The 72,089-nt window shown below is 43.9% G+C and overlaps 2 protein-coding genes and 1 pseudogene across 3 annotated transcripts; all 3 read left to right on the forward strand.

Moving 5' to 3' along the window:
• Positions 1-13,607: 13,607 nt before the first annotated feature.
• Positions 13,608-14,786, forward strand: LOC120812838 (small ribosomal subunit protein uS15-like; annotated as a pseudogene). The gene is made up of 3 exons (XR_013455260.1): positions 13,608-13,626; positions 14,166-14,335; positions 14,687-14,786. The product of XR_013455260.1 is annotated as a small ribosomal subunit protein uS15-like (transcript).
• Positions 14,787-15,125: 339 nt separating this feature from the next.
• Positions 15,126-18,323, forward strand: LOC120812770 (uncharacterized). The gene is made up of 3 exons (XM_040168971.2): positions 15,126-15,614; positions 16,125-17,284; positions 17,655-18,323. The coding sequence occupies exons 1-3, from the start codon at positions 15,464-15,466 to the stop codon at positions 17,862-17,864; spliced, it is 1,521 nt and encodes a 506-aa protein (XP_040024905.2). The 5' UTR covers positions 15,126-15,463; the 3' UTR covers positions 17,865-18,323.
• A 13,937-nt stretch (positions 18,324-32,260) lies between these two features.
• Positions 32,261-50,886, forward strand: LOC120812184 (uncharacterized). Its single transcript, XM_078097391.1, has 7 exons — positions 32,261-32,843; positions 47,757-47,875; positions 47,973-48,336; positions 48,449-48,665; positions 49,201-49,557; positions 49,670-49,779; positions 50,035-50,886. Exons 3-7 carry the CDS (start codon positions 48,304-48,306, stop codon positions 50,155-50,157), a joined length of 840 nt encoding a protein of 279 aa, XP_077953517.1. The 5' UTR covers positions 32,261-32,843; positions 47,757-47,875; positions 47,973-48,303; the 3' UTR covers positions 50,158-50,886.
• Positions 50,887-72,089: the final 21,203 nt, after the last annotated feature.

Consider the following 72,089-nt stretch of genomic DNA (forward strand, 5'->3'; position numbering starts at 1 on the left):
GCTGAAAGGTTATGGACTTTTCCTCCGTGAGTGTTCTAATGCTATGGATGATCTTCAGTACTTGGAGGAACTTAACATGCCAGCAAACATAAAGATTCTGAGTCAGAAGCTTCAGATCCAGTCTTTGGTGACATACAGGACACTTCACCTATTATCAAAGGAGCTACCAAAGCAAGCAAGTCACCGGTGAAACAACAGCTGAGAAGAAACAGCTTTGCAACACAGTTGGTCATTGAGGATGGATGCAAAGCAGATGCTCACAAGATTGAGGATGGATGCAGCAAACCAGATGGTAACAAGCAGGAAAAAGCTCAGAACAAAGTGACATCCTTTGCCAAGACTGATTCTATTTCCTGCCTGTATTGTGCTGCTGGTAAACATGTTTTGGAACAACGTTTTAAACTGGGAAGAAAGACACACAGGGAGAAACTGGACTATCTAAAACTATCTTTCATGAGGAGTAAAACAACTTTCTTGTTGATGTCATTAGCAATGGCTGTGCCGAAGAAGTACCGCAGCATCAGTTGGAAACGCCAACAGGAAAGTTGTGGTATATCCCGCACCTCGGCGTGTACCATCCACGGAAGGGAAAGCTACGGGTGGTGTTTGACTGTGGAGCAGAGTACAAAGGGATCTCGCTCAACAGTCAGCTTTTGCAAGGACCGAACCTCGCCAGCTCGTTAGTTGGAGTTCTTGTGAGGTTCAGGGAGGAACAAGTGGCCATAATGGCGGACATAAAGGCTATGTTCCACCAGCTTAAAGTGGCAGAGGAACACCGGGACTACATAAGATTCTTATGGTGGTCTCAAGGTACCCTGGAACAAGATCTTGTAGAGCATCGCATGACTGTCCATTCATTTGGAGCGGTTTAATCACCCAGTATTGCCTGCCTTGCTCTTAGAAAGACCGCTGAAGACAATCAGGCCAACTTTTCAACAGAAGTGATTGAAACGGTCAACCGAAACTTCTATATGGATGACTTATTGATGTCAACAAATGTTGACACCAACGCCACATCACAACTGATTACCCATTTCTCTGATTGGCAAAGATTGAAGGTTGCAGTTGCGTGGCTCATTAAGCTGAAAGGAACTCTGCTCAAACTGAGGATGAAAAGAAAAGAGTTAGAGTGTGCAAACACCAGTGCTACTGGAGCAGCCAGGTTTGATGTGTAAAAGGAGATGCAAGCTTTCTCAACATCACTTGGGAATCAGAAGGTGACACTGGAAGATCTCTTGGAGGCCGAGACCTCCATAATCGCTTTTTGCCAGCAAGAGAGATTCCCCACTGAATTTGCTGCACTAACCTCTGGCAAGCCACAAGTACCAAGAAGTAGCAGCATCCTCAAATTGGATCCATTTCTATAAGGAGGACGAGTTGGGGGACGGTTGAATAAGGCAGCAATCCCTGAGGACGTTAAACACCCCCTCATCTTGTCAAAAGACGAACACATCGTCGACCTTATCCTCCATCATGTCCATTTACAGCTTGGACATGGAGGTAGAAATCATGTTCTCTGCAATAAGGAGAAAATACTGGATCACAAGTGGACCTACTGCAGTGAGGAAGATCATATCAAGATGCCTCATCTGTAAGCTCCATGGTAGGAAAACCGCTGAGCAAAAAATGGCAGACCTGCCAGAAGAGCGAGTGGTTCCTGATCTTCCGCCATTCACTAACGTTGGCGTAGATTACTTTGGGCCAGTTGATGTGAAAAGAGGGCGTAGCATCGTGAAAAGGTAAGGAGTAGTATTTACTTGCATGACAAGCAGGGCCGTGCACCTGTAAGTGGCCTATTCTCTGTAACTATTTTTTTGTGTTTTGTTCATGGCTCTTTTTGATTTCGAGTAATTGCTCTGGCAGACGCAATTAGGGGCTGGAGTGTAGGAGCCATATTTAATTTGGTATTATTTCATTTAATTTTGCTCTGTGCCACTAGAGGGCTGTATGTGCTTTGTGGCTCAGCCGACCTTGGATCAGCCCAGGTAGGCCATTTAACCCGCAGGAATCCCAGACACAGGTGTTGCTAATTTGGAAAGCAAACAGTTTTCGACTGTGCCAGTGTGCGTGTGTGCCTTTGTGGTGAGCAATGCGGTTTGTTATTTTGGGTACATGTATGATGAGTTAAAGTTTTGCCGCTGTATGATATATGGATGTAAAATAAACATGCAAGATAATTGTAACGATCACAGAACTCTCCATTTTGCTGTGTTCGAGCGCACCGGGCGCACGTCTAAACCTATCTACCGTATTAGCAACCAGTACTAGACTTCGTTTAAGACTTCGTCAGTACACCCATCAAACAGTAAAGGCCGGCGCATGCTTCTGCGCCTCGTTTCAATTCATGGTTCTGCGTGTGTTGCAGAGCAATTCACCACCAGAACAACAGGCGGAGTAACGTGTTTTTGTTGTAGACGACCTAGAGAGTCACAGCTATTTATTTATTTGTTTATTCATTTATCATAGGCTTTATTGCCCCGTTCATCGCCACTGCTGCTTTTCATCGCGGACACATTTGTCCCGTATTTTCCTCCACAACTTTGTTCCTCTCGACCGGCAAACCGGTAGTTAATGATTTGTTAAAAGGGTTTGTCACTGACAAGTGAAATAAAAAGATTTTTCACATGAAATGTTGTGGATTTAAATTCGGAAAATGGTGTTCAATAGAGTCTTCATGAAATGTAAAAGATTATTTTGTAAAATGATTAGTGTCACATAGATGAGTATCATTAATCATTAATAATATATAACTAAAGGCAAACAGAGCAACTTTGTTATTTCAGAAGAGTGTATCAAAATTGGTGCCCTTCGTATGACTCAGTACCCATGAAGTAGCCCTCAGGTTCAAAAAGGTTGGTGACCCCTGACCTAGTGAGTCAGTTCTATTTATTTATTTGCTTATTTATTTATCATAGACTTTATTGCCCCGTGCATTGCCACTGCTGCTTTTCATCGCGGACACATTTGTCCCGTATTTTCCTGCACAACTTTGTGCACCTCTCGACCGGCAAACTGCCGTTTGCGGCGATCTCCCTCCGTGAATCCAACCCGCTTCTAAAACCCATCAATGACTGCTTGTATAAGCGGTCATATTTACTCATTTCTTCCGACAAAAGTTCTTAAATCTGATCCGTTCTCTCGTAAACATTCTTCGTTTTAATAATGGCGGTATCGGGCTCCGTAAAGGATGTAGTTAGCGGACCAATCACAGCCTGGTGCGTTGCGGGAGGCGTCGCTTTTGACGCAAGCCTAGAAAAATGGCTCGACACACGCAAGGACGCAAGGAGGTGTGAAAAGCGATGCAAGGGACACGCAAGGGGGGCTTGCGTCTGCGTTGCTCTGAAAACGCAGAAGCATAAATCAGGCTTTAGAGACTGGTTTTCTGGGCAGACTAATTTAGCGTGTTTATATAAACTTGATGTTTATTTGATTTGTTCAGTCATAACGTGGTACGATATAGTCCGGATCAACGAATCCACTACCTTTGATTTATGTTTGAATGTGTACCTGCAAATGTCATAATATTCCCTGTTGACCTGAGACTGTGATACGCTTTGCTGCAAGGGATTTAAAGCACCAACTGTATTACGCTGTTGAATGATATTTCATTGCCAGAATAGTTCTCTTATTTTCTTTTCGATCTTAGATCGCTTTTCCCAGGTCTCCGCCGCGAGATCCGTTTGCCTGTGGTTTCATTTCGCATCGCGAGCCACATCGTTTGTTTCAGTAACTGCACACACATAAGTCCGACCATACTGATTCATATTGCTGATCTACGTTCCGCTGGTCGCGGGTCAGAATCTCCTCGCATTGCGTCTAAGTATCCCCCCGCCCCCTTTCTTCCAAGCCGTGGTCCCTAGCAACAGATAGCGTTGCGATAGCGGTGCAATTATCGTCTTCCTCTTTGTTTTACTACGTGGAACACGTAGCAAGGTATACGATTTCAATCTGTCATAATGGACCACTTGCTGTGGACTGCTAATACGATAGATGAGTCCCTGTTCTTCCCGAGAGTCCAATACAGCCCTGTAGGGTCCCTTCCAGTGGGGAGCAAGTTTCAGACGGTCCTCCGTAGGGTTATGCAGCCATACAAGCTCCCCTTTCCGATACGGATGGTACCGTGCCCTATCATAGTACAACTTTTGGTTTTCGTGGGAATCCGCACCATACTGTCTGGCACCACAAAAGGCCATCTCCGGCCTTTCTGAAGTCACAAAGTCAGCGTGAGACAGAGGCCATGCGAACCATCTGCGATGGCACCAACACCTCCACCTCCACACGAGCTTCCCGTCCATGGGTTAAAAAATAAGGGGTGTAGTTTGTGGAAGCATGAACCGATGTGTTATAGGCAAAAGCCACCTGTTTCAGATAGTCATCCCATTCACCTCCGCAGGAAAGCAATGCCTTGGCCAGTTGGTCAATGAGAGTCCGATTAAATCTTTCGACCATGCCATTAGATTTGGGATTATACGGCGTGGTGCGTGTTTTCTTAATCCCTAAAAGTTGACACAGTCTTTGAATAACCCCAGCTTCAAACTGCCGGCCCTGGTCACTGTGGACCACCTCGGAAATGCCATGCATCAGCACGTAATCCTCAAACAGACACTGTGCTACTGACAGGGCTGTTTGACTATGAAGAGCATACAGGTTCACAAACTTGGTGAAGTAGTCTTCTACTACCAACACATACCTGTTGCCTTTAGCCGTCCCTGGTAATTCCAGAATGGCCATTGCCACTCTTTGGAACGGCCGAGTCGCTTGAGACCAGCCCATTGGTGCCCGGTGCCTAGGCACAGGAGCTCTGCTGGTCTGACATGGTTGACACTGTTCCCACCACTGTTGAATGTCCTTGAACATAGAGGGCCAGTAACACGTTAGCCTCGCTCGTTCCCATACTCGTTCCGCTGAGAAATGTGCCGACACCGGACCACCATGAAGCTGCTGCAGCGCATCTGGTACAAGTGATGACGGAACGACGACCTGATACTGAGCTCCCCTGTTAGGGGGGAATTCACTCTCCGGCAGAGGAGGCCATTCACGACAGAGAGCCGAGAATATTCTGTCCACAACTTCCGCAGCCACCTCGAGCTTCCTCTCATCTGACCCCGAGGCGGTCGAGAATCTCCCCAACTCAACACCGTAGCAATATCCAGATCACGTGAGAGATCATCAGCGTTGGTATGCTTTTTACCATCCTTGTGTTGAATGACCCAGTTGAAAGGATCCAGCTCCAATATCCACCTTGCTCTTCTCCCAGTGGGATCTTTGTTAATAGACATGCTGCGGAGGCCCAACAGAGGTTTATGATCGGTTATCACGATGAAGGCAGTTGCTCCGACAATACAATACAATAGCCCACAGCTCTCTGTCAAAGGTGGACCAACGCCTTTCAGTGGGGGTGAGTGACTGACTTGCATACACCACCACTCTCTCCAGTCCCTCTCTGTCTTGCGCTAATACGGCCCCCACCGCTTCCATGGACGCATCCGTGTAAACCTTAAAGGGAGTGTTGAAGTCCGGCATTGTGACAATCGGGGCCCCTGAGAGCACCCCTTTAAGATACTCAAAAGCCTCCTCACAGTCCGCGGCCCATTGGAAAGGCAAGGCAAGGCAAGGCAATTTTATTTGTATAGCGCTTTTCATACACAGGGCAGACTCAAAGTGCTTCACATCATAACATTTCATACAATAAAGTGCAATAAAATGCAGGAATTAAAAGACAATTTAAAAACAGCAAATTAAATTATAAATTAAAATCTTGTTTGAATTGTTTAATTAAAGGCAGCGGTTAAAAGTGCAATGTAGGTAAAATTTAGCAGAAGGCGAAGCGGAACATAAACGTTTTCAGTCTTGTTTTAAACGTGGTCAGAGTTGGGGCAAGTCTTAAATCTTCAGGAAGTTTATTCCAGCTATTTGTTGCGTAGTAACTAAATGATGCTGTCTCATGATTTGTATTTACTCTGGGAATCACTAACAGATTGGTGTCAGAAGATCTTAGTGATCTGAAGACTTATGTAGTGGAACCATATCAGTGATATACTTTGGCCCTAAACCATGTAGTGATTTATATGTGAGCAGTAGGATTTTGAAATGAATTCTCTGACACACTGGGAGCCAATGTAAGGATTTAAGAATCGGTGTAATGTGCTCACATTTTTTGGTCTTTGTTAGAACTCTTGTTCAGAGCGTTCTGAACAAGCTGGAGCTGCCTGACAGTTTTTTTTGGAAGACCTGTAAGGAGACCATTACAATAGTCTAGCGTACTAGTTATAAAGGCATGTACAAGTGTTTTTAAGTCTTGAGCTTAGAAACACGTGCCCTTACATGTCAGGTGGTGCAGAGGGGCTGCACGCTTGGCGAAGTCCTCCACAAAACGTCTATAGTACGAACATAACCCCACAAACGCCCTTACTTCCGTTGGATTCCGTGGGGTAGGCCACGTTCTAACCTTATCAGTGTTTCGAGGGTCTGGCTGGAGGCCGTGCGGAGAAACAACATGCCCCAAAAACACCACATGATCTTGGGCTAGGTGGCACTATTTAGGGTTTAGTTTGAGACCTGCTGCCTGGATCCTGGAGAAAACTTCACGCAGGCTGGAGAAATGGCTCTCAAAGGTGGGGCTGTATATCAGCACGTCATCCAGATACACCATACACACCTGCCACGGCAATCCCCGTAGCACCAGCTCCATCATTCGCTGAAACGTTGCAGGTTCGTTGGTGGTGTCCCTACACACATAGTTTGGAATTTCTTCCGGCAAAATGCAATTCTTAGAGCCTAGGTCCTCAAAATCACACTGCGCGAATTTGAAAAGAATCGGGTCTAATCCCTGGGAGGAGTTCGGTCTTTTACAACTCGAGGAAATCACGAAAATAAGCCAAAAATAGGCCAAAAGGGCAGATTTTCAACGATTAATAGCAGCGCCCCCTATTCTTCAAATATTCTCAAGAAATCAGGGTGTGTTCAGGGGTTCAATGTTCACACGTGTTACAAGTTTGGTGAGGGCAGGCCAAATCATTTGGAAGTTATGACTCTTGCAATATTAAACCACACCCCTTGCGAAGTTCATTAGCCCATATCTTCTTAAAAAAAAGAATATATCAACAATATATTGATATGGCAGGGGGACATTGACCCAACAATGATCCACAGAAAATTTCGTCACGATCGGACATAGCGTTTAGGAGAAAAGGCCAAAAACGTGTTCTTCACAAAATTCAAAATGGCGGAAAATCTAGTTAGGCGCATTTGCATACCATGATTGACTTTTTTGTAGAGCATGTCCAAGAGCACATGTGTGCCAAATTTCAAGTTAATCAGGCATTGGGGGAAAAAACTGGCCTAGTGGGGTACCTTTTTACCTTTCTAGGGGGCGCTATGGACACATTTCTTTGTATCCTAATGCGTGACCCCAAGATTATCACATTTTCATTCCAGATATGCATGCCAAATTTAACAACTTTTTGAGTATGATAAAGCCCCCCAAAAGGCCCTTACTTTGTGAGAATAATAGTAATTAAAGCTGCGAGCAGCATTGGACGGGTCCTCGCAACTCCGCACGTCGGGGCACAGGCCGGACGGCTAGATAAGCAGCCAAGAACTCCTGCGCGGCCGCCGGACAAAGCATACAAGTGTCAGTTGTCGTTAACCCAGTGGAGCGACGCGAAATGTCATAGGTCACCAAACCTTCCCTTAAATCTCATTCACCAGACTTATAATCAATTTCAGATGGTATTTAAAAAGGAAACAACCAATAGCTACATGATAATTCCACTTCCTGTTCATACTACACATCCCCAAAATATCATCCAGGAATAAGCAGGACATTCTGATGTACCATTCTCAAAATTAAAGACTCTCCAAATGGCACCTTCGTTTTTTACTGGATACTAGAAAATTTGACTTCCTAAAACCAGTAGGTGGCGCTATGACATGATTCAACTATGCATCACTTTAGGCCCAGAGTGTAATCAAACATGGATAAATTGGAAAGAATCCGATGTTGTCCAGTAGAGTTACAACGGTTTAGTTGTTCTTTGCGAAGCATCAACTTTGCCGATGCACCATCTCGCCACCGATTATCAGATTCTTATAATATTCACAGTGAAGAATTATCGAGGTGTTACCTCTCTGCTAGGAAATTTTGAGAGGGCTCAGATTGACCTTTGAGGAGAAAAACCTGTGAGGAACAGGGTGTAAACTAAAAAAAACATTCAACTTCTTGTTTTCCCCAGGTGGCGCTATGACTAAGGTTAAAAATGATCATATATACAAGGTGAGAAGTTTCTGCTATATGAGAAAAATGGAGCTGATTAGATAAAGTATGGTCGAGTTAAAACAACTTTAATTTTTATGCCGAATGGTGGTTTTTTGAAAATGCTCTCTACACATAGTTTGGAATTTCATCCGGCAGAATACAATTTTTAGAGGTAAGGTCCTCAAGATCACAATGTGTGATTTTGAAAAGAATCGGGTTTAATCCCTGAGAGGAGTTTGTTCTTTTACAACTCTAGGAAACCACGAAAATAGGCCAAAAAGAAGCCAAAAAGGCAGATTTTCAACGATTAATTGCAGCGCCTCCTATTCTTCAAATATTGTCAAACAATCAGGGTGTGTTCAGGGGTTCAATGTTCACATGTGTTACAAGTATGGTTAGGGCAGGCCAAATCATTTGGAAGTTATGACTCTTGCAAGATTAAGCCACACCCCTTGCGAAGTTCATTAGCCCATATCTTCTCAAATCAAGAACATATCAACATGATATTGAGAGGGCAAGGGTATGTTGATCCAATAATGATCCACAGATAATTTAGTGACAATCGGATATAGCGTTTAGGAGAAATTGCCAAAAACGGGTTTTTCAAAAAATTCAAAATGGCGGAAAGTCTAGTTAGGTGCATTTGCATACCATGATTGACTTTGTCAATGTCCAAGAGCACATGTGTGCCAAATTTCAAGTTAATCAGGCATCGGGGGAAAAAAATGGCCTAGTGGGATACTTTTCAAATTTCTAAGGGGCGCTATAGAGACATTTCTTTGTACCCAAATGCGAGACCCCAAAATTATCAAATTTTTCACTAGTTCTGATAAGCGTGCCAAATCTATCAACTTTTTGAATATAATAAAGTCCCCAAAAAGGCAATCGTTGCGTGAGAGAATAATAATAATAATAATTCTTCGCAATACAATAGCTTCCTCTACGACTAGTCGTTGCAAGGACCCTAATTAAAGCTGCGAGCAGCGTTGGACGGGTCCTCGCAACTCTGCATCGTCGGGGCACAGGCCGGACGGCTAGATAAGCAGCCAAGAACTCCTGCGGCCGTCGGACAAAGCATCCAAGAGTCAGTTGTCGTTAACTGCGTGGAGCGACGCGATGTATACATTGGAAAGAATCCGATGTTGTCCAGTAGAGTTACAACGGTTTAGTTGTTCTTGGCAAAGCATCAACTTTGCCGATGCACCATCTCGCCACCGATTATCAAATTCTTATAATATTCACAGTGAAGCATTATCAAGGTGTTACCTCTCTGCTAGGAAATTTTGAGAGGGCTCAAATTGCCTTTTGAGGAAAAAAAACCTGTGAGGAACAGGGTGTAAACTAAAAAAAACATTCAACTTCCTGTTTTCCCCAGGTGGCGCTATGACTAAGGTTTAAAATGATCATATGGAGGCCTACAGGGTGAGAATTTCATGCTAAATGAGAAATATGGAGCAGATTAGATAAAGTATGGTTGAGTTAAGGAAAATGTACATCAGGTGCAACAACAAATACAAACCCTTATTCAGCTCCACGACACGGCCATTGAGCTACATAAGTCATTGATCCCTTTGCTACCCGAAAGCAAACAAATTTTACAAAAGGAATGGTTCGAGAGTTACACCAACAGCAGTGCTTCCTTGATCTAGGAAAGCATAAGTGAGCACTGTCTTTCTTTCCTAGACCTTTCCTAGACTTAACCTGAACTGGGACTATGGGAAGTTTACAATCTTCCTCACCAGCCCCAGTGAGGCCATTGGACATTAAGGCTCTGCCCACTGCCGTGCCTGGCTCTTGTTCAGTTTCAGATTTTGCTTGCTTCTCCTTAAACTGAATATGAAGCATTGTGGGGTGCTTCATACAACACACTTGGCATGTCAACCGTTTTTGACAATCTTGCTGATATATCCTGTACATAAACAGGCAAAGCAAACACCATTTTCTTTTAAGAATGTGATCTTTTCGTTGTGAGTCTTCTCTTCCAGGTGAGGGCATGACTCTAGAGCAGACCTGGGCATTGTACGGCCCGTGGGCCAAATGCGGTGCGCGGCATGATTCTGACCGGCCCGCGAAAAACTACATGATTTAGAAAAAAAACATATTTTCTAACTAAAACCGCATTGCTTTCATTTTGAAGCCCATTTATTCTCACGGTGCACGTCAACTGTGCACGTGAAATGCGTGTGATTGACAACCTGTCTCCCCTCCGGGTCACCCCTGAACTATCTATCTTCTGTTTCAAACAAAAATGGACTAATATTTCTTTCTTTAAGGAAGTCAAAGGTAAACCTGTGTGTTTGGTTTGTGTGGAGCATGTCGCCGTGTTTAAAGAGTACAATTTGAAACGGCTTTACGAGACCAAACATGGCGATAAATACAAAAACTTGACTGATGCCGAACGAGCGCGCATCAACGGATTTACTAGCAAAGCTGGATAAACAACACGGCTGTTTTACAAAGCTGCAGCCAGAGATGCAGCGACCAGAACCAGAACTCTAAGCCATTCTGTAAGGGGCAGTTTGTGAAAGAGTGCGTGGTCGAGTCTGCAGCGCTGCTGCCCAGAGAAAAAAGAAGCGTTTACAACATCCAGCTGCCCCGCCGCACCGTGACGAGGAGGGTGGAGGACATCGCGGAGAATCTGGAGTTTCAGCTACAAGGTGACGCGTGAAGCTTTGGATGAGCGCTGTGACGTCCGTCACACGGCAAAGCTGCTCATATCTCCCCGGTGGACGACGAGCGACTTCAAGCTTACGGAGGAGCTGGCAGCAATGCGGGCAATGAAAGGAACCACGACGGGGAGTGATCTGTTCACCGAGGCAAACGCATGCATGGACAAACCGGGACTACAATGGGACAGACTGGCAGGTTAATTTCATCATTTCAACAGTTAATTTCATCGGAGCGCGAGCATTAAATCACAGGCCGTTTGTTTCACTGATGTAGGAGCAAGAGAGCGAACATGGTGATGTCCGGTACCACACAGCTGTCACATGGCTCAGTCTGGGCAAAGTGCTAAAAAGGTTTTGAGATAAAAGAGTTTAGTGAGATGAAAGACAAAACCATCCCAGAGCTGTCTGATGAGGACTGGATGGCAGATTGAACATTTGCTGTTGATGTGACTGCAGTGATGAATGAACTGAACACACAGCTGCAGGGCAAGGGCCTTTTTGCTCATGAAATGCATATCTTTGTGAAAGCCTTCATGACAAAGTTGCAATTCATTTCAAGGCAACTAGGCAGCAACAATCTCAAACACGTGAAAACCCTGAAAGAAGTCAAACCATCATCTGATCACCGGCACCGACTGATGATGTGATGTCTTTAGAAAGCTAAGAAAATCCTTGTTTCAATAGTATATGAAACTTTGTTATAATGTGACTGAAAATGAGTCAAATGTTTCACATTTTGTTTCACATTTTGAAAATTAGATTAGATTAGATTAGATTTTGCCAGTCGCATTTGCATACCATGATTGTCTTTTTTGAAGAGCATATCCAAGAGCACCTGTGTGCAAAGTTTCAAGTCAATCGGTGAAACTAAAAAAAAGACTCTCCCAGAGGAAACGTACCTAGGGGGCGCTAGATAGCCGTTATATCGAACCCAAATGCGCGACACCGAAATTATCAAATTTTTTCCCACTTCTGATACCCATGCAAAATTTCAAGAGTTTTTGAATATGATAAAGGCCTCAAAAGTGCGATTAAATCGGTAAAATAATAAGAATAATTATTCGAAACACAATCAGGCTTTCGCCCGACTTGCAGTTGGCTCAGGCCATAGTAATTCCTTGAAATACAATAGGTTTCTCTACGACTAGTCATAGCGAGTGCCCTAAATATAACGTTCATAACAATCTCGCGTAATAATAATACCATTTTCTGTCACATGTGCGGCCTCTCTTCCTCCCCGCCATCATGAGTCGCATGCACGCTCCCGGGTAAGCTTGCTTTTCTTGATTTAAAGCGGATTCTGTCTAAAGTTTGACTTCAATGAGTTGTTATGGCTTGGGAACATGTTATGGAGTTCTAAGGAGTAAATTAAGCCTTTAAATCCAGTCTAGGAACATATTAATAACTTGCATATGCCCACCCACTGTTCGACATCCATCTCCGGCTGACATTAGCTAGCATTAGCTAACAGCGAAGGGAGCTCACCGCGATTTTGCTGTTTGACTTTGTCTTATATGTAAGACAGTTATATCTTAGATAGATTAGATTAGATTCAACTTTATTGTCATTGCACAGGGTACAAGTACTGAGGCAACAAAATGCAGTTTAACATTCAACCAGAAGTGCAAAATATCAAAAAGTGCAGAGTATGTGCATATGTAAAGTGTAATAAGTGAATAAATAGATATGTACAGTAAGAAATAGTTGTGCAATATGAACAGTAAGAAATGGATATGCAATAACAGTTCAGTGGCTGGAGGAGGGTGTGGCAGTCAAGCCAGGGTGGAGGGGGGAGTACAGTCACTGAGGGAGATGTGTGGGGGTGTGGGTGGGGGGCGGAGTTCAGTAGAGTGACAGCCGCAGGGATGAAGCTGTTCCTGAACCTGCTGGTCCGGGAACGGAGCACCCTGTAGCGCCTCCCAGAGGGGAGGAGGGCAAACAGTCTGTGGCTGGGGTGAGAGCCGCGTGCCCTCCAGACATCTCTTGCTCTGGACAGCCTCAATGGTGGGGAGTGAGGAACCGGTGATGCGTTGGGCAGTTTTCACCACCCTCTGCAGTGATTTACGGTCCGCAACAGAGCAGCTGCCATACATATGGTACAGCGGTAGAAATTCTCTAGAATCTGATTAGACAGATGGGCCTTCTTCAGTCTCCTCAGGAAGAAGAGATGCTGGTGTGCTTTCTTTACCAGGGATGAGGTATTGAGGGTCCAAGTACACAGTCATAGCGGATATGCATGATTACTTAACTGGCCGGAAAGAAAAAAATCAACTTGTATGACGAAATCAGATAGCGTTAAAGACTCACAACCGGCATCGCTAACATGAGTGAGTAGCTAACGTTAGCTTACATTTGCCGTTAGCCCGGCCATCAACCTTTAAGACAATTAACATCCCGTGGTTGCAGTTAAGCTAACCAACGTTAATAGACACCTTAAATGTGCATATGATATTTGCTTTCACGTGTCTCTGAGTTGAATTCCAGTGTGTCTTATTGTCTCTGTCTGTTCTTCACAGAAAGGGCCTGTCCCAGTCAGCTCTGCCTTACAGGCGCAGTGTTCCCACTGTAAGTAACGTCACACAATACGGTTGATGGGTTATAAATGTTTCCACTGATTTTAAATTACTATTAAACAGTTTCTAAGGTTGTATTAAAGATTAAAATATGTAGCCAAGTCAAGGATGTGGGTGATTGCAAAATGTGTGTTTTTGTCATCTAGCATCTTTAAACGTATATTTATATATAAACTTACTTAAATAAAATATTATATATATATTTTATTTGACTTAAACCTAAATGAAACGGAACTTCACATCCTGTCATTGCTATTGGTTAACGTTATATTAATAGAGTAAATGGACTTCAATTCGGAAGAACAATATGTGTCATAACTGATTTATTAAATTGAGTTTCTCGCCTTCTCGCAAATTTATTAACTCTTATACTATATATGCGGGCCAACTAACAAGACTGCCAACATGAAGTGCAAAATGAATAATTGTGTAATTGAAGGCTATTGATATTTTCGTTTGGAAATCTATAACAGCACATGGAGCATTCTTTTGTCTAACCAAACACATCAGTTGGATATGTTTTGAGAGGGAAGTAAATAAGCAAAAGCTATTGATCCTGCCATTAGTTTGGTCTACTTTTATTTACCCCCGTTTGTCATAAAAGAGCTGATATGATGAATAAACACACACAGTCTGAGTTTCAATTCCGTTTCTCAACTTGTCCAGGTGTGATTCTGAGGGACTCCCATGGTGTGGCCCAAGTACGTTTTGTTACTGGCAACAAGATCCTGAGGATCCTTAAGGCCAAGGGCCTGGCCCCTGATCTGCCTGAGGATCTCTACCACCTCATCAAGAAGGCGGTGGCCACCACTAAGTATCTGGAGAGGAACAGAAAGGTACAGTCCCCAAAATACTGAAACCATCTGTTACCTGAAAGCTCGGAGGCTTTGTGTCTATAAAACACTTTCTCAGATGTTTGGAGGTAAATTTCTACCCATCTTATACTGAGCCAGTGAGTTGCAAAAGATTAAAACGTTTTGCCCAGGTCACTCGCATACTGTCTTGCTAATTAGCATTGAGTAGACAATTACTCTTGTGTTTGAATGGTTTGAATTTGTCAATTTTTAAAAATCGTAATTTAAAAAACTATTCTTAAATTGTACTCTGATAAAAATGCCCAGGGAGTAACGTACAAAGGAAGCCACAGCAATGGCCACTTCATACACGCAACATTTTTATGCAAACAGGATAAGGATGCCAAGTTCCGCCTGATTCTCACTGAAAGCAGGATCCACAGGCTGGCCCGGTACTACAAGACCAAGAGTGCTGGCCCCCAACTGGAAGTAGTACGTATCAGTTTTTGGACTAATAAAAAGATTGAAATTGGAAATAGTTATATTGTCTTTATTTAGATTGTCGAGTGTTTTTCAAATTTTCAAATGTAAATGTTTAGAAATATAATATCTAGGCAGTGTGGTGATGAAGCAAACATTTTCGTTTTATACAAATGTGGACCAAACGATAATGAAACTGGGAATGCACCGTCAAAGTGCATTTTGTTTTTGAGTCTAATTCCACGTTTCATGCGCCCATTATTTCTCATTGACTTTGGGTTTCCTAACGGTTACTGGCAATTTCCATGCGTCACACGTAATGACGTTACGTAAAACGAATACGTAAAGCGAAGCAGTGTACTACGGGAAGGGCGGGATGTTTGGGGATCGACAGAGATGGGCACCAATCACAGCCTTGCTCTACGTCACGGTTTCTCTTAAATAGAACGGTGTCGTAAGCTCGAGACATTAACGCTCCACTACAACAACGACGACACAGCTGATAAACATGGAGAAAACACTCAAGATTATTTGACGAAGGAAATCCAGAAATGGAACTTACTTGCCAGAAAATGAAGCGACATCCCATCGACGAACATCAGTCACCGACAAATACGCGAAATCTGTTTTTTGACGAGGAATACCAGAATACGTGAGGATATTTTTGTTGTCGGCCCAATAAGTGAAGAAATGGCCGCGGTTGTTGGTTCCGAGCGGGCTGCGATGGAGAAGTTCGGTAGCGGGGGTGCGGCGCTGCTGCCGTGGACTAAACAGATGCTCACCGTGCTGTGGGAACAGCTCCGACTGCTCCTTCAGGTCATCTACTACACCTTCGTGTCGGGTAAGAGCCACACAATGATGTCGGGGCGAAACTTGTATTCATTTTGTTCCCCCCCCCAATCGGAACCGTAACGATCCCAGTTAATCTAACGTTGTAACGTTTGATTAATGCACTTATTGTACGTCGCTTTGGATAAAAGTGTCCGCTAAATGACATGTAATGTAATGTAATTAACTGGGATCGTTTGGTGTTACTCCCATTTAACGGTTTTAAATCGTTTATTCAAAATAAAGCCACTCTAATAACCCACCTGGAGGCCTGTTCTTACGAGCCCCAATTGGTCTCTAGCCCAGTTATGTTATTTCTTTTGTCCCAATCCGCCTATTGTTCCATGTTATCGCGGTATTTATCTTTGTATTGTTAATTATGGTATGAGTCACATAGCACTGGTGTCAAAGCAGAACCTTTTTTAAGTGTTTTTCTTTCATCAATAGGTGATCATAAATCACCTGAAAGTTCTTTTGAAATTATTTCATTTTGAATTTTGCACTCTTCTGCCGCTTTTCCCAGTTTTCCAGATGTTCAGGTTCGAGGTTCACGTGAGAATCACAGACGAGACAGGCCAGCGCATCCAGCACATGACCACGGCGGCAAACCAGACCGACTCCTTCCTCTTCTCCTCGCTGTTCGACGGAGACAGCGGTGTGATGGTCGGCGGTGCCAACCCCCTCTCTAACTTCTGCACCGAGGTGGGCGACCCCTTCGCCGGGAAGTCCAGCGCTGAGGCCCTGCTGTCCACCCTGCGCGCCGACGACCTGTGCGGCAGCATGGTGGACGTCTCCGGCAATGAGGACGCAGTCTTCCTGGGACGCCAGTCCGGCTGGAAGATGGGCTTCCCCGGTGACTGGAACATCTCCTTGTCGAGTGGCGACAGCTGCGGGTCCAACGACGGCTGCCACAAAAACGGCGAGAGAGCGTTCAGCCAGGACGCCTCCGAAGAGGAGAGAAGCTGCCATTGGAGCAGCGAAGACGACCAGAACGTGATGGAGTTCGACAGCGCGGCGCGGGGAGACCCCGACCTCGTGTCGTCGGGCGAGGAGACGCTGGGGCCGCGAGGCCTCAGCGTCTGGGTCAGCCGCAGCGACAGCGAGAGCAGCTGGAGCAGCTGGGCCAGCTCCGAGGGTTCCAGCCCCGACATGGACGAGGAGAGCGAGAGGCTCTTGGAGTTCTTCAGCAGCCCCGACGACCCCTACAATCCCATGTGCTTCACCGCGTGCACGTTCAACAGCACCCCGCCACAAACCACCACCACCTCCGTCACCACAGTCCCCAAACCACGGCCCTCGCTGGCCTCCAAGTCGGACACAGAGGAGAAGGAGGGCAGCTTTCCCCCTTCATCCGACGAGGAAGAGGAGGCCCTGTGGGAATGGCTCGGCCAAAAGGACGACCCGCATCACCCCCTCAACTTCCAGGCTCGCCTGCAGAGCTCCTCGGCGTCCGTTGAGCCACTCGGAGACGAGCTAGAATCAGTTGATGTCCACCACGCGCCAGATCCACACAGCGAGGAGTCCCAGGAAGCCAGAGCCACCAAGCCCGCGCTGACGGCGAGGAAGTTGAAGCGCCACGCCCATCCAGAGAAAACCGTGGTGCCCTGGAAGAGGGCAGAACGAACAACGCAGACACCGCCGCCGGAGAAGAGGAGAGGCCAGCGTGGCGGCACCCGAAAAAAGGTCATTATCTCACAACAGCGTTGATCTACCAGGCGGGGCTAAATTGAATCCATTGGGATTAGGAGTTAACTTTAATTCATGAAGACAAAGAATATAGCTCTTGGTGTGTTGATGGTGTCAAAAGGCCTTATTTTTGTCGGGTGTCGGGCTTGTTATTTCTTGTCGGTTAGCAACGCAGCCAGTGTCCATGACTAAGCAGTGTCATGTGACTGTGCAGCGTCAGCAGAGAGTTCGGCTGGATGTGAAGTTGCAGCGTTGTTGCAAACTATTTGTGGAGAAACTTGCGGTGTCATCAGAAGACATAGCGCCTTTCTACCATTTTCACCAAAAGCACTAAATTTCCATTGTCTCATTCTCTTCGGTTGTTCAGGTACATTTTTCTCCTGAAGTCCAAGTCCACGTCATGCGGACCTGGCAGTTTGCTCGCTATGCGTCTCGCAAAGGACACTGGGAGGAAATGGCGCGCGACCGGGACCGCTTCCAGAGACGGGTCTGGGAGGCGGAGCAGACCATCGGCCGCTGCCTGTCCCCCGACCACCGGGACGGGATGCGCGCCTACCTGGACGCTGCCTCAAAATGAACACAAAAAACAACGTTTCAAACAATGTTTCGTTTCCTCTCCCGGATGAGAACTCACGATTGGTTGCCATGCGACGGTGGTTTTGATGTTAGGCCAACTTTGATGTTTGGTGTCAAGTTGTACAACCATGTACCTCAGAAGGTTTTATACATTTTGTGACTGTTGCACTGACTGACACTTTCTTATATTAACATGTGGAATGTTGTTTTGTATGCCTTACACACTGACCTAGTAATGTAACTTATTTATGCCCTATGGAGCTTGTAGTTAATTTTGAGTTTTGTCTTGTTTTCTTATTTGATGGAACATAAAGCCTTGTGGAGATGGAAGTTATTCTGTTGACCGGAGAGATTCAAACACTTTGTGACTCTCAGCTTCTCGTGGTAACATCATACGGGCAGAAAGTCACTTATAGCAAATCTGTCCGTTTGTCTAATCAATAAAATGTGTTCCTCTGTTTGTGTAGTTGTGGCAGTGATTTATTTGAAGTAACATACGTCAGCTCGTTGCCACAGACCTCTGACTTCCTGTCTCTGCGTCACACTTCAGTATGTTCTGGAGCCACTGGTCCACGTGACGCCTGCTGGCCGGAGTCCAATGGGAAAGTGGAGATAGTACACCATGTCCCCCGAACTACGTAAACAGCACATTCCATGCACGTCAAATCTCATGGCTGATAGCAGCGGTGCATGTGGGCTTTTGTCGGGTTTCGCTCTTAGGAAATGTCTCCTAAAAAGGTTTAGACCAATGAAATCACTTCATATCACATTTCGATTTGGCTCCTGTAGCCTAAAGACAAACCAGCCTGACCTCTCACCCAGTTTGGACAAGCCCAGTGTGTAGAGCTACACCCACGTACACCACCTGTGTGACACCAACATACACCACTTGTGTGACACAAAGCTACACCACCGTGTGACACCAACATACACCACCTGTGTGACACCAACGTACACCACCTGTCTGACACCAACGTAAACCACCTGTCTGACACCAACGTACACCACCTGTCTGACACCAACGTAAACCACCTGTGTGACACCAACGTACACCACCTGTCTGACACCAACGTAAACCACCTGTGTGACACCAACGTACACCACCTGTCTGACACCAACGTAAACCACCTGTGTGACACCAACGTACACCACCTGTCTGACACCAACGTAAACCACCTGTGTGACACCAACGTACACCACCTGTCTGACACCAACGTACACCACCTGTCTGACACCAACGTACACCACCTGTCTGACACCAACGTAAACCACCTGTGTGACACCAACGTACACCACCTGTCTGACACCAACGTACACCACCTGTGTGACATCAAGCTACACCACCTGTGTGACACCAACGTACACCACCTGTCTGACACCAACGTAAACCACCTGTCTGACACCAACGTACACCACCTGTGTGACACCAACGTACACCACCTGTCTGACACCAACGTAAACCACCTGTCTGACACCAACGTACACCACCTGTGTGATATAAAGCTACACCACCTGTGTGACACCAACGTACACCACCTGTCTGACACCAACGTACACCACCTGTGTGACACCAAGCTACACCCCCAGTGTGACACCGAGCTACACCCCCTGTGTGACACCAAGCTACACCACCTGTGTGACACCGAGCTACAACATCTGTGTGACACAAAGCTATACCGCCTGTGTGACACCGAGCTACAACATCTGTGTGATCCCAAGCTACACCACCTGTGTGACACCAACGTACACCACCTGTGTGACACCAAGCTACAACAGCTGTGTGACACCAACGTACACCACCTGTGTGACACCAAGCTACACCACCTGTGTGACACCGAGCTACAGCACCTGTGTGACACCAACGTACACCACCTGTGTGACACCAACGTACACCACCTGTGTGATCTGTCAATGCAACGACATCCCGTTGAACCTTTGTGAAGCTTTCTGAAAACCCGGGACCAACGATAGTGACTTTAAGGCTTCTAAGCAATTAAACAGTCAAAATAATCAGTGTAATAATATCAGAAATAGCCTACGTCCAATAAAAGCATTTCCAACAAAATTAAATATGCAGTACTACTTTAAAGCTTGAAGTAGTTTGCTGATCCCAAATATTAGGATCCCAAAAATTTAAATTGTTCTTTTTTGACCATAACAGCGACCAGTCAAATTATTAATTAATTATTATATGATTAAACAGTCAAAATTATCAGTGTAATAATATCAGAAATAGCCTATGTCCAATAAAAGCATTTCCAACAAAATTAAATATGCGGTACTACTTTAAAGCTTGAAGTAGTTTGCTGATCCCAAATATTGGGATCCCAAAAATTTAAATTGTTCTTTTTTGCCAAAGACAGCGTGTGTCTTTGGCAGCTTTTTTCCTTTGGAGTACAGCCATCATAACGTCAGCTCTCCAACCTGGAGCAGGAATAATTCCTGTAAAAAGCACCTCCTCTAGATGCTTTGTCTTTGTTTGTTTTTTATAAAAAGATGAGACCTGAAAAAAAAGTCCTCTATTATTGATGTTTCTTTGGGCATGTGAGGACAAAGTGGTGTCTGGTCTTTATTCTGCCGGTTGTGGATTCAGCTTTCTGCTCAAGGGCGCTACAACAGGATACAAATGTCTCATAATCCCATCATCGCTCACGCTCTCCCTTACTCACCCCAACTTTTGGTCCAAATCCACTCCTCTCTTTATATCTTTGTCTCCATCCTTGTCCTCTGCATCCTCTCCCAGTATCGTTAGGTCTGTGGCCTAGGCGACCCGGTCTCCGGGCAACCGGCAGAAGTGGGGAGGCTTCGAAAGGATTGCAGGTGATTGCAGCAGCGGCAGAATCATTAGCAGCAGCGGGGCAGTAGGTTTCCAAACATACACACATGGTTCCTCCGCTCCCTCTCTCTCGCCTGCCAGATAGGGGGCATCTCCTGGGTCAAAATTAGCCAATGATGCAATCTACCAGCAGCTATTGTGTCTGACACAGACGGCCGCATGTGATTCATTACAGTGCATTCAACGAGCAAAGTCTGTGCTTTCACTTTCACCTGGTCTGTGGTCTGCTTCAGTAATTAACGAACGGACGTAACGGTTCCCTGTGGGGCCTTCAGGGGGCTCTAGAAGCCCTCAGCAAATAAGGAGAATATTCTCTTTAGCAGAGTGAGTGAAAAGAAACGTTTTAATATTACCATCACTTCTGCACCGAGCCCCCCCAGTGACAAACCGATATGTAGTAACCGCATATTTATTACAACATGTGCTTGTGAGGGTAAGCACACTCTAGCACACAGGCTGAACATTTGCACAAGAAAACCTATGTTTGCCACATATCTTGCTTTCTACAAATTCAGGAATCAGGAAACATTTGTTATACATACAAGGAATTTGACTTGGCGGTTGGTGCGTAACAGTGGACAGTATAACAATAGACAACAAGACAGCAGTGCACAAGTAATACAATGAAATGCTATGGGTTAGTAGAAAGGCTATGGGTTATTTTAAAATAAGAGAATAAAGTTAAAGTTAAAAAATATTTTAAAAGTTCAGTGGGGGCTCTGTTGATGAGCCCGACTGCCAAATTCGCCAGGAAAACAAAAGAAGTGACCTTCATAGGGAGCTAGTTGGATATTGATATTGAAAAAGGAATGGTCAAAAAATATTCAAAAGAATGATTGATTAGAAAGATTATGATATGCAATAAGGGTAGAAAGAAAATCTGTGTTTACCACATATCTTGCTTTCAACAAAATTGCCAGGAAAACAAAAGAAGTGACCTTCCTAGGGAACCAGTGAGTTATTGGTTGTTGAAAAAACATATTCAAATACGTATTAAAAAATCTCAAAAACATATTCAAAAAATATATGCAAAAGAATATTCATGTCACTTATAGCAAATCTGTCCGTTTGTCCTTCATCTAATCAATAGAATGTGTTCCTCTGTTTGTGGAGTTGTGGCAGTTATTCATTTGAGGTAACATACGTCAGCTCGGTGTCTCAGACCTCTGACTTCCTGTCTCTGCGTCACCCTTCAGTATGTACAGGAGCCACTAGTCCATGTGACGCCTGCTGGCCGGGGTCCAACGGGGAAGTGGAGATAGTACCAGTAGTAGTAGAATATTCATGAAAATATTCAAGAAATATTAAAAAGAATATTCAAGAAATATTAAAAAGAATGATTGATTACAAAGATTATATGTAATAAGGGGAGAAAGAAAACCTGTGTTTGCCACATATTTGGCTTTTTACAAAATTGCCAGGATAACAAAAGTGATTTGGTGTACTTGTGTCGAGGGGGGATTTAAATATTGCAGGTGGGGTAGATACCTCTCCCCTCTGGTGAAGAGGTGAGGAAAGGCCACAGATTCTATTTTGTCTTATTAATTTAAACATGTAAGTAAAAGTTATTTATTATTATTACACGCGTTATAAAACTAGTTTCATTTTTTATTGAAATGTGATTGAAATGTGATTAAAACACAAACATGTTGATATAAAATAGATATTTTAAGTACCTTTGTTTGGACCGCACTTACTGGTGAAAATAATACACGTGGCTGATGTTGGTCTTAGGAATTAGTGCAGGCAGATGCGTTTTGCTTTGGTTACCATGGCAGCAAAATACGATTGTTTACTGTAACGGTGCATGAACTATTCAGAGATTCTTTCCACACCCGGAAGACCATATTTGGACATTGAGTCTCAGACAATAAATAAATAAATAGAAACCAGTCTAGACGCTGAAGTGTGAAGCTGTGCTAAAACCTCTTTGTCTGCAGCTTTTATTGCAGGAAGCTAATTATTGACTTTTGTCTTCCTGTACCTGTCAGAGCCAGCAGAATAAAAGTAGATAGCTGTTTGGGGAACAGATGGAAACAGGGTTCCACCTCCACAATGAATCAGAAACAGACCTTCTGGGGGCTGAGATGCATTTGGGAGGAATCAGTGGACACTAACATTCAATTAAGCCCTGGTTACAAAATACACAAAATAATATTTACAGGAATCAGCAATTACCTAATTTCAGTGGATGGAAGCAGAACAATAATCACGCTGTAATCCAATCCCCTAAATTGCTTTTTTTGGGGTGGGGGGTCCCTCCCTGTGATCTGGCTGATGGAGCTGCTCGTCTTATTGAGGACCTGAGCTCCTGTTTTCAAAGCATGACCCATCCTATCCATAGCGAGTTTGTAAGCTAAAGTTAGTTTTCGATCATGGTCTTCCACCCACCCACTAAGTGCCAAACTGGGTTGGTGGGGCGCTACTCCCAACTCTACGTCTACTGGGAGTCTCAGATGGTGCTCAAACATAAGGTAAGCGGGGGCAAAACCTGTAGAACTGTGGACAGTATTGTTGTACGCTTGCAACAACTCTAGATTATATTCTGCCCACTTATTCTGCTTTTCACTTTCAAGGTGTGTAATAGATTTAACACAGTCTGGTTTAGACTTTCTACCCCTACCGTTCACAGCCGGGTGGTAGGGGATTGTTCTACTCTTTGCTACTCCATACATGGCACAAAGCTGCTGCTATGGGCCCGGATTCAAAATTTGGACCCATATCTGAATGGAAACCTCCTGGGCAGCCAATTGTCTGAATAACATGAGACCATATTGCCCTTACTGTAGTCCTTGCTGTCTGGTCTTGACTAGGGACAGCCCATGCATAACGGGTAAACATGTCAGTCATTACAAGGATGTTTTGATATGCATCTATAGGCCTACCGAGAGAAAGGAAATCGAGGGCAACCACCTCATGGGGGTATGACACTACAATTGGGTTCAGAGGTGCCATAGCCTCTATGTTGTCCTTCAAGCTACATGCGACGCACCCCTGAATGAAAACCCTTCTTCCATATGAGGCCAGTAGAAACAGCATTGAATATTGGCCAAGGTCTTCTCAACTCCTGGATGTCCAGCCGCCTCATGGTATTTCTGCCTGGCCGGTTGGCACCTAGATGCTGGTCACACGATCGTGGCTCGTGAGTGTTACCTCTCGGTAGAGCACCTGCTATCGGACAAGCGATTTCTTCCATTGTTGGAGGATCCTTCTGGTCTTATCGGTCATATCCCTCTTCTCTGGGCAATGTCAATCTTGTTGCCAGTTGACTAAGATTGGGGCTTGGGTTGGGCCAGCCTTTAGTTGCTCAAACGCAGATTGGCATTCTTTTATCCAAAGTATCTTCTGGGACCCGGACCTTTTATCAGTGGGAATACCTGATAAAAGCGTATTCAAGGGGCCGACGATCTTTGAGAATCCCGATACAAAACGCCTATAATAACCTGCCAATCCTAGAAAGGCTCTGACTTGTTTCATGGTTGTTGGAGGACTCCATTTGGTGACTGCAGACACCTTCTCCGGATCAGGACGGACCCCTTCCCTGTCAAACACATGACCCAGAAACTTCACCTGTTTCTGCAAGTTTACATTTTGTTTACAACAAACGAAATAAACCAAAAAGTCACCATCTTGCTCTCTCAGAGGCTTTTACCATGACCTGCCACGGCCACCCTCAAACAAAACCCTCCGCTTTTCCTGCCATGAGGAGGTTTTTAAAAATGCTAAGCCCCTCCCATCATGCTAATTGGCAATCTCTGGCTCATGATTTCAGGCAATCACTACACCTGCTTCTCGTTTTCTACCTTGCTTAGATACCACTGGGTGAGACGGCTGTTGTGGTCTTTCATGGAGTTTATCCAGGTTAGAGCCTGGTGGTCAGTTTCAAGGTAAAATTCTCGGCCCAATAGGTAGTACCTGTGGTGGAAGATTTTGCACAGACAATCGTTAAGTAAGAATCAAAGGCTCTGAGTCAAGTATGTCTTTTCTCCGTTTATTTCCTTGCAAGGGAAAAGGGGTCACAACAGCTACGTGGTCAGTAGACTGTCAAGAACCTCCTTTTTCTTCCCAACACATCGAGGCAGTTCTTATACCTAAACTTAGATATCGGTGGCGTCAACAGAAACCGTTAACCATCTTGTTGAGTCTCTACAGCCAGGGTACTGGGAACACCTTGCGCATTTGAGACACATCAGTTCTTTGACCGTATCCTTGCTCTCCCAACATGCTTAAACAAAGGTGGTCATAGACATAACAAACACTTTGTTCAATCTCTACAGCTATGACGCTGGAAACATCTAATCCAAGTGGGAGACATCAGTTCTTATGTCAGGGCCTTTGTGACCTAAGCACTTGCAACTAATAAACTGGTTATACAAATGAAGCATTTAAAAGGGTCACATATCATTTTCCCATTACATACCGCAGCCCTTCCAGAGCCCATTTGATGGCCAGGCCTTCTTTTTCTACTACAGAGTACCTGGTCTCCCGGGCGAGCAACCTACGGCTTAGGTACTGGACCGGTTGCTCTTCCACTTGTTCTCTCTGTGTAAGGACCGCACCAAGGCCTACAGCTGATGCATCCACCTGCACCAGGATACGTTTGCTGAAGTTTGGACTTTTAAGCACTGGCGGGGAACATAGCATGGCCTTTAACCTTCTGAAGGCCTCCTCACATTCTTCCGTCCAGACGATAGGATTTTTCTGCTCCTTCTTTGTGAGTGCCGTAAGTGGGGCCGCAATGGTGGCAAATTGTGGCACAATCTGCCGGTACCACCCAGCCAATCCAAGGAACGCTCGTACCTCCTTCTTGGTTCGAGGTTTAGGGCAACTAAGGATTGCATTACATTACATTACAGGTCATTTAGCAGACGCTTTTATCCAAAGCGACTTACATTACACTTTAAACCCATCGCTTTTTCACATTTTTGCCTGGGGAGCAATTAGGGGTTAGGTGTCTTGCTCAGGGACACTTCGACATGGAACATGGGGCAGCCTGGACTCGAACCACCAACCTTGTGCTTCCCAGCACACCTTCTCTAACCCCTGCACCACGACGACCCCCGATTGCCTCTACCTTGTCTACCTGTGGCCTCACCTCTCCTCTTCCGTCTCCACACCGTTCCGGCGGATTGCCAGGGCCAGGGCCAACAGTACATATTGGTCGTGTGTGACTACGCCACCCTCTTCCCTGAGGCTTTCCCACTGCGCACCATCACGGCCCCAGCAGTTTGGTATGCCTTATTACATTTTTTTCCAGAGTGGGGATCCCGAATGAGATCCTCACCGACCATGGAACCAACTTTACCTCCAGGCTGATGCAGCTTTTCCACCAGCAGCTAGGCATCACCACACTCAAGACCACCCCGTATCATCCTCAGACAGATGGGCCCGTTGAGAGGTTCTACCAGACGCAGAAGAGAATGCTACAGAAGTTTGTGGATGACACCGGCAAAGACTGGCACCGTTGGCTACCCTTCCTGCTTTTTGCCTACAGAGAGGTTCCGCAGGCCTCTACGGGGTTCTTCCCTTTTGAGTTGCTGTACGGCTGGGATGTGCAGGGCCCATTGGATTTACTTCGGAAAAGTTGGGAACCTACCACTACCTTTGGCAATAGAGGAGTGGTGCACTTCGTACAGGAAATGAGGGACCGGTTGGCCAGATACAAAGAGGCGGAAAGTAATCTGCAAAAGGCTCAGAAAGCACAGAAGACGTGGTACGACCAGCAGGCACGGCGGCGGGAGATCCAACCTGGTCAGAAGGTGCTCTTACTACTGCCATCGTCCTGCAGTAAGTTGCTGACCTAATGGCAAGGTCCATACACAGTCATCCGCAAAATGGGGCTCATCACCGACGAAGTTCTTCAGCCAGACAAAAAGAAGAAAATACAGACTTATCATGTGAACCTTTTAAAGGAATGGAGCAAGCCATGCATCCAGCCAGCAGAAACCTCGCTCTTTGTGAAAGAGGCGGACATGGAAGAGGAGGAAGATGTTGGAGTGGAGGCTTTAAGCGGTGCTGCTACACCGGGGCTTGTCCACCTTATCCCTGAACAAGTGGCAAGAGTGCTCCAAGTCTTTCAGGAGGTACCTGCACTGTTCACGGCACGTCCGGGCAAAACAACCGTCATGGAGCATGTCATTCGGCGGAAGGATGGGCGACCAATTGCCGACCAATCTGGGGTGGGGAAACTCATCCTTATTAGTCACAGAATTCAATTTCCTGTAATCCACGCAGAAGCTCAAACTTCCATCTTTTTTCCTTACCAGCACAATAGGTGAGGCCCATGGACTAAAGCTCTTTCAAATTACACTGTTGTTTAGCATACCTGCTAGCAGAGTCTTCATATCCTTATAGAAAGTTGGTGGTAATGGCCGGAACCGGTCTCGGATTGGAGCTGCATCACATGTGGGTATTCTGTGTTAAACAATGCCAGTCCGGCCAAAGTCATCATCGTTGGCAGCAAAAACATTACTCCACTTCTTTAACAGAACACCCAGGTCTACCTGTTAGATCAGGCTGGTCAACTAAATTGTTCACCTCGCAGTCAGGATTTAAATCTTCTGGGACCACAGAGGCCTCCACGACACCAACCAGAACTACACACTTGCAGTCTTTTGTCAGGCTCAAATCCTCCTTTCCATATAAATCTGTCTCTTCCACTTGGCTGATAGTTCCCAACTTCTGGTATCGACCGTTGGACAAACTGTATGGGTGGGGATTACAAACACGAACAGGGAGTCGTCCTTTCCTTACCATTCTTGGTTCTTGGGGTTCCAATGGCACTGGTGTGTGGGAGGGCCTCCACTAGTCCAGAATAATCAGTCCCTTTTGGGCCCATACGAGCACAACCCCATATTACCACTTTGGTGAAGGCTGGAACACGTATCTTATGGCGGGTAGCGGGACGGACATAATGTGTAGACAATTCACCGCTGATCCACCGGCATGTCGTGAAGGCTTGACTCCAAGCCTTATGAGCCTGAGGGCTATCACAGGGCAGTGCAAATCCCCCCCGTATTCTGAAAAAGAATCTCCAGCAAGCACTAATAATATTCATTCCCAGAATCAAGGGATTAGTTGAACACTTCTGTTTTACAATGACAACACTCCTATTCGGTACCTTAAACTGTCCCACTTCAAAATGTCGTTCCAGTACTTGCTGTTGCATTAAAGTTACTTGAGAACCAGTATCCAGTAACCCTGAGAGTTGTACTCCATCTATGCAAACCTTTACCATTTCCTACAAAAGTTGGGGTGGCGCCTACATTGGCTACACTATCTGAACCTACTACTTGGACCTCAGGAGCAGGGCTAACTAGTTTAAAGCCAGCACAGTTTCTGAAGTTCCCTTACTAAACCTGTCCACATGTCCCGGCTGTTTGCAGCGACGGCAGATAGGCTTACCTTCAGTATCCCATCTATTAGAACAGTCAGATGTAGGTCGTCGTCGACGCCGACTGTGGGAGCATAAATGGGATGGTTAGGTTGCCTGGGCTCTAGGAGACGTCTCAGTTCCCGAACAATCTCCTGAGTCATGAAAGAATGCACAAAGCGAACGAACGTAATCAAAAATTGGAAGCCCGGTTGGGGACATCTGGAAGGATTCAGCCAAACAACTTCTCTCGTTCTGGTAGATGTATTTGTCAGATCACAGGTCAAGTATAAGCGCTGCGTTTGCAAAGGCAGAAGCAGTTTCAAAGTAGTCAAAATTGACTAACATCAGGAAAAACATTACATTTTGTATTTCTTGTTAGATATAAAAGAAAAGTTTTCTATTGGCCCTAAACTGGCATCGAGGAGGAGCAGGTCCTTTCGCCACAACACAAGATCCAATCACATGCAATTTGTGGTCTTCTAACATAATGTTAACATAACGAACAAAGCGTGAGTGTTGTATGGTGCTTGGTGTGTCTCCAAACCTCATCCTTATCAGCCCTGGGTCTGTCTGGTTGACACTTTCTGCTTTTCCTCCAACCTTGGCCTCCTCAAGACAGTGACTCCCTAAATGAGCACTACGAAAGAGCTTTCGGGAGATCCAACCTGGTCAGAAGGTGCCCTTTCAGCCCTTTCATCTGGCCCGCCCTTTCATCTGGCCCGACACTTCTGCCATAATCTCGTCTTTAAAGGCTTGTTTCCAGTCCTGTTCTGATGTCAAGGGCTTGCCCTTGCAAACCTGATAAGACAGATAAGCTTTCACAGTTTCCCTAGGCTTTCTTTGCTTCAGAAAATTCCTGAATACCTAAAAGAGATCCAACTCTTCTTTCCAATCCCCATATTGTAAACTGCCACTAGGACCTGTATATTTGGGATCCCAGGGGGCACCAGCATACAAGGGCATCAATATCATTACTAGGTTAGACAAGAATCCTTTAGGCCAATGTTCACTGCCCCCCAAAAAGTCCTCCCAGCAACGCCAGCCCCCTCCTCAAGCCCATCTAAGCGCCCTGCGATATTGGGACAGTGACACCAGTACAGGAGCACTACAAAGGAGAGACTTAGCAGAGTTAAAGGCATCGTCACACTCATCATTCCACACAAAAGTAACCATGTTATCTTGCGCAAAGGAATGGCCTCAGGAAAACAAGAGGAAATACACATCATGGTGAGCAAAAACTGATTCCCAGACTATGTTGGTCCGTCGACAAGAACATACTCAAAGGGCTCGCCAACTGCGGGGAATGGCCGCAGCGGCAGGCAGCACAGGCTGATTAGACTTACCCATCATCTGGCAAGTACTCCAGGTGTTACAAAAACGCACAACATCGGCCTTCATTCCTGGCCAAAAGAACTGCTTGAGAACACGATCATACGTTTTGCTGGTTCCCAAATAACCGGACCATAAGTGCTCATGAGCTAGCGGCAAGACATGTTGCAGTCAACCGGGATCACTACCTGAATAACTGCCCCCTAAACGTCCTATGAATTGGTCGCCACCCACCCTGACCATACGACCCACCTACGCATGTACACTCCATTCTCAACAAAGAATGGCAGTACTCTGGCTTTTTGACAACGGACTTCCAACACTTATCTAACGAGGGATAATTTTTCTGAGCTTTAATGAGAGCCTCCTGAGTAAGCGGCAAGGGTGCAGAAGAGTCAGCCAGCAAAACTTAATCTGTAACCTTTTCACCAGGCACACCTGCAGGACAGCTTACTGGTCCACCACCCGAGGTCTCACTTTCCCCAGAAAGGACAGAAGCAAACAAGGAATAAGACAAGTTAACCTCTTGGGCCTGCTTACGACCCTGCGCTCTAGTGGTCACACTAGCTACAAACACTAGTATGGCTAGCTCATCACTTTCCGACTCAGGAATGGGGATGCACAAAACTTCAGGAACAGGATACACTTTCCCACCTGCAATATCATTCCCAATGATAAAGTCAACACCATCAATAGGGAATCTTGCCCTGGCGCCCAGTTTGAAAAACCCTGACACAAGGCCATAATTTACATGAATCTAGTACAGCGGTGACGGCACAAAACCCATTTCAATGCCCCTTACAACTGCACTCACACTTGAACTGAGACCTAGCGGCAGAAAACCAGACAGGATCAGGCTGCGAACAAGCCGTGTCTTGCAGTATTTTAACAGGACGCTGATCCTCACACAAACAAGGCACGTAACAATATGTCAGACATACGAGGAATTGGCCTTGGCGGTTGGTGCGTAACAGCAGACAGTACGACTGTCTCGTCCTGCATGCACGTAACCCTGCACCTCCAGCCACCAGTCCGTCAAGCTCCTGAAGTTTGCGGACGACACCACCCTCATTGGACTAATCTCTGGTGGGGACGAGTCCGCCTACAGGTGGGAGTCTGCCCAACTGGTGTCGTGGTGCAGCCAGAACAACCTGGAGCTCAACGCTCTAAAGACAGTGGAGATGGTTGTGGATTTACGGCGGAACAGAGCCCCACCCTCCCCCATCACCCTGTGTGACTCCCCCGTCACTATTGTGGATTCCTTCCGTTTCCTGGGCTCCATCATCACCCAGGACCTCAAGTGGGAGCTGAACATCAGCTCCATCACCAAGAAGGCTCAGCAGAGGTTGTTCTTCCTGAGGCAGCTGAAGAAACTCAACCTGCCAAAGACGATGATGTCCACTTCTACACGGCCATCATCGAGTCCATCCTCTGCTCCTCCATCACCGTCTGGTACGCTGCAGCCACAGCCAAGGACAAGGGCAGGCTTCAGCGGGTCATCCGCTCTGCAGAGTGAGTGATCGGCTGCAATTTGCCGTCCCTGCAGGACTTCGTTCGTTTCCAGGTCTCTGAAGCGAGCTAAAAAGATCTCGGCCGACCCCTCCCACCCCGGACAAAAACTGTTTGTGCCCCTTCCATCTGGGAGGAGGCTGAGATCCATCAGGACTAAGACCTCCCGCCACACGAACAGTTTCTTCCCGTCGGCAGTCGGGCTCATCAACAGAGCCCGGTCCCCCACTGCCTGACTATAACACTCCACCGGTCACTCCCCCTCATACTGCACATGCCACTTTAACTGCAATTCATCACTTTGTCACTTTTCACTTTGTCTCTTGTCTGTTACTTGTTTGTTAGTGCACTTTATGCTTAATATTTTTCTTTTTAACTTTTAATATTTACATTTTTTTTTACTTTATTCCCTTGTTTTATACTAACCCATAGCCTTAGCCTTATTCTACTAACCCATTGCATTAGCATTTCATTCCACTTTATTTTATTACTTGTGCACTGTTGTCTTGTCTGTCTACTGTCGCGCACTAACCCCCAAGACAAATTCCTTGTATGTTTGACATATTTTGGCTAATAAATGTTTCCTGATTCCTGATTCCTGTGCAATCTGACCAGCAGCTAAACACCTTCCACCATCAAACACTGGAGACTGGGATCGTCTTAACTCCGTTTATTTGACTAGAAAGGGTGAAAATGGGAAATGAAACAAGATTACCTGTTAATTACATATTAAGGAGTCGCAAATATTATATAATGACAGTTGTAAAAGCAATATAACTACATACCAATGCAATGCGGTAGTACACACAGTAGCTAACATAAAGGATGAAACAAAGGAAATATGTAAGGCATTGCTATACAATGTACATTGTTTATCCAAATAAACCCAAATATACCTACATGTAGCACAACCCATGATAACAGAGGCAAACCGGCCCACTAAAGCACATTCTCAGCCCAATATGCACATCAAACTTACTGACAATACAAACAAATATACAAGAACAGTATGTCGGCATCTATTTTTCATACCGAGAATGCTGCCAAAGGCATGGGGCATAGAAGATTGACGTGGATAGTATGGAGAGGTAACACAAAACATGAGGCTGTCCTGATCACATTCAACTTCCTGACTAAATCCCATGGTGCAACGGTCCCACAGTTCTTAAAGGAACACACGCATGTAAAACGACTACTGCCAGCAATGAGTGAAAAACAAAACATTTAAGTGAACTAATGTGCTGATGGGGACAGAACACTCCCCGCCTGGTATCTATAGATAACACCCATACACTTAACTCCTGAAGAACAGTGTTTGAAAGTCACTACTGGCTGTTGTAGTCTTCTTCGGAGAGAAGGACGACTAAGTCGGTGACAGGCCTAAGGAAAAGCTTGGTTCCATCTTGTTTGGAGATCTTGATCTCTACACAGCGGACCTTCCTATCTTTGCTTGGGAATACCTTAGTGACCAATGCCATTGGCCATTCACTCCTTTCGGCTTGGGAGTCTTTCACGAGGACAATACTTCCGGCATCAATGTTCGGCTTGCTGGAATGCCATTTACTCTGTGTCTGCAAAGTAGAAAGGTACTGCTTTCTCCATTTGTTCCAGAAAACATCTGCAAGGACTTGAACCTGACGCCAATGCCGCTTATAGAGATCCTTAGTGTCAAACTGACCAGAAGGAGCAGGGAAAGGGCCCACCTTCTGCGTGAGAAGAGTAGAAGGGGGTGAGTATCATTGGATCTGCAGGATCAACGGATATCGGACCCAAGGGTCTAGCATTTATGATGGCTGCTACTTCTGCCAGAAGAGTTGCGAGAGTCTCGTGAGTGAGCTTTGAGGATCTTTCCTGCTGGAACATGGAATCCATGATTCTCCGGGCTATGCCTATCATCCTCTCCCATACGCCGCCCATGTGAGAGGAGTGAGGTGGGTTAAATGTCCATGTGCAGCCCTGTTCAGCTAGGTACCTCGTCACACGGAAACTGTCTATGTTTGATGGAACCTTGAGCTCCTTACAGGCCCCGATGAAATTGGTGCCTCTATCCGAGCGGATATGTTTCACTGGGCCGCGGATGGAAATGAACCGTCTGAGGGCATTTACAAAGCTTGAAGTATCCAAAGACTCAATGACCTCAAAGTCCACTGCCCTTATGCTCAGACAGGTAAAGATCACTGCCCAACGTTTGTTGTTAGAGTGGCCACCTCTTGTTTGCCGTGCGAGAACGGACCAGGGCCCAAACACGTCCAAACCAACATTCGTGAAGGGCGGCTCAATGCTTAGCCTATCTGCAGGTAAGTTGGCCATTTTCTGGGAGAGAAATGTGCCACGGAGTTTGCGGCATGTGACACACTTGTAGATGACGCTGCTTACGTGTCTTCTCATTCCAACTATCCACAGGCCAGCAGTGCGAATAGCACCCTCTGTAAAAAGGCGCACTTGATGACGTGTCTGTTCATGGTAGTGACGCACAAGTAACCCTGTGATGTGGTGGTTACCAGGAATTATTATGGGGTTCTTTTCATCGCTTTCCAATTCTGCCTCTGTGATCCGGCCTCCGACTCTCAATAAGCCATTATTATCGATGAATGGATCCAGTTTCTTAAGAGTGCTGTTTTCGGGGATTTCTTCCTGGCTCCCCAAGCATTCGAGCTCTGCGGCATAGCTTTCCTGCTGCACGGTACGAATAATGAGATCTTTGGATTTAGAGAGCTCCTCCAAAGATCTCGTAAATGCAAAGGCTGGCACAGTAATGCCAGCCTTTGCATTTACTTGGTCCTAGTGCTGATGTTTTCTTGAAGAGTCGAGCCATGTGGATCAAGCAAGTAACAGCACGAGTCAATGACCTCCAGCTTGAAAACTTCTCGAAGCATTGTGATTTAAGCTGGGCGTTTGAGGCAGCGGTGCTCAGAGTAGATGCCACTGTTCAGGTCGTGTTGATCTTCGTATGCGCTGTACTCTATTGCTTACATAGACATAGAACCGTCTAGTCTCATTGTAGATGTAACCTAACACGACCTTGCTGTCTGTGTAGAAATGTGTGGCATCCAGGTCAACATTGATTTCTGAAGTGACGAGCTCAGCTAACTCCACTGCCAACACTGCTGCACACAGCTCCAGTCTCGGTATTGTATGTTCTGGTCGTGGAGCAAGTTTTGCCTTAGCTAGAACAAACGCGACATGGCGTTCTCCGTCAGCATCTGTAACTTTGATATAAGCAACTGCGGCTATTGCTTTGGTTGAAGCTACAAAGTACTCGCCGTTGAGCTTTGGAGAGGGAGACTGGTGCATATGTTCTTGGGATATGGAGACTTTCCAGATCTTTCAGGGAGTCTTTCCATGCTGTCCACAGCTTCCCTTTATCAGGAGGTGATGGGGAGTCCCAGTCACCCGCTTCCATGGTGAGCTCACGAACGATAGCTTTGCCTTGGATGGTAACTGGAGCAACAAGTCACAGGGAGTCGTATAGACTGTAAACTGTAGAAGGGACACCCCGGCGAGTATATGGCTTATCTTCGTCTACAACCTGGAATGTAAACGTATCTGTCTCAAGCTCCCAAATGATTCCAAGGCTACGTTGCGTTGGCAACGTGTCTGTACCGAGCTCCAGATCCTTCAAGTTGTTTGCGTAGTCTTGGGAGGGAAAGGCTCTCATTACCTCACTGCTATTTGATGCGATCTTATGTAACCTGAGGTTCGAGCAGGCAATTGCCTGCAAAAACTCCTGCTCTAACCAAGACATATAATCTTATATCCAGCTAAAAAGTCTTATTGATCTTATTTTGGGAATAATATACCAGGTAAGAGCAGATTGTGTAAGATAATTTAGATTATTTTAGGAATATTTTTCCTTTCTTTTCTTACTTAGTTAGTATATCTTAAAGTTAGTTATTTTTTATGTACATCAAGCTGAATTACTGTTAGAGACCGCAATGGAGCATTTTACGAGGATGTATAGCTGTTAGAGACTGGTTTCAAGACTGCCCAGTAAGAACTGCTAAAATAACAATTCATTATTGTATTTATTGCAAATATTTGTGGTGTGTCAACAACACATTTATTTACAGGCCGTAACAAATCATTTCAACAGTATCAAGTCACCTCACACCTTCCAAAACTTACAGTATGGTTATTCATTTCCAGTTTAAGTGCAATTACATCATCAAGGTTATATTTTGTGAAAACATACAAATTGTTTTTAAAAGTGATTGCATAATATGATGTATAATCAAGTAGCTTTTCAGCATCCTGGAACTCTGTGGCCTATGCAAGATTAGGTACAGCAACTTCAAATGCCAAAAGATCTCTATTCCAACCCAGAGTCTCGTAAAGGTGATATTCAAAGCAATACAATAAACTGCCTATCACATAAATGTTTTTTATAAGTCCAAAAACAGGTACTGTCTCATTTGCATTAGTAATTATCAAAGACTGTTCACGGATGTACTTGTTACCATTGAGAATCAGCCACTTTACACTGACTGCATGTTGTATGCCATCGATCCCCAAAAAACTCTTGTCTTTTCTGTGATGTAATCCATATTTGTCACTTCAGCGACAGGACCCAATTCCCTCTCATGAACAAAAACTGGGTGCTCAGTGCCCATTTCATTTTGACAACATTCAAAAAGCTGATTATGGTTGACGAGTGACTTACAGACATTTTTAAAGTTCAATTTAGATGACCACTGTTTGAAAAAAGAGTGCTTCGACTCAAATCTCATGCACATATGCCTTATTGAAGGGCTCAGAGAAAGGATTTGAGCAGGTATATGCACCATGTAATGTTGCTTAGGAATTACATTATTCTCAGGAAACAGTTGTTTAAACTGTTTGAGATGCTGTTGAATCATTTGTTTCAGTTTCAATACACTTTGCACCGATAAAACAGGTGCAAATATTATCTGAACTATCTCAATCAAGTCTAAAACAAACTGAACATATTCATTCTTCTCAATACTGTTCAACAGAAACTGTAAGGTCTTTAACAATATTAGCATTTGCCCAGAAGACTGTTTTAGTTTGTTATCATTTGATGCCAGGGTACTGACACTGATAGGACAAGGTTTGTCACGTACATCTACTCTTGAAAAGGGAAAACTTTGGATGGCTGAATTCATATCCAACTCCATTTGTCCAGAGAGAACAAGATATTTTAGCACACACTTTATTTCCATGGGTGCAACACCCTCAAGAATGATGTGCATTATATCCTGTGGAGTTTGCTGAATGAGGTCAAAGGCTGGAAAATCAACCAACTTGCTTCTTCGGTTTTGAGGGCTGCTTTAAGAAGTCAGTGGTAGCCCTTTCAATTTCAATGTGTTTTTCCATTGTCCTTTTAGGAAAGATTTCTTCATCAAAACTCCTTTGCAATTCCTCAAATGTACATTCACAATGCCTACATTTACTTTAGGCAAAACCTACTCCTTCCTTGAAACCTGCAAGCTCATGTTGTGCAAGCGTGTCCCCACTTAGTGAAACAACAGCACCAAATACATCCATTTCACCATTTGGTGTTTGAACTTTGACACCATTATACAACAACTGTAAGTCTTCATGAATTTTGTCCAAAACAACATCAACACCGCACTCATCAATATAACTAGCTTTTGCTATAGCAAGGAGTCTGATTTTTGGGGTCTATGTTTCCTAAGGTATAATAAACCATTAGTAATTTATTCACCGAAGCATGCGACCCGAGGGGATTGCATATCTCTATTTCATCAGTATACAAAATCACCTGTAAAGCAGAAGGTCTTATAGGAAACAGTGGGTGTGATTTGAAAAGGCTCCCGTCAATAATGTCATACAGAAACCGATCTTTGTGACAGCTCTGTGGTTTGTTGTTGATCATATCAAAAATTCTGCAGAAACCCTTTGAGAAATCAGTACCTCCACTGGTTTTACTGGGTTGAAAAGCTTCTGAATGGTTCTGTCTTGCATGTATGAAGAAGCCATTATTGAGAAAGGATCCTGAAAATTATCCAATGTTGCCAGTGCCTCCTCTTGGCGCTACTCCATACTCTCAGAAGGTCTTTCGAAGATTGTCTTCATTGTGTCCCTTAAGGTACTCAGAAGAGCAGCTTGATACTGCTGGACTCCAAAGATAATACTGTTGACGCTCCTCTGAAAGAAAAAAAAAGAAAAAGAAATTATAGCACGAGACACATGTTTGTCCATCATCCAGAACTAGCATAACCCTACTAGCAAATCCACAAGATTTCATACAAATATAGCCCCAGATCTCAAGTTTGACTTGAGATCTGGGGCAACTATGTGCTGTGTTGATATGGCTCAAGAGAGACTTTAATGCTAAGGCAACAAAAACTTATCAAATAACACACCTCCAGCAAGCCATTATGTTAAAAGTTGCTAGTTGGGGGAGATTTTTGGAATAAAAAAGGACTAGGCAATTAATCAAAAATATATTGAAACTGAAATTCAGATCCTCTAACTGACGTAATCTTGCCCATATCGATTATTCAAAGAAAAATTCTGTGTCTGTTTGTACGCATTTTGACTTTAGTGAAGACAACACTAAACAAAAAGAAGTTAAATGTAAACCTTAAGAAAAAAAACAATTTGTTTCAGCGTTGTTCAACTTTATTGAATATGAACAGTGCATGGCACAAAATAATCAATTATTAATAATCGCCCCCGACTTCTTTTGATTGACCCTTTGCTGTCCACTAGGACCATAAATGGAAAGCATTCCTCTTTGTATATTCCTTTCTCAAAAATTGTCCATTATTGCTATGACAAAGGAATTGATTATAAACTGACCCATTGATGTAGAATTGACAGGAAATGTAGAAAGGGTGCAGTTTGTGAGCAGATTTACTTCATTTTTGACATTTTTTTGCATTTAAATTTAATTTTCAAATGTAATATTAAATTTGTAATTAATCTGGTGTGAGTGTTACAAAGAGTGTCAAGATACAATTTAGCACTGAGGCACGGTAGGGTAATACCTGGGACAGGTGGCATTGTTCCCGGACATTAATGACAAACGCTGCTGCACGTCTGGTAAGAGCCTCATGTGATGTACCAGCACATTCCTGTAAACACATGTTGATATACAAAATTGTTCAAACTTGCTGAAGTCTTAAATATTTCTGTTTGTCCTTCTATACATCAGTTTTTAATTTTTCTTAAACAAACAAGAAGTGACGGGTTTGTGTTAACAGTCTGCTGTTCAAAAGGGGGCAAACAGGGTACTAAAACATTAACAAAATGTAATGAATATGGTTTTATTATAATATTATGCAAGATAGTAAAAAGTGGAATCTTACCTGATGATCAGCATGTTGAATCTGGGAATCATCAAGCTGAGGATGAGGCATTTCATTTGGGGTGACACTTGTGCTGACTTCACTGCTGGTCCTTTGCATCCCTCTTGTTTGAGTGGCACAGTCAGAAAAAATTGGTAGATGAAAATGTTCTCCTCCAACCCTAGATAGTTCAGATGTAGCTGCTGTCATCCCTCTGGTGGTTGGGTGCCCAGTTGCAAGATACAGAGCATGTGTGCGTCTGATATGGTAGTAGAAGGAGTTGTATACTCTGTATTCTTCGGTACATCCATCAATTCCGCATATAACACGGACATTGGGGTTTCGACTATGTGCTGTGTTGATATGGCTCAAGAGAGACTTTAATGCTAAGGCAACAAAAACTTATCAAATAACACACCTCCAGCAAGCCATTATGTTAAAAGTTGCTAGCTAGCTAGCTAGCTAATGAAAGCTGACAGTTAAATGTTTCAGTTTCAGAAAAAACTACACTAACGACAAAATCAAGAATTGCTAAGACGGCAAGGGCAAAAAATAACTATAGGAGAAACTTCTCCTACAGCCTGCCATGAGACAAGGTATGCTTTTTCATTAAAAGTATATTGCATTTGAGTTACTACGAAAGCTGCACCCTGGTGCAGCAATACTTAAGCAAGCTGATTTATCGAACGTTAGCATAAGTTGACTTGTTGGTTTTCGTTCTGTACAGTGCAGGAAGAAATATTGCTATTGCTAATTTAATGCAAGTCATGGTCAGCTCAAGTTCATTTATATTTGCTTGTGTAACGGAGTTAGAAATACACTGTCATTTTCAAAGTATTGTATTTTATTTTTTTGGTTATTATTCAACAATTTTGTTGAACGTGTGTGTGTGTGAATTTTATTTTGATGAGTCAAATTTGCGGAAATTGCGATTCATCTCTACTGCGCCTCCTAGGCTTCCGTAGTCCCGTTTTTCCTTCACAGTAGTGTTACACTGTTGAAGGTAAGTTGAGAAAAAAAAAACGACGTCGCACTATTTCGCTATGTTCTTAATTATAACTGTTAACATCAGCTACCATTAGCGTGGGTAACATGACCACGGTTCTCAGCTGTGGTGCGTCATTATTCGATGGAGTGGTGATAAAATTATACGTTTGGTCATTGTTTAATTTCGCGCCGTTTGTACTCGCTACATCCGGTCGTCCTGACGTATACGTTCCCCTCCATAGACCCTGTGTGTAGGGAGCTGATGTGCAGAGACCAGAAGGCAATGTCTGTGTTTTATTGTCTTCTGCAGGTATGTGTTTTCTTTTGTTTTAATGCTGGAATTTTTGCAGTTGTCACTGTTATTTATTTTGTTCACTTGGGGTTGTTCTCCCCTTTTTGTCACAATTTCGATCTTTGACAAGCTATAATTTAGATTTTGCGGTAGTCCCGTTTTTCCTGCACAGTAGTGTTACACTGTTGAAGACCCTGTGTGTAGGGAGCTGATGTGCAGAGACCAGAAGGCAATGTCTGTGTTTTATTGTCTTCTGCAGGAGCTAATAAATGCTGAAAAGATCAGTACCTGAGTCGACTACTTCCATGCCCTAAACACATCTGTTACATTGGTGCCGTGACCCGGATCTTCAGATCAGCTTGATGCTCGTCGCCGTGGATGCTGTGCTGACGTCCTGATCCGCCTTTGTACTCTTCATGGTCGTATCAGGTTTTTAAAAGATTGTGAACTAGGGCAGAGTGTAAAAAAAAAAAAAAAAAAAGTCCACTTTTGACAATCAAGAATTTTGAATTCTTGTTTTCTTTTGTTTTTGCTGGGTTTTGGTTCTAAATACACAACGCAAGTACATTTATTGGTTGTAAACGGCCGTTAAAGTAAACATGGATGAGTTTGCTAGCCCGAGTCTGCCAAAGGGCAGGGGCACTTGGCTCAGTTATGTTGCTGACAGTAGGGATGTGGGACACTCTAAGGTAACACCGGATAACCGTGATACAGGGCTAGGTCAGAGCCCAGATTGTACTCCCGTTGGTGGGTCAATGAGGGGTCCTCTCACGTCTACTCCTAGCAGTGATGCTGATGTCATACACCATCTCACAGCCATGGTAGGGCAGTTAGGTGCCCAAATTGGTGAGTCCATTGTCGAAAAGTTAATGTCAGCTGGTGTTGTAAACATGACCAGTGAGCACCAGACCACTACTGATCAGACCACACACACTAATGTTGATCAACATGACCGTCCTCCACAGGTGACAGTCCATGTGAATTCTGATAAAGGATTGCAGACATTCAGAGGTGACAGTACCGACAAATACCCAGTCCAGGATTGGATTGACATGACTAAAACACATCTCAGAAAACGACAGATTCCTGTTTGTGACCAAGCAGAGGAAGTAATGAGTCATTTAATGGGCAAAGCCAGAGATGTGGTGAAGATTTCCTTGCGTAGTGATCTTGCGCTCGATGTCGAACCTGAACGGATATATAATGTTCTCCTCCACTACTTCAGTGTTGCTCCCTCATGTCTTCCCCTCGCAGACTTCTATGCTACTTTGCCCAAGCACAGAGAAAACCCAGTTGACTACTGGATAAGACTGAACAAAGCAGCCGACCTTGCACTTGAGGGTTTGTGCAGACAAGGGAAGCGGACGGAGAACATGAATGATGAAGTGGCTCTCATGTTTGTCAAGCACTGCCCTGACCCAGAACTGTCCTGCACTCTAAAGTTTAAACCACTTCACGAATGGACCGCACGGGATGTTCAGTCGAGGATTGATGATTATCAGCGTGAGTTGAGGGCTCGGGGCGGCGCCACTGATACCGTACCACTGGAAAACTACCCAAGAACACTCCTATTTCACCAGGTAGCACCGTCATGACAGAGCCCACTTCATCCCGCTCGGCTCCCAGAGGGGTTCTGGTCGCAAAGATTGTAACCACACTTTGGGGAGACGGGCAGGTTCCGCTGAAGCTCATAAATACATCTGACAGACCTGTGCTCTTGAGGCGAAATGCAAAACTAGCTGATGTTTTTACATGTGCAGCGCTCGAGGACATGGATGTTGTTGAACCGATAGAGGTGGCCGGATGCACTCAATCAGCCATGCCTCCTATTACTGATGCAGGCTCCGCCAAGGAAAAGCTTTGCTCAATTGGGCTAAGTACTGTTGACGTTGAGTCGTGTGAAGTGTCTGTAAACTGTAAGACGAAGATGGCTGACCTTGTGATGCAGTATGAGGACATCTTTTCGCGCCATCATCTCGATTGTGGAGAGGCAAAGGATTTTGTACATCGCATACACCTGTCAGATAACAGACCATTCAGACTCCCATACAGGAGAGTGCCCCCTGGCCAGTACCAAAAGTTGCGCCAGGTACTAAGCGAGATGGAGGAAAAGGAGATCATCAGAAAGTCAACTAGCGAATACGCCTCACCATTGGTGCTTGTGTGGAAGAAGAACGGGGATCTACGCATCTGTACAGATTTTCGCTGGTTGAATAAAAGGACACTGAAGGATGCTCATCCTCTTCCACACCAGGCAGATTGTTTAGCAGCGCTGGGGGGAAACTGCCTCTTCAGCACAATGGATCTGACTTCCGGCTTTTACAACATGCCACTCCACGAGGACGACAGGAAGTACTCTGCCTTTACCACCCCCATGGGTCTGTATGAGTACAACCGTCTGCCGCAGGGCCTTTGCAACAGTCCCGGGAGCTTTATGCGCATGATGACGAGCATTTTCGGTGACCAAAACTATTTGAGTCTCTTATGCTACTTGGATGACTTGCTAGTGTTTGCACCTGATGAGGAGACTGCCTTGCTGCGCCTGGAGATGGTGTTTAAGAGGCTGCGTAGACACAACTTGAAGTTATCTCCTAAAAAGTGCTTCTTCCTCAGGAGGTCTGTAAGGTTTCTTGGCCACATTGTTGATGCGAATGGTGTTTCAACAGACCCCAGCAAGGTTGAAAGCATCACTAACATGGTGAGCACTGACCTCATGGAGCCTGATGGTGTGACTCCGTCCCCAAAGCGCATACGGTCTTTCTTAGGGATGGTAAATTACTATCAACACTTCATGCCCGGTTACTCTGCTATGGCCAAGCCGCTGTTCGACCTGTTGAAAGGTGCAAAGAGGAGAGGTAAACAACCCAAAAACAAACTGTCGAGCAGGAAGTTGTGTGTGGCTGATTGGACACCTGAGCAGGGACAGGCTTTTGAAAGTCTGAAAGCTTCACTGGTCCACAGTGTTGTCTTAGCTCACCCCGATTTCAACCGTCCCTTCATGCTGTCAACCGATGCGTCCTTGGATGGCATAGGTGCGGTTTTGTCCCAAATCCAGGAGGGCGAAACACGGGCCAGACCTATTGCTTTTGCCGGCAAGTCGTTATCCCGGTCCCAAAAGAACTACCCAGCTCATCGGTTGGAGTTTCTAGCCTTGAAGTGGTCAATCTGCGAGAAGTTCAGTCACTGGCTGAAAGGTCACAAATTCACTGTCTGGACGGATAACAACCCGTTGACGCACATTCTGACAAAGCCGAAGCTAGATTGTTGTGAGCAACGCTGGGTTGCCAAGTTGGCAAGTTACGACTTTGATATCAAGTACGTTCCGGGGCCACAGAACATAGTAGCTGATGCCCTGAGTCGTGTGCCGTTCGTCAAGGCGAGTGTTGGTCACAGGCTGCTCGCTGAACCCTATGCGAGTCTCCTCGCAGAAGTCAAAGACATGTCAAGTTTCTCTGTCCAAAATGCTTTTCGGTCATCCAGTCATGACAGGGAGCCCTCCCCTTTGAGTAACAATGCCCAGTCTGCATGCAGTCCACTGCGCATGCACATTCAGTCTGTTGCAAAGGAGGACGTGTCTGCTGTATTACAGTCACGCGTTGGATGGGAGGATGGTCCGAGGTTCCGTGCCCTTGAGGTGTTGCAGCACTTACCTCAGTTGTTTCCTCCTGGACAAGACGCCTTACCTGCTTACACTGTGAAGGACCTCTGTGATATGCAGTCCGAAGACAGGACCCTCTCTCGTGTTCTGTCTTACGTTGAGAGACATCGGAGGCCTTCTAGAAGGGAAAGATTCAATGAGTCGGTTCTGGTCACACGGTACCTGAAGCACTGGGATAGGCTGACCGTAAAGGATGGCGTGCTGTACAGGACTTCAAGAGATCAGAAGACCAAAGCAAAGCGCTTTCAATACATTGTCCCTGACTCACTGAAGACTGAGGTTCTGCAAGGGATTCACGATAGGGCTGGACATCAAGCTCAGTCCAGGAGTCTGAGCTTGGCGAGACAGAGGTTTTTCTGGCCAAACCTTGACAGAGATGTAAGAGACTATGTTCGTCATTGTCAGCGATGCATCGTAAGCAAGACAGTCGAGCCTGAAGGACGGGCCCCGCTGGAGAGTATAATGACAACCCGGCCGCTGGAGTTGGTCTGCATTGACTTTTGGTCGGCTGAAGACTCCAGGAACAGGTCTGTTGACGTTCTGGTGATAACTGATCATTTCACGAGAATGGCTCAGGCATTTTCATGTAAAGACCAGACAGCTAAACAGGTGGCTAGGGTTCTATGGGACCGGTATTTCTGTGTCTTTGGATTCCCAGAAAGAATCCATAGTGATCAGGGTGCTAACTTTGAGAGTCTGCTGATTGGTGAGCTTCTCAGGATCTCAGGTGTCAAGAAATCACACACAACCCCCTATCACCCAATGGGGAATGGGAGTGTGGAACGTTTCAACCGGACCCTGGGTGGTATGATTCGAGCACTGCCCCCGGAAGAGAAGGCTGACTGGCCTCGGCGCTTACAGACCTTAACGTTCATGTACAACTGTACGGAACATGAGACGACAGGTTACTCCCCATTCTACCTCATGTTTGGTCGGATCCCCCGCCTACCTGTGGATGTCCTCTTTCGTGCTGTTCTTCATGACTCTGCTGTGGTGAGCTATGAGAAGTATGTGGCCAGTCTCGCCAATGATCTGAAGGAAGCAATGGTCATTGCTCAGGTTCATGCTACAAAGGAGCAGAATCGACATGCCCAGCTGTACAACAGGAGAGTAAAGGGATCCAATTTAAACATCGGTGACAGGGTGCTCCTGGCCAACAGGAAGGAGAGGGGTAAAAAGAAGCTTGCTGACAGGTGGGACTCGACAGTCTACACTGTGGTAGATGTGAATACAGAGACACACACATACAGGATCCGCGACACAATCACTGGACGGGAGAAGGTGGTCCACAGGAACTTGCTGATGCTGGTTAATTTTCTTCCTGTGGGGGATACATGTGACATATCAGATCTGGCCTCATCCTTGCTCGGTACGGGGTCCTTCGTTTCGGGACATGATGGTGGCGAGGCAGAAGAGACCTCGTCTGGGAGAGGGAGGGAGTCTCTCAGTGTGGCTAGTGAAAGCTTTGACACTGAAGGTGACAGTGAGTCCCCTGTGACTGTGACGGACGGACAGGGTCCCTTGACCGATGCGGTGCCCGTGGATTCGGAGAGCAGAACCATTGAATGGATTACTCAGTTGTCTGGGCCAAGCCTGGCTGAGGCGTGCATTGTTGACATGAGTGTTGCTTCTGATCCCCAGAACGCAACTATCTCACTTGAGGGCAGCACCACTGATCAATCTGTGACTTGTTATTCTTGCCCTTCGACTGCTGCGGACGTCTCGACAGATCTTAGGCAGTCAGACTTTGCACTCGATACCATGACACAGACAGATAACACGTCTGATTCTTTGCAAACTGTGGTCCAGGTCTCACCCGCACACCCTGGTCGTTTTAATGCGCAGGTCAGGTCAAGATTTGGTCGCTTAATCAATCCTGTGAATAGGCTTATACAGACTATGTCCAGGCAGGATGTTGTCCAGGAATAGCTTGAGGTTGTTACCTTTTAATACTATGAGTGGGTGGCTTATGCCTCTTTATGGCTGAAAAACGTGTGTTGGTATAATGTTTCACTGTCCTTATTGTTTTTTTGTCATGAGCCTGTACTGCATTGCACTTTGTGTTTGGGTCTTGTGGGGTGTACAAGGCACCCTGTTGCCAGTTGTTGGGTTGAGAGGCCTGCGCTGCTCTCGTACCACTTCATCCTTATGGGATACATTTTTTTTGTTGGTTTTCTGGATATTGGCCCTTTGTGAGTTGTCAATTTGTAATGTTTTCTATGGCGTGCAATCGGTGATGAGCGCTCATCTATGATAAAATTCAGTGGGGGTGAATGTAACGGAGTTAGAAATACACTGTCATTTTCAAAGTATTGTATTTTATTTTTTTGGTTATTATTCAACAATTTTGTTGAACGTGTGTGTGTGTGAATTTTATTTTGATGAGTCAAATTTGCGGAAATTGCGATTCATCTCTACTGCGCCTCCTAGGCTTCCGTAGTCCCGTTTTTCCTTCACAGTAGTGTTACACTGTTGAAGGTAAGTTGAGAAAAAAAAACGACGTCGCACTATTTCGCTATGTTCTTAATTATAACTGTTAACATCAGCTACCATTAGCGTGGGTAACATGACCACGGTTCTCAGCTGTGGTGCGTCATTATTCGATGGAGTGGTGATAAAATTATACGTTTGGTCATTGTTTAATTTCGCGCCGTTTGTACTCGCTACATCCGGTCGTCCTGACGTATACGTTCCCCTCCATAGACCCTGTGTGTAGGGAGCTGATGTGCAGAGACCAGAAGGCAATGTCTGTGTTTTATTGTCTTCTGCAGGTATGTGTTTTCTTTTGTTTTAATGCTGGAATTTTTGCAGTTGTCACTGTTATTTATTTTGTTCACTTGGGGTTGTTCTCCCCTTTTTGTCACAATTTCGATCTTTGACAAGCTATAATTTAGATTTTGCGGTAGTCCCGTTTTTCCTGCACAGTAGTGTTACACTGTTGAAGACCCTGTGTGTAGGGAGCTGATGTGCAGAGACCAGAAGGCAATGTCTGTGTTTTATTGTCTTCTGCAGGAGCTAATAAATGCTGAAAAGATCAGTACCTGAGTCGACTACTTCCATGCCCTAAACACATCTGTTACACTTGGCTAGCACTAGCTCTCCTAAACTTATTAACTTCTAACCAAATAGGTTTTTTTTCAGTCTGACTTTCTTTGTGCCACGTGAAACACAGGCGCTGTCCTGAGTAAAAATACAAAAAGAGCATTCTGTCCCTCGCTCCGTTAACAACGAACTGTGAACATCATATTGGTTAATAGCCTATCTAACGTTACAATTCACCTGGCAGACTCATTTTTTTCAGTTGTTCAATAGACATTTTTGAACATGTGGCAGACACCATTGAAGTAAGCTAATGTTTTTTAAAATGGTATTAATGTTATAAAGTTACTTTCTTGCAGAGGTGAATGCACTTAATCATGAGGGTTTGCGTCGTTGTGGTGCTAAACACATGCAGTGAATTAAAAAGGTTATGTAGATACATGCATAAATAATTTGTATGTTGATAGTGTAGCCGGCGCGGTCTGTGTCTCGCCGACTACTGCGTTGTGTTCAGGTGCACTAATAACAGGACGCTGACATTCCCTTAGGCACTCCCTTCCCTTAATAAAATAAAATAGAATAAAAGTACATACCTGCAGAAATCAAATAAAACATGGACGTGATTCTTCTCCATACACAACCAATACCTATACAAAAATCAGGAACACTGAAACATATAGGCTACCCGCAGGGAGACAAAATGGCGAAAGCTAACGACGCACGCACGCATAGAGCAAGGTGGTTAGCTAGCTATTGCAACGTCCCATTATTCACCTCAAATATAAATTAAAAGAACACAAAACCACTCGTCCCATATGCCCTTACAATATTACACATAAAGAAATGATCAAGTGTACCTAAACAGACAGTGAAATACATTAATTTGGTCTTAATGCTCACGTTGCGTACCTCCCTCAGCCACCGGTGAGCAGACTGACGAGGGCACGCAATGCCAGTCAAACAATACACTCTACCCAAGAGGGCGCTGTTACACAAAATAATATATCTCCTAATACTAAAGCTAATTATATACAGGACAGAAAAAGGATTTTGGAGAAATAAAACACAGTAACTTGAACCAAACACAATTGAAAACAAAAAAAGATTTACATATTTACTTAGACCTGTTACAATAGCATGTTTAAAATTAGGTCCTTACCTGCAAAATCTTATCTGAACATGTCGTTTTGTTTTTAAAAAAAGCTGTTTTTTTTCATTGTTGGCTGATATATTGTCTTAAGTTGTGATTTTCTTCCCACAAGATAAAGGAGTTCGTAGAGGGGACAATCATGGATAAACTGGATGATGTCACAACATCAATTTTAAATCGTATGCTAGGTATAGTGTTAAAAGCTGCTTAATAATGTGTGTTGTCCAATAGCTAATACGCTGATCTCAAAATAAAATTATTGTAAACTTTTTAACAATTTCAAGACACCAAATGTTTAAATTGTATTCAGTCAAGGTATGGACAAGATATACCAGACGATTTAGAACGTATACTTTCACCTGTCATGTTAAATACCAGTTTATCTATAATTTTTAAAATGCCAGAAAATTTACAAAAGCTTTTAATGATTGTACTGTTTTATAGCTGCCAATATTGACGAGACCTTGCTCCACACCCTCAACCGTGATGATTTGCGAGATCTTTTTCCTGGCCCGGAACACTGTCTCAGGAGGAAACGAGTTTGGGCCCTAATCAACCCAGAGGTAGTGGGTACCTACTTTACTCTAAAATATCTAGCATGTGGTTTCTAACTCTAAGTCTGTTGTTTAACTTCTGTACGTTGTGTTTTTTACTTTGTAGGATGGGAATGTCAAATCTGGCCCTAGTGAAGGAGGAACAGTGTCTTCACCTAGAGGAGTGCCTCCAATCTGCCCCCAGACATCTTCTCCTTTGGTGATGAAAAGTCCAAAGAAGACGCTGCAGCTTCCCAGCCCTCCAGAGTATGTGGTCTATACAGACAGGGAGTTGGAACAAGCTCGCAAGCACTACTCTAAGATGGCCCACACTGGCAGAGAAGGGGAGTGTGTCATGTCCAAAGAGCTGAGATGCAGACTGGTGAGGAACACCGTCACCAGCATGATTTCCATCTTGAGAGCCAGTGAGCAAGGAAAATCAATGGCTAAAAGACCCTATGCTACAGGATAAAGACAAAACTATGAAGCATGTAAGTGATTTAAATTTGTGGTAAATATGTTTGTTTATTTATTTTGTCTGGCGTGGTTTATCTGTAACATACAAAGAAGGCATCTAATTATAACCTTTTTTTTTTAACACAGATGAGCATTTACAACAATCTTCACAAGAGGCTGCAGAATGTGAAGTCCCCACAAAATAGGCATGGGCCCACTCCAGAGAGGGGCCAGCCAAAGAAAAGGAGTCTCATTGACTTCTCATCGAGTGACAGAGAAGAAAATTATGCAGACTCAAGTGGTGCATCAACAATTATTTGGCATCAAACATCTGGGAGCAGTTCTGATGATGGCAACAGGTCACGTAAGTTGGAATTGTGTACTTTTGACAGTACTATTGGGCATGAAGACTAAGAAATGGCTATCAGAATACAGACACTGATCATTTTAGTTTAATTCTGATTTTGTTTTGATATATTTAGCTGTTACTGATGATTTTTCATTTGATTGCATCCATTTGGCTCTAAAAAGCCAAAGAAGGGCATATGTTGATGTATAACATGCACAGTATTGCTTTGTGTCTGGTGGAGAGTTACAGTAAGGTGGTTTTATCACTATATTTTGCAATTTCTTATGATGCAAGTCTGACCTGCTGATGTTGATTTCCTTTCTAAGAACTATAATTAACAGCACACACATTGTTCCTTTTCTTTATTGGAGAAATGTATTGTAATGTTATCATTAAAATACAAATAATTACTTAACTATTTTCCTTCAAAATTGCATTATTATATAGGTCATTCAGCATCTCTAATTTTGTTAATTGTTACACTGAACCTATATTATCATTCGGATTGACATGTTTGATACCCATTACTGATTTTTGTTCTCCATTTTAGCTGAAAAAGACAGTCTGATCATACAGGCCAGACATTATAAAACTCTGCAGGAGATGTTCAAGAAAACAAAACGCAACAAAGATGCGGTCCACCAAATCCTTGACCTTGAGTTTGAAGCAAGAAGAGCCTTCATCGACAGTGATGCCATGAAAGAAGAGAACAGGCCAACAAAGATCCTCGACGCCTACTTAACACTTATTGCATTACAGGTGATGAGTGAGCTGCAACGAATCCTGGATAAGGACAACATCACATACATAGATGAAGTAAAGAAGAGATGGGAAGACTTCTGTGCCAAGGTGCAATTTTACGGTGTTTCAAAGAAAGTGATGAAGCCGCCCATGAACCTGGATGCAGGTAGGGCATTCTGCTGTGTCTCTAATATACAGTGTGGCTTTTTTCATGGTTGTGATAAGGATAAAAGATAATTCTCTGAATTCTGAGAACATTTGTTTTTGTTCTCTTCTAGTGGAATATGCCATAGCTGTATTCAAGGCACTTCCCGCCCTCTTTCCTTCACCAACTGCCCCACCGAAGAAGTTGGGAAATGCCAGTGAGGCATTGCTACATGTCCTTCAGGTGAGTTTGTTCCCAAAAATTGTTGAACAATCAAGGGGCGTGTCCACAAAAAGGGCTTTTTGAGCCACCACTAGGAGTGCTAGCCTTTCCCGTGCCATTATTTTTTTTATTGATTTGATTATCATTTAATTTCTTTTAGTCCTGTGTTTAAAACACAGGACAGTTTGTTTTCATATACCACCACAGTGTTGTTTTTTTTTTTTGTTGTACCCTTGAAGAAATTTCTCAGATTTGTTTCTTTCTTCTTTTTATTAGCCAACAGAACCAACCTTCAGGAGAGACCACTCTCTGCACTTGTTTTGCTCTTTGATGGGTCCCGCTGTCTTTGGAACCAATCCCATCACCACATTTGCCAAAGAAGACCTTTGTGAAGGTTGAGAGAGGGCTAGCGCAAATTGTGGCACCGGCAACTCGCTGAGGCACTTCCTGTTGCAGGTTGCGGTGCCGCGGCGAATCGTGGCAGCTGCCTCGAGTTTACGGCAACTGCCTCGCCTGTTGCCTCGGCTGATTGAGGTACCTCGAGCGGTACCACGAATTCAGGGGCCGGTTCATCGGTCGAGAGAGGTACCTCCAGCGGTACCTCGAGTTAAAGGAGTCTTGCCACCACCTAACGGAGGCATGCAACGACAAAAGGGAGCGGTGCATCGGCTGATAGAGGTACCGGGAGTTTAAGGGAGAGGTGCCACGGCTGTTAATAGACGTACCGGGAGTTTGAGGGAGAGGTGCCGATAAGTGATGCAATAGCTTCCCGTTTAAGTTCAGCTAAGCTAATATGGGCTAAGACCACTCGTTGCCTTGGTTACGATAACCACTTTCCGGCAGCGCCTCGAATGAACGCAAATTGTAAATATTGATGCATTGTAACGTTGAAAATATTGAGAAGTGCTGAAAGCTTTTTGTGTATATTATATATATATATATATATATATACAGGGCTGTAGTGGAGGGTAAACGCCGTTTACGCACCTCTGGAATTTGGAAATAGCGTTTACGCACCTACAAATAGCGTTTACGCACCCCTAAGTGGCGTTTACGCACCTCAAAGTTCCCTGCGCCTTGTATTCTTCCGTTGGAATAATCCAAAATAAACTTGGTGTAATTTTAAAACAGCTAATACTACGTTTCCTATTGTTGAACATATAAACGCCGTAGTCTGAATCATTTTCATCTGCGCTGTATTACGGTCTGTGAGCATCCAATCAGTGCCTTGCGGCTGCAGCAGCGACACCAATCAGGATCCAGGAGGCACATACACGCTGTGGATCAGCCCAGTGGTCCCCAACCTTTCTTACCTCACGGACTGGTTTCATGTCAGACAATATTTCGCGGACCGGTCGAGAAGGACCGATGGGGGGGTAGTCGTCGTTGCGGGCGGAACGACCGACGGGGGGGGTAGTAGTAGTGGTTGCGGGCGGAACGGCCGACAGGGGGGGGGGGGGGGTAGTAGTCGCGCGCTCTGTTCGCTGGTCGTGCACGGTAAAAGGACAAGTAAAATGCCTGGTGACGTGTAGATTAGAAAACAAGTCAGTTCTCAATGTGAAAAAAATCATGCTGTATAGTCTATTTATGATGACATAGGTAGTACATGAGTGTTCCTTTAACTCATGTTGTCAGTGTAATTGCAGAGCTGCCAACTTTTCAAAAAACCTTGGAGTGAGATTTTGTCGGGGGTGACCAAGATTTTGCCGCGCACGCAGCCACACACGTTGGTGGCTCATATCAGGAAATCGGAATTCATTTGGCGTAGTACCCATGTTGTACGCTGCATTCTGGTGGTTTGTGGGGCCCAACGTCGTTGAGAGGGGCGGCCTGCTGGAGATGGACAACATTGGTTACATTCTGAGAAGCAGAGACGTAGCTGATGGTCCACCCCCAGGACATTCTGGTTTAAGTAGATCTTATTTCATGCATTCTAGTGGATCTTTGGGTGGTATGCCTGAACTTATTCTGATTCATGTTTATCTGCTCATGACTTGTGGGGCCTTCTAGACTTGAGCTGAACATTCATCCAGAAAACTATTGCTGTGCCTCAATGACTGTCTATGTACCACAAAATAGCCTAATTAATAGACCTGTGTTTAAGATTTGACCAATTTAGGTTGATTGACATTTTGATTACAATGGTATTCAACTAACTCTTAACTGAAACCTCACCTATATTGTTAATAATTGTATTATTAAGAGCACTTAATGATTCATGTTCAGCAAAAAATGACAAGTTTAGTTAGGGAAAAATATTTTTCATTATCAAACAAAAAAGTGCAACAAATAAAGTGCTTAAACAGGAGCCTTTCAAAGCAAAACAATTTATACACATAATATAAATACACATAAATAAAATAACAAAAGATGAGGTATTAAGAAGGAGATCAGAAGCTGGTTAGTCATTTTTTATCAAGCATTGTTTATTAAGGCTTAATAAACAATGCTATGATGTTTTGAGCATGCAGTACACCAAGAGGTTAACAAGGTGCTCTCCTGCTGCTTGTTGTGACAGTTTACATTCACCACTCAAAATCACACAAACAAAACTAATCAGTTCTTTCAAGATTTAAAGTTTAAGAGAGTGAGTACTTAATTGAACCACATGTCATTAACGTACCTTAGTCTTTGCTCCTCCTTAGTTTCTCCCGCGGTTGTGTCTGTTTGAAAACCTTCTTTTGTTGCTAACTCCGGGACTCTTCGGGGTAAACAGGATGTCTATGCAGCGAATAGGTTCACAGACGCGCTCCTTAGCGCCGTCTATCGTCGGGGAGTTTGAAAACGAACGAACGCGCTTCGGCCCAAAATCAGAATTTATTTTTTGCCGTGAGAAATTGGTTGTGTGGCGTGAGTGCGTGTGAAAACATGCAAAAGCGTGTGTCACACGGCGAAACCGTGAGAGTTGGTAGATCTGTAATTGACAGGCTGCTTAACTGGTTAACTCTTAAATTCAACATATTTTTTCAGGCAGTGATGCAGAGAGCACAGGGAGAGGAGAAACACCAGGTCCAATAAAGAGAGGAGAAGCACAGAGGAGCCATGAACCCCAGAACATGTGTTCTGGGGTTCATGGCTCCTCTGTGCAAGGCAGGACCTGACGTGGAGGACAAGGAGGCCCTCTGGGCACTACTGTAAAAAGGAGACTCCATATGTAGATAGTTCTTAATCTGCAATTGTCTTGTTGTGTTGTGTTGACATACTTTTCTTCACTGTTTTCTTAGATTTAATAAACTACAAACTACTTACACATTTATCCATTGTCATTGATTGTATATGACTTTTACTGATAACATAATGCAATATAGCCAGGACAGCCTTACAGAGTCGCGACGCTTTGTGTTGCGTTGCTTCGCATCGCGTCGAGGTCTGTATGATCACAAAATTCAGAGTTTACCCACCTCTAATTTTACCACTACAGCACTATATATATATATATATTATTAGTAGTAGTATAGGTATATCAAATCTTAGTCCATATTACAGTTCATTCAAAGGCCTAATTTTTTTCTCAGTGCTGAAGACACGTCAGGAAGTGACAGAGAAAGCAGTGGTAAGAAATCAAATCGTTGCAGTACAAAACCAAGACACAATTACAGAGATGATTTTGAGCACATTTATTTCTGCATTAAAAAACAAAGCAGAGATTATTTTATTTCACCCACTAGTAATATTCTATATTTTTGTCAAGAGTACTAGGTTTAAAACAAAACTGTTAATTTTTTACGGACTTATCTGCAGATATCATTCAGCGCATTCACAAAAGAACAGAACTTAATTTATGCATTGCATTCATGCACAGTAAAAACAATGGACGTGAAAAAACACCATATAGATGAATCTAGTGATTCTTTAATAAAATACTTTTTAAGAAATACATGTTTGTCTCCCTAGTAAACAATAAAAACTGTTTATATCATGATATTGTCATAAACCGGGTACCTTCCTCTTTTTCCTTTCCACCCCTTTCTTGTAATTTACACACACTCGCACCCCCCCTTTACTTACACACACACACACACACACACACACACACACACACACACACACACACACACACACACACTTAATTACACCTGCTCATTCATTTCCAGCTGCTTCTCATTCTCTCATCTCATCATCCTCTCTTCCTGCTTCCTCTAATTAGACACCATTTCTAGCCTCCCTCTTCCCCTTGTTCTCCGCCAGAGCCTTACCTGTGCACCCGACGTACCTGAGCTCGCTGTCCTGTATCACCTGCCTTGTTGTGTCCTGACGGTTCGTGCTGAACTATTATTGTCCCGTTGCTAACCTCTGCTTTACCCAGCCTCCTGTTTGACGTGAGCTGCCTGCTGTCTGGTGCGCTCTCCCTCGGCCTGGACCTCGTTCTCTGCTCATTGGGCTTCACCGTTGCCGGCCAAACGCCCGTATTCTTCTGTTTGTGTGTTTGTGTTCATTAAAACACTTTACGTTCCCTTGCGTTTGGGTGGTCGCTTCTTCACAAGCACAACAGATATAGTCAAAAGGAAATAAATATAATTTAAAGAATGTCATTTTTTCCTTTTATGTAACATCCATCATGAAGGTACTGTCTGTTGCCTGATCATGAAACAATATAGAATACGGTTAATACTTTAATCCAGCAGCTTTTGTGCAATCACTGGATATCTAAAAACAGTCATGCACACAATCAAGCTCAGGCAAATTCTTTTGTCAACAATTGTAGTCAACATTAATTTAAATGAAAATACTGGTAACTCCTATTATATATCGACATTCAATTTTAGACACGTCTTGATGGCACCCACCCAGTGTTATTGTTTGTTCATATAATCACATACCCATTAATTAGTTCTCAAAGTAGAGATTGTAACCAGGGCGGCAAGTGATCTTAGTCCATATTGGCTTAGCTGCACTAAAATGGGAAGCCGTTGTATCACTTACTGGCTTTTTATTACTAAAGATAAATACTTTATTGATCCCTCAAGAGGGAAATGTTGGTATCACAGCAGCATGTACAGGGAAGAAAATAGAATGAAAAGATACACATTATATAGAATATAATAAGATAGAAATATTAAATAAAATAAACTGAAACAAAAGAATAACCTTCCAAAAGAGACAATAATAATCATTTGTAAAAGGAAAAGAGGAAGAGGAAAGAGCAGCAACATCACAGGAGTACAGGGTTATTATTGTCATTATTTAGCCAGGGATGATTTATTGTAAAGTGTTATTGCACTGGGCAGGAATAATAATACTCGTTAATAGTTAATAATAACTACCAACACTAGTACCTTTAAAGGCAGTATTGTATTGTCACATATTGGCAAATTATAAAACAAACATATCATCATATTTGGGAAATAAAACGGCAACAAAGTCTGGCGCAAAGTCGAGGCAGCTGTCGTAAAAACGGCAACCGTCGAGGCACCACTGCGGCAAAGTCGAGGTAGCTGTCGTGAAGCTGTGGCAATTGCCTCGAAGTCATGGCAAGTATCTCGACTTCGTGGCAAGTGCCTCGTGAAATCGTGGCAAGTGCCTCGAAGTCGTGGCAAGTGTCTCGAATTCGTAGCAACTGCCTCGTGAAATCGTGGCAAGTGCCTCGAAGTCGTGGCAAGTGTCTCGACTTTGTGGCAACTGCCTTGTGAAACCGTGGCATCTGCCGCAGTGTCGAGGCAGGTGCCACGATTCGCCGCGGCACTGCAACCTGCAAAAGTAAGTGCCTCGGCGGGTTGCCAGTGCCACGATTTGCGCTAGCTCTTACTGGGAAGGTTTGCTTTATCTGATGGCTTACTAGTACACTCTGCATCTCACCTATCCAAAGTGTGTGGCAACACTCCTCTCAGTCATTCAGACAGAAATATTACAGGACTCTATTCATGAGCAAGACATGACGACCTCATACAAAAAAGCCATGACAGAATGGACAGAAAGGATTTTATTGGGAAGTAGAGGTGTTCACTGTGTTAAACTACTGTACTATAATAACTGGCACCACCAGTTTCACTGTTGCGGTACATAAATCGAGTGTATGAGGGTGGGGGATAGTTGTGTTTGTCAAGAGAAAATTCTTTCTTCCTTTTTGTTCAAGTATTCTCTGATTGCCTTGTTCTTTGTTCCTTTAATCATCAAAGCATATTTTGTGCTGCAAATGTTGGATCTAAAAAGTTAATAGAGGCCAATGACGGTTAACTAGGTTTACAAACATTACAGGAGGTGGAATGAACAATTTGAAACTGTTAATACTTTTTTCTGTATCTGAGTGTCAGGTAATCAGATTCAGTGACGATGACACATAACCATAATTGCCTCAAAGTTATATCCCATGTTTTCTGTTGCAATGCTTCCGTAATTGAGAATATGTAATATTTTGAAAAGCAACAAGTGTGTTAAATTGCACAAAACAAAATCTAAATAAATTGTTGTCGACAATGATATGCCTTCCGCCGCAAACTAAAGACACACCTCTTCAGACTCTACCTCGACTAAAGACTAACAAATTGTAGCACTTAAATTGTACTTGTAACGTCACTCATCGAAAGCAAATTGTAAATTGGCTTATTTGAGGAAATTGCACTTTCTTGTTTCTTGTTCTCCTGAGTTTGTACCCTATGGTTGAATGCACTTATTGTACGTCGCTTTGGATAAAAGCGTCAGCTAAATAACATGTAATGTAATATGCGCTTTATCGTATTCATGCTTTGTCTCATTTTAAGCCGCACAAGCTGATAATGAACAGTCTTGAATTAAGTGAAATTGTCTTGTATAGTGGTTCTGCTTTTAAGAACCTTTCACTAAAATTAAGAAAGGAAAAAAACTGAAAGAAGAATGGACATCTTATTTTGAGTTTATTTGACTTAATACAGTGCTTGAAATTAGTGTTTTACCACTCATTTCAAGACATTTAACACCTTTATGATGCCTAGAACATTTTTCTTATTTCAAGAAATCTTACTAAGTGTAATAATCTTACTGCACTGGCAGATAAATTAACTTGTTTTAAGTTTTTACCTTCTCAAATTAGGTAATTTTTACTTCTTTTGCATCTAGATGGTTCATTTTTGCAGTGGTGTGTCTTGTGTTCTTTTGAGCAAGCTGATGGCAGCTTCTTCAGAGGGCAGTGACTTCAAGCCATCGTCCACATAGAAATCACGATCTATGAACTGCTTGACATCCAACCCAAAGTCAGCCTCGCCATCCTGCGCTGAACGTTTAAGGCCGTAGATAGCAACAGCTGGAGAGGGGCTGTTGCCAAAAACGTGCACTTTCATGCGGTATTCAATGATGTCCTTGTGAAGGTCGTTGTCCTCAAACCAAAGGAATCTCAAGAAGTCCCTGTCCTTCTCTCTGACCAGAAAGGAGTGAAACATTTGCTGTAGATCCGCTGTAACAGCGATGGACTCTTTTCTGAAACGAATCAGGACTCTGAGAAGGGTGTTGTTAAGATCTGGACCTGTTAAAAGTACATCATTCAGCAAAGCCCCTTCATATTGTGTGCGCTGGAATCGAATACCACCCAAATCTGACCTGGTTTCTTTGGGTGGTAGACGCCAAAGGTTGGGAGGTACCAATGTTCTTCTTCTTCCCTCAGAGGGGGAGCAATCTCTGCATGGTCATTTTGGAATATTTTTTCCATGAATGAAAGGAAATGGTCTCTCATTTCTGGTTTCCTGCCGAAGTTGCCCCTGAGTGCAGAGAGCCGTTTCAGTGCCTTTGCTCGATTGTTGGGAAGGCGGGGTCTCTGTGACTTGAAGGGGAGGGGCGCTAACCAGTTGTTAGCATCATCCTTTTGAAGTCCTTGTTCCATTATCTTTAGGAAGGCCTTGTCTTCAATCGAGAGAGACGTTTTATTATCGTCTTTCGTCCTCTGGAATACCGTACACCCGAGGTGATTTTCCTCATTGTCACAATCGGTATCATCTCTGAGGTATCCCGTGATGAGGTCTTTTGACAGAGAGTCGCTGTATCTTTCTTTGATGAGGAGCCAGTTGGGACAAGTTTGAAAGAGAGATGGGCGATCATTCTCTAGCGTGCTTGTAAAGAAGGTGTTTACGGTGGATGTTTTATGAACATTTCCCAAACAGACATCTCCAACGATGACCCACCCTAAGTGGAGCCTTTGAGAATAGGGGCCGTCGTGGGGCCCATTGATCTGTTCTCTAACCGTGTGCACTCTTATGATGTCCCTTCCTAGGAGAAGCAGGATAGGGGCTTTGTGGTTGATTTCAGGAATCTGAAGAGCTACAGATGTAAGGTGAGCATGGTGAAGTGCAGCATCTGGGGTGGGGATTTCTGATCTATTGTTAGGGATCTGATTACATTCGATCAGTGTAGGGAGAGGTAGACACACCTGTCCATCCAGAGATTTGATTTGGTAATCACTTGCCCGTCTTCCAGCTGTCTCTGTCACTCCTGCACATGTCTTCAGGGAGTAAGGCGACCTGGGCCCTTCTTCCTTGAAGAGATCAAAGAACTCTGGCCAAGCCAATGACCTGTTACTTTGGTCATCGAGGATAGCGTACAGGCTTACTGCTTTGTCTGGGTGACTTGACTTAAAGATTCTAACAAGACAGATCTTTGAGCACGACCTGCCACTTAGGTCTCCACCACAGACGCTCGTACACAGGGCTGCAACGTCAGCGGGTACACTTTGTTCCTCCCCGCCATGCTCTATGGCAGGGTCCGTGGTCTTAACAATCCAGGGCAGAGGTCCAGGATGTAAAGCTGTGTTGTGACCTTCGCTCTCACACTCTGAGCATTTCACACTGATCTTGCAGTTTCTGGCAAGATGTGATGTTGATGCGCAACATCTGAAACATATCCGGTTGTCTTTAAGAAAGGCTTTTCAGTCTTCAAGAGATTTCCCTCTAAAACTGCGACATCTTTGCAGAGGGTGAGGCTTCCTATGTATGGGGCACTGCCTGTCAGGCTCCTCAGTCTTCTTTTCAGTCCTCGCGGCATTAGAGGGATGAGACACTTCAGTTTTATGGACTGAAATAGGTGCTCTCTGATTGCTTTGTTTGGAGGCAGGCTTGTCTGATTTGGGCGGGGCCGTGTTGAACGTGGTGAGGTCGAAGCTAGGGTCATTCCTAGTAGTTGCTTGATGGCAGACAAAGTCCACAAAAAAGGGAAATGGTGGAAATGGTACTCTGTTTTGTTGTTTGTACCGCGTGCCTTCATTTATCCATTTCTCCTGCAGGTTATAGGGTAACTTTTGTGCAATGTGGTTAACGCCACGGGAAGTATACAGGAATGCTAGGCCTGGCAGATCTCCCTCAGCCTTGGCGGAAAGAACCTCCATCAACAGATCCCCCAGCTCTCTCAATTTCTGCGGATCTTTATTATGTATCGTGGGGAATGCGTCAAGTCTCTTGAAGAGTGCACTCTCTACGGCCTCTGGCGATCCATAACACTGCTCCAGTCTTTCCCACACCATTGTAAGACCTCTTTCAGGTTGGTTTACATTAACCGCCCTGATCCACCTTGCATGTCCAGCAGACTCGTTTCCTAGCCATTTGACTAAGAGGTCCATCTCCCCCCAGGTGACAGGTCTAGGCCTCTGATTGCATTGAGGAATGAAGCTCGCCTGGCTCTGAAGATTTCAGGACGATCATCGAACTGTAGTAGTCCGGTGCTAACAAGTTCACGCCTCACAAAGAACCTCACAAAGTTTGTCATGCCACTGTCATGTGGGTTACCTGCTAATGGAGTGCTGTGGTGGGGAGCTGGTGGATGGTTGCGGTCATTTATTCCTCCTCTCATGATCCAACCGTCAACTCTCTTTTATTGCATTGGTTGGCGATTTATATCACAAAATACAAGCATGGCTATTTCTTTTGCTAGTTTTGGAAACCCTCCTGATTATGAACAGTTTCCAAAAGAAATTAAGTTAAGTTAATTTTCTCAATTATAACTGTGCGGTTATGTCTTATTCTAGAAAACAGGTTCAAAATAATTTTATTACAACCTGCGGTCAACATTGTGTGTTTTTTCTATGTTGTATACAAAAAGGATGGTCTTATTCATGAGTGTTAAGTTTGTACGGACCTAATCTAGTCAATAATGATGCGATGTTCTGTCGTTTTGTTAACAAAATCCAACCCTCTTGGTGTTGTGAGGATGCTTTTACGTGTGTACGATGTGTGATCTAATGATAAACTATCCTGTGATACATTTTATGAATAAAATACATAAAGACAACTTTCAGCAGTGAACACCAATTTTATTTTTCCATCCACAAAGAACACACTAACAGATAATACACAAGCATTACAAACACTTGTAGAAAGTAAAAAATAATAATAATACACAACCATTACAAATATTGTGTCATAAAAAAGTAATATGCATCCAGTACAAACTTAAAAATAATAATAATAAAAAATGAAAAAATGAGAAAAAAAAGACGTGTGTCACACAGTCGTAGCACAACACATCTTAAAAATCTACCCACGAATCGTCACTCCTAAAAAATGTAGTCTAGGGATTTGGGTGTCTTAAAGAGGGTGCTGTCTATAGATCGGCTGGTCCTAGTTTTTGTTTTGAATGACCCCGAAACATTAAAACCCCCGTCATAAGCTGCATCACTCCCCTTATATTCAGTAATAGACCTTCGAACTTGAGTGTTGGGGATAGCGGATAATGGGATATTTAAATATGTTAGTGTTTTTAAAAAGATCTTCCATCCGATAGGTCTAGATTCGTCTAAAACATTATACGAGGATGTGACGCTTTTCACCAGATCATATAGGATTTGTGGCTTTGATCGTTTGATTGTTGACAACGATCTCCCCTCGGTCTGTCCAGGATAGTCCGTTTTTTGAGTGGTTCAAAGCATCCAAAATATATTCGACATGTTTTCTACTTTTTTTAGGTATGTGCCTGATCACATTGCCTAAAATCAGATCTTTTCCTGGTACGTCATCTGCTGAAACGAAAAGGATTTGAGACAGAGTCACTTTCACCGGAGAGTAGTGATAAAGGCAACGCTCCCTTCTCACGCTCACCCTGTCTCACCACAGCCAAGTATCTTTGTAAAATAACGGAATATTTTTTGGCTTTTTCATACATGTCTGTATCAGGTTGATTCAACACATCAATCATAGCTCTGCAGTTAATTTGGCACCGCCTGTCTTATAGACCCTTGTTGATCTTGCTGCTGCTGATGCTGAGGCTGCTGCTTTACTAAGCCAATCTGATGCTGAGGGACCAGACACATTTTTTGGGTGTGCTCCATTTTTACCCCCGCCTATTGACAAGACTAATTATAAACGGAATAGCAGCCCCTAATAACGGTAATAAAAAGCCTCCCGTCTGGTTGAGGGTCCTTTTCTTGGTCCGTTTAACTTTTTTATCCGCCACCAGTCGGATAATCTTTTTCTTCTTCTTTAAGAAGGCAAATTGTTTGTCGTTCAAAGGAATGTTACCGCTTAATACATTGAGGGCGATCTCACACAGAGAGTCGGTAAAATCCGTGCTTGCATTATTAACAATGAAACGCCACACACGAGACGTAGATTTATATATCAACTCCAACAATGACAAATTCCTCTGTGCGACAACATTTTAGCGTTATCAACGCCTGTTTTTTTTGGGGGGGATATACACAACCTGTTGGTCCGATAGCAAAGCCGTTCTGAGTCTTAAATGTTCGGGGGTCAACGCTTTATAATCTATGAGAAGATAGCCATATGATTGTTGGGTCGCATCATTAAAGGCCTCTAAAAAATATTTAGTATTACCCAGAAACATCTGTCTGGGCAGTAGGGTGATTTGATATTTATCCCTAGGGTTTTTAAACAGAATGAGATAGTTGGTGTTTAAACTAATAGTTCGACTAGATTTACCTTGAATAAATACATTTTGTACTAAATATATACGACTGAGATTTCTATCATGTATTTGGTAAAAACATTTTGAACTTCTATATTATTACCGGCATCATTCATTAAATCATCTATAATGAGTAGATTGTTTTTGGCAGGAGGATAGTAAAACATCATCGCACAGAGACTCTGGTAAGCCCTCTACAAAGTTAATGTCTCTTGTTTTAAGCAGTTTATCATATAAAGGTTGCCAGCGTGAATAAATGTAGACGCCATTGTCAATACGATGTAAAATAACCCTCTCAGCATTTGCAATAATGTCCTTGACAAAAACAGTCTTTCCACAGTTTGACGGCCCACTGACTACCAAACTAAAGGGGTGTTGTAGTCAAGCATCAAATCCTTGATTGCTGTTAGTGTCCATAAGGAAGGGTCGTATAGTCAGACAACACCCTACGCTTATTGTACACCACTCTGACTTGCTTAAAAACTGTCTCGTTTTTAAGATGGAACTTCTTTTTATCCCGCTTGATAGTTCCAGACACAGTGGTCAAAGTGTGTGTGTTGTGATTGGTTACATAAGCCTGTACGAGACCAATCAGTGACTGTGGGGTGACGACGGAGGGGTTTCTAGCGTTTAATGTGACGCCTTTACATTTGACAGCTGTTTTACCCTGCATCGTGTTATAGGCATAGCATTTGGGCCCTCCTAATACAAATTCTGTGATGTAGTCTTCACTAGGCTGCCCGCATATGTCACCACTGTTTAACTCATCAGTCAGGTCACCAAGATATGCCCCCAGGGGCGGCACCCATTCATCCCCTCTCGATGTAAAGACAATGCTGTCTGTGTCACAGTACAAGACCCTCTCCTGCAGTTTGTCTAACAAGTCATAGAGCATCAATCTGGCATGGGAAGTTGTCAGGGCTCCTATAAATACATTTACGGGAACCGCGGGCGTCTACATGTCGCCACTGTCGCACATCAAAGTGGTCATTAAACATCAATTGTGTGAACCGGTCCGGATCTGTGATCAGTTCGCATGCAGGTGTGGCACTACGAGTGGCCTATGACACTCAAGGGAAATAACAATGTCCAACAACGCCACTTGGGATAGGCCCAAGACCATTCATGTTAAGGCACACAGAGCTTAAGACATAAGGTAATTATAAAAATATACGGTTTTATTTAGTTAAATATTCTTTTTAAAATGACAATATGTTCTTTGCTAAGAAGGGAGTAGATGAGTGATCTAAAGAACAATAATAAACAAACAATTCAAATCAATAAACCAGCATGCATAATAAGGAAGATGCAAACAAAACAAAAAGAAAAGACCCACATGCAATATGTACAACAGTTAATACAATATAGAGCCATTTTTGTACCAGTTTCCAGATTGCTTGTGTTATCAGAAGTTTTACCAGAATCCAGAACGGTTTCAGCCGGTATAGAACGAACAGCATCAGTGGGGAGGGAGAACGCGTCGGGGAATATTGGCCCTTTAATTAGTCGTGGCACCAGGATAGCCCCACAATAGCATGTCCAAGGCTGCAGCCCGGTCCAGATGTGTTGTGAAACACAGTTAGAACACGACTGCAATGAATGTACAGCAAACGGGCAAACACAGCGACTTACCGAATTACAGTACAGGCCGCCCACGGACCCCGGCGGTGGCACCCACCTCGCACACACACTCACAGACAGCGGCCCACACTATAACAATTAAGACTGTCAGATTTTAATAACGCCCAAATGTGTCGAAAGAGGGAGGCATGCATCGTACCGAGACACCAAACGCCAGCAGTCCAGGCATACATCCACCCACACGGGGACATCCATGACCAAGACAGGGTCACTATATGAAAGAATGCACATTAGTGCCGCATACACGGCAACACAGGACAATAAAAGGCACAAAAGATGGAGAAAGTGCCCTTACCACACCGCAGCAGAATGAGGACCTCGGGCAGCGGCCAAAACATAAAACACGCCTCCCGGACACGTCTCACAGACACCCAGCAGGAGAAAACAACAGAACGAGTCCACACACTACAGGCTTAAGTAATGTCCCCGCCTCCCCCAATCAATCAGAATTAGCCCCAGGTATGCTGGTCCACACCCCTGTGTGCAGGTAAGAGGGAGGGGAGAACCCTCATCCGGTCACACAGGCATATTATTTCGCATACTAAAACGCCCCCACAAAGAGTTTAAGAGGAGTTTGTTGCAACTTCAGAAGAACAATGTGTCTGTCTTGTTGGGGAAATGCCATACTACATCAATGGACACAATCCTGTATCCCTTTTCCACCGCCTTCTGCAGTTCAATTGACACCCAGACCCCCGCCAGCAGCCTGTCTCTGTCTCGGTGAGTGCGCTCGCCACTCTGATTCAAATCCTCAGCACATTTGCCACACAAGGGGAACATGAGTCATGACATCTGTATGGTAGGACAGGGTGGAACAGTCCTCTGGGCGGGAGCACTGTGCACTTTATAAGCTCAAAATACTTGTCAATAGGCTCAAAATCCTTCAAGATAACCTGAGGATGTCCAACGGGATACTGCTTTTTAGCCTGAACCGTCAGATAAAGACTGGTGAAGTCGTAGTATCTAATTTTTTCATCAGCATCGACCTTGTGGTACAGCTTCATAGCGTTTGTACATCCTCCAAAGAGGGCCTTTCTAGGCTCTAGACGCTCACGCTTTTTGTAAGTAGCCATAAAAGCCTGTACAGCCCCGCTCGTTAGTTTTAACGAAGACCACTCACACTCTCACATCACTACAACTCTCAGCTCGTGTTGTTTTTGCAGAGAATATATTTTGTCCATGAACGCCTTGGATTGTCTACCGTAGGTGATTTTTGTAACAGGGTTCATGTCGCTCTGAACGTGGCATTTGACGCAGCCGTGGAAAAAACATCAAGCAAGTTCATTGCAAGTGTTTGCTACAGAATTATAGCCATCCACATAGGACGGCTCAAAAAGCTGTTCACCGTGATTGAGAGCATGTTTAATCTCGACATTCTCTGTGAGGGCGACATGCTCAAGCCATTGCATTGATACATCAGAATACGTCTTATTCTGAGCAGTGTATGCCCCCTCAAACATCTGAGCAACTGTGTCCTTTGGGAGAAACAGGGTTTTGAACACCCCCATGCAGCTGGATGCTAGGGTGGTAAATGAGAAGGGGTCAAGCTCTGTGCACTCTATGAATGTCTCAACTCTTCTACATCGTTAACACAGTAGCGTCCAATTTCTTTTTGGAAGTCAAATGTTCCTCCTGAAACGGCATTATACCATTTCATGAATGTTGCTTTATCGCTATCACTCATCTCATCAAAGAGTAGTAAGACGGATCAGGATATTTACCGACATAATACTCATGTTCCCAGGTGTTGAACTTGTGGTGAAAAAAGCCTTTCTCAAGATCGCTGAACCCCTAGGGCATCAGTATTACCCTAGTCCCTCTCATGGTGACTTGCAGAGTGATCTTTTGTTTTACAAAATATTCCAACAGAACATAGTTGTCAAAGTCGGATGACTTGTGGGCAATAAACGTGTAGCCTTTGTATCTTGGTCTTCTTTAATACTTCACAAAGGTGTCCACACAATTCAAAGTACTGAAACAAAACCTTTTTCCCTCTAAATCCATAGCACATACATAATTTGCCTTGTGTTTCCCGTTATGAAACCTTGTCTCAAAGTCAAATAATATGTAGTCTGTTTGCGGTTCTTTCTTTTCAATAGGCTGAATAAAACACTCACGTTTATCTTTACTCTCCATTTGTTGCCCACCCACAGTGGGCGCAGACTTTTAGAGCGCATTTGTGCGTTTTTGTCCTGCTTTGTATGTTTTTCCACATGCCTCACAATATTTCATAGCCTCACCGGGGATGAGGGCATGTACACTTTCGGGAAGCTTGTGCTGATCAAAACAATATTTTGACTTACATATGCGTTTACATTTGCCGCATTTCTGTGTTTTAACCTCATGTGTAAGACACTCTAATGTAAAACACAGATTGCACAGGTGTTTACAGCTGTGGTATAGATGATGGTCATATGTTTGATAGTAATACTGGCATACATGTTTTGCCCCAAAAAAGCCTGTCTTGTTTTCAATCAGGTGATAATGATCATTGTGTAGATATAACCGGACTGCCTGGGTTATGAGGCTCATCGTGTGTTTGGAAACACAGAAGTCGTTTTTGACCTGCTGCATGGTGGAAGATTATGATTTTCACACCCAGATGTCTTTCAAAAGCATCTACGTTGGAGAATGAGACCTTGTGCATTGGTCCAAAACCCAACGTTCGATGTAGTTCAGTTGCACATCTCACTTTAGCTTGTAGGGTCATGTCTAGATGATTAAAATGCGCTAGACAGTGCAAAAAGCACAGGTTATTGTCAGTATTGTCAGGGGTGTGTAGAAACCGACACTTTGATAAAATCTCATCATAGGTTACATTTGCTAATTTTAGATAGACCCCACCGTTTCTATTTTTAGCTACGGTGATTCCACACTAATTCCAATTTGTCATCCATTATAGATTCGTCATTACTCTGTATCACTTGCGCAATTTGCTCCATAAACAAGTCTGCGTTGTACGACTCGTTTACACGTAGAACAGCTTGTATATCACTAGCTAGTGAGGGCCCCCATAACAAAACGTTCAGCACACTACCAGCCAGAGAGGCCTCTACAGCTCTATCAATTACACCCACCACTCTTTCTCTGACCATGTATGGGATTTGCTTGAGGTCAGTAAGATCAACGTTTCTGAAATCAACCCTTTGTCTAAGCTCAAATTCATTGAATGAAGGCATCTCTCTCCTGGTGACTGTCCTTCCCTCTGTGCCTGAGGAGGTCTCGGCCCCCCTCATTATCTCCCCTCCTCCTCCTGTTTGTGTATCATCATGCCCCCCTTCTGTTCGTGCCTGCTCCCCTGACCCTCCCGCTTGACGCTTAGCAGGCCCCCTTGTTCATGCTCCACATCTCCATTTGTCCCCATCTGATTCATCCAGTCATCAAATATTTCTGCCATGTTCAATTCATCTACCGACACATACCCCACAATCCCTGCATCATTGTTTGTGTACACAAGTGGTCCGTCTGTATGATCCAATGTAGTAGCCTTTTCCGTTCATCCCTTTTACTCCCTGATCAGCTACTGGTATTCCTTTGTTCCAAGTAACCAATATTCCTTTGATCCAAGTATATCCATCCAGAGTAGTCTTTTGACTAAATGTAGTAGCCTTTTCCGTTCGTCCCTTTTACTCCCTGATCAGCTACTACTGGAGGCTGAGCTGGATATCTTGACGCGTGCTGTTTGTAAAGATGAGGAGTAGAAGGTGATCCGGTTCGGTGCAATGACCATTTATTGCTCTTGATATGAATGATTTACAAACCAAAAACATGAGGTAAAAATAACAAACAATTAAACTAAAGCAGTTTCTTATATGGCGGGATATGGCTCCTCATGTCACTCCACCACACGGTCAAAAGACTGTTTCCCTCTCAGGCCACACCCACTGCTGTGTCTTCCTGTCTTTTAAAGGCTTTCCTTGGGCTCCAACTCCAGCCTCCCAACCGTCCTCTAGGTGGGGTATACAGACATTACAGACCTGTGGCCATATTACTCACTCACTCGACACACACACACACACACACACACACACACACACACACACACTCTCACTACTATTCAAAGGAAAGAAACATAAAATGCAGCCCAATATGGCTCCTACATCCAACACATTGCTATTTGCCCCGGGGGTATTAAACCCAGGGTCTAGGACACTGACCAAGTCTGCGTACCCCTTATCTAGATACGATGAATGTCGTTCTGTATAATGAATCAACATCATGAAAGGCTTCTGCATGGAATGCAACAGCCACTGCAGCAGCTGCATCAACGCGTGATCCCTCCACCAGTGCTTGTAGGCTTTTAAGTTGTTCCTCTGTGTTCTGTAATAGGGCCCTATACTCATCATCATTATTATTATTATGGTTATCCCCTGATCGTTGTATATCACCCATACTCCACTTCAAAACCTTTCTGGGGGGAGGCATACTACACGTCTGTATTGATCATTTAGACACCACACCTTATAGAGACCATCACTAGTAGATTACCTTGGATAAAATGTATTTGTAAGTAGTTCTATGATAGCTGCACTGGATGCATTCTGAGTTATCAGGTATTGTTTTATGGTGCTGTTTGTGGACACTGACCAAGTCTGCGTACCCCCTATCTAGATATGATGAATGTTGTTCTGTATAATGAATTCTGTCAACATCATGAAAGGCTTCTGCATGGAATGCAACGGCCGCAGCAGCAGCGTGATCCCTCCACCAGTGCTTGTAGGTTTTTAAGTTGTTCCTCTGTGTTCTGTAACAGGGCCCTATACTCATCATCATTATTATTATTATGGTTATCCCCTGATCGTTGTATATCACCCGTACTCCACTTCTCTGGGGTACTTACGTTTTGTAAGTAGTTCTATGTAGTAGTCTCCTCTTGTTTCTTACATAGATTGGTTACTATCAGTTCACTGATTTCATTTAACAACTCTACATATAAGGCGTTAGCTGTGTCCTGTGGCTGCACAATCACAACCGTGGGTTCTGTGGGTATACCTGCTCTGTTTTGTTGAAATGGGATTACACCCATTACTGTAGTACTCTCTTTTTCATAGTCACAGATCCCCTGCAGCATTTCCTCGTCAGTCAAGCATCCTGGATAGTTCCATGTGTCCTTTGTTGCTGTAGACAGGTCAAATTGCTCCCTGGTGTACAAGAATACATGTACAAAATATGTTATAACATACCTTTCTATATATATATATATATATATATATGGATGATGACACATACCTTGTAGAGGGTCTCCCAGCCTGGTCAACCGTATGTACTTTTTTTTTCCCCGGAGGGGCATACAGGTCTATTATTTATTAAAAAAAAAAAAAACAGCTATATAAAAATACATAAAATATTTAATATCACTCTAGTTACTGTCAGGATCTCTGATCCCCGGAGTTGGTTGATGAGAAGGATCGCAACACATTGATCAATTAAAGTCAAAAAGTTAGCATTTATTTAGAAGAGAAAAAGATTACATGAGCAATTCTCCGCAGATATCTGGCTCTAACTATTGCTTGCAAGCAGGAGGTCCAACACACCAGCACGTATCTCAGCATCTCCGAGCAGTAAAAACGCTGAGTTTTTATACACATGTGAAGGACATTCTCCGTGCCAGTTACGAGAAGCTGCAAACTAGGTTGAGATAAGAACCCAGGTGAAGCTGAGGGTAGCACACACAGATAACAAGATCCTCCTCAGTGGCCGGTGCAAATCATAATTAATTGACATGAAAGTAAAAACATGGATCCGGAACTTTTGTACCGAATAAGATATGAACCAAGGCCATGAACAGAAGTCCTTTGTTTTGAAGCTTCTATGAGATCGAGTCGACCGCCCTCCCTTCTCAGGACACAGCTGCAAACTAACATTTTGTATCACGCTGCTCTTTGCACATCAGGGTCAAATACAGGACACTTGAGACACGGCTTTAGCGCAAAACAATGTTATAATATATTTTACCAGCACATGTATCTCACATTACCCACAACCGTTTGATAACGATGCTGCCTTTTTTCAGCTTGTTTTTTCCGAGAGGTCTGCGATTCTTTCAAGAGAATTTTAAAAAACACCCTGAATTATTCGTCAAATAAAAAATATATATAAAATCTTATATCATACAACCATTTTCCCTACCTGTGCCAGCTCCCTGGTTGGTGCACGTAGGCGATGGTGGTCGACAACCACATGCATCAACTGCTTTTTGCGGTTCTTCAAGTCTTACACTCATAGGCCTTGTGCTGTCATCTGTTTCTAAAAGGTGTAAATACCTATTAAAAATATATAAAACTAGAGTTGAGAACATGTAATGAATAGCCTCTTTTATTAAAACTATATATATACATATATATAATATATGTCACTGAAATAAGTACTACCATATATCTGGTCCATTGCTCCCCCCTTGTAGTACATCTGGCTCTCAATGGAAATGTCTTAAATGTGAGGATACACCGGTCTGCCAAGGCGTCGAGAAGTGAACCTTGGCTGTATCTATATAGGAAAACCATACCCCCCGGATGGAACATCATTACCACCTAAGGATCCTGTTTTTTCCCCCATCGCGAGGTCTCAGGGGGTTCAACTGCTCGTTAAACCTAAACAACTGCTCACTGTTTTACCATCTCAGGATCCTGTTTCCCCCGGGTCTTAGGGCGGGGATCATCTGTGTGACCTGGTCATCATCGGGACATTTGGCGTTCATTGTTTGGGGTTGGCACCGTTGGGGTGCTGAGTCACAATATGCTGTGCTATGTCAACATATGTGTCACTCGTTAAAAACTTAAGATGTCTGCTTTCCTGAGGGTAGGCACTTTGTGACACTCAGAGTTTTCCTCTGTTAGGCCACAAAATATCCTGTTTGTGATGGCTAAGAAGATAGCCAACTAGTTCATGCAATAAGCTGTGAATAGTAAATCGAAACAGAAGCAACAGTGTCTCACTGATTTGTTTCCTATTTTGTAGTAAAATAGCGTATGGCGTATTTATTGCGTATTTATGCTTAAACAGTGCACGTCGCCGGAAAATCACACCCCAAAATGAAGTATTTCCGTTTCCACTCGTAAAATGACGCATTTCCGGGTATGCCCATAAAATGGCGGCGGTTACGCCCACTTCCTGTACACACCCCCTTGCGTGTGCACAAGGTCAAAGGTCGCATGCACAAGCAAAAGGGGGGCTTTATTACTACTGGCGCTATTATGCTGATGAGTGGCACTTCTGGTGGGTATAACATGCCACGGCAAACTACATGTCAGAGGTTGTTTTTTTTGTTTGCCAGTTTAACAAGCATGGGTTTCCCAGAGGAGCACAGTGCTTTTAGCCTTTTCCATTACTGAACAAGTCTGTAGAGGTTGAGCCACATCTTGAGGCCTCTGGTTTAAGAGGCTTTACATTAAGTCTACAGGCTTTATTACTGACAGTATTAATAAAGGATTTGAGTTTTCTTACCATTTGAGTTTTTCTTGGTGCTGTGTGGATCCATTGGAGAGAACGTAGTTTTATGCTCCGCTCAGAATAAAACTAACTCTGGCTTGAGCATGATGCTAATGTGAGTCCTCTCTCTAACTTCCTCCACAGGCTACACAGTGCTTCCTAACCTGTATAACCTTTGCTGCCGGTCCAGATTACCCCTAAGCCTGGTGCCGGTAACACACACATAGATTTTTGAAATTATGGTACAAACATTTTAAAGTAGGACATGTTCAACAATTTCTAACCTTTAGACACTCGGCCAGACTCAACTTTGTTTACAAAAAAGTTAATGCAGTTAGCTAATATAGACCAATAAATCAATCAACCATTTAGTTGAGAACAGCAGTTTCATTAGCTGTCATATCACCAACACCATAGTTTCTTTTTTGAAGATGTATGTTTTGCTGTCACCAAGCAGGAATAGGACAATAGCTATATGCAAATTTAGATTCCTTCAGCAACAGGATAAGATTTTGCTATCTCAAGCGCTCTGGTTCCCATTTGTGGTCTGAGTAGTACTGACCGATCACGTTTGAATTTTACTTTGTTTGAATGCCGGTAAACCGTACCTAGTGGAAGTCAAATAGGTGGAATGCATTGACCAAATTGGCATCTGGGAACCCACGCCTGTTGCCCGATGGCAGTTTAGCTTTTGATTTGCTAATAAATGAACTGTTAACTCAATGTACACTGGCTGCAGGGGCGTGGCCATGTGGTGGCCAGGGGGGGCCACGGCCACCATTGGTAGTAAAAAAACAACAACTCCTGAACAGAAACGGTATAAGGCTGAAATAAATGCATTAGTATTGTTTTTATCAAGTCGTCTTATATTGTCATTTGTCACTTATGCTACAAGTCCCATATTCGCAACATGTTGGGCCACGCCCCCATCAACAGAGCAAGACACAAACCAACGTGCCTGCATTCTGAAAGCGCTTCAATGGAGACTAGCAGCTAACCACTGGATACCACTGTAACTAACAGGTGAGTAAGTTGGAGATACTTGAAAGGATCATTGAAATGATAAGAAAATAAAGTTATCTTCAAACTCAATTTAATGTGTAAGAATGTTTCGACATTGAGGAATTTTGGGAGAATGAGTTGAGTAAGGCTGCTGCTGTTACTTTTGCAAACTTTTAAGATTATCTCTGGCTAGCGAGCTAGTACTAGCTAGTTAGCTTGAGTCCATTCCCAGGTGTCACTTAGCCATAGATAACACACTGTCGCTAGTTTACGCTTGAAATTGAAATAAAAGTAGTCTATAGTTAATGTTTTCTAAAACTTTTCTTTAAAGATGACACAATGAAGGATAAATGCCTCAGGGGGAGACAGGAGAAATCCACGCGTTTTTTGCCAGCACGCATGTTTAGTCTTAAAGTCTTAAAAGCTGATACTAATGGGATTCTTTG

This window comes from Gasterosteus aculeatus, chromosome Y (assembly GCF_964276395.1).
Source record: "Gasterosteus aculeatus chromosome Y, fGasAcu3.hap1.1, whole genome shotgun sequence".
Lineage (NCBI taxonomy): Eukaryota > Metazoa > Chordata > Actinopteri > Perciformes > Gasterosteidae > Gasterosteus > Gasterosteus aculeatus.

Excerpts from the sequence above, each read along its gene's own strand:
- LOC120812770 (XM_040168971.2), top strand. The coding sequence starts at position 15,464 with ATGGCCGCGGTTGTTGGTTCCGAGCGGGCTGCGATGGAGAAGTTCGGT. Across the intron at positions 15,615-16,124 it reads CTACTACACCTTCGTGTCGG|TTTTCCAGATGTTCAGGTTC; the intron begins GTAAGAGCCACA and ends CGCTTTTCCCAG. Across the intron at positions 17,285-17,654 it reads GTGGCGGCACCCGAAAAAAG|GTACATTTTTCTCCTGAAGT; the intron begins GTCATTATCTCA and ends TCGGTTGTTCAG.
- LOC120812184 (XM_078097391.1), top strand. The coding sequence starts at position 48,304 with ATGCTACAGGATAAAGACAAAACTATGAAGCAT. Across the intron at positions 49,558-49,669 it reads GCCCATGAACCTGGATGCAG|TGGAATATGCCATAGCTGTA; the intron begins GTAGGGCATTCT and ends GTTCTCTTCTAG. Across the intron at positions 49,780-50,034 it reads CATTGCTACATGTCCTTCAG|CCAACAGAACCAACCTTCAG; the intron begins GTGAGTTTGTTC and ends TCTTTTTATTAG.